Here is a 72,089-nt window from a genome sequence, read left to right on the forward strand (position 1 = left end):
AACTAATGACAACGTTCCTTTCGGCTTCAAACAACTTTTATTTATGGGAAGCCTTTAACAATAACTATTAATTATAACTGAATAAAATAATCAGTAATGAAAATATCAGGCAAAAGTCGTGTAGCAGGCGGACCGAGAACCAACTCTAAAATTACAGAGTTTTCTAAGAGAAAAACAGCCAAATAGGCAAATACTGCTAATAAATATATCTGTATAATTTAATGATAATAAGTACCGTGCAGTTTCAAAGTTTGAATAATTCGTATAGGTTTTAGAAGCGTAAATAAAAAAAATGTCTAAGAACAAACTGACAAACAGCCTTTCTACACGAGAGACGGAGGCAAAGTGATGATTCTAGCGTTCTAATAATTAACCTTTGTGGTATGCAATGGTATGCAAATGAGGATGAATACCAGAATCTAAATTAGTCTGAATAAGGTCAAAGTCGGAAATACCCGGACAGGTCCGTAACCGAGTTGATGCTACGAACTTACTTCGGCCGACCATGACGTCATTCGGGATACGAACGTTTCCTTATATGCAAATAAGGCGGAGCTTAACCTCTAAACTAGTGTAAACAGACAAAGTCGGACAGAAATAAATAATAAAACAATAAAGAACGCTACGAATCAACACTACATGCCAAGTATTAAATATCAAATACTTGACAATAAAAGTTAACTATTTCTGCAGAATATGAAGCGATTTCAGTCCGCTTGTACGAGATTTTAGTCACCCGGTGCATACGTACAAAAATCCAAGATGGTTGACAACTGTCAAAATTTCAACTGACATAAACTTTTATGAAGTTTTACAAAGTCAACAATGGACATTACATGAAAACCTCGATTTAATTTAATACAGCAGGTGATTGTTAATTGAACTGTTGAATAACTCAGGCTGACATTGCGTACTTTTATAGAAAATCCCTGCGAAAGCTAGAATTACAGTTTCACTAAGTGACTAACTGACACAAGCATGACATAAGTAGAGTTCTAACATTTTGAAATGTAATTTAGTAAACAACAATTTAACAATGCGACTGGTTATCAGTCAATGTCTGGAAATGTTACAGAACAATGAACTGTGATTAAAAAGTAGCTGACAGATAGCCTGACAATTTTAACATCAAAAATGAAAACTACTGATAGGCCGTAAAACAATGCAAAACAATTGCATAAAAACAAGGTCGTGAGGCATCCTGCCTCACAATATATTGCAAACGGCTTGTCATAGTCCTTCCAACACACTTGACGTACAGTAACGGAATTAGAATGAACACGGGGCAGTATATACTTTCAATGAATCAAATGAAATCAGTCCCAATTTTAACTGAAGGTAGTAACCAGTAATAATAATCTGCAATTTCCGTATAAATACGTCATTCTCCGTGTGTTTACGTCATTCTCCTTTTTACGTCCTTCTCCGTGTGTTTACGTAATTCTCCGTGTGTATATGTAATTCTCCGTGTGTGATTTCGGAATTCTTCTGTTATGATAGGACATTCTTTTGAACCGGAGGACGCTGCAAAGGATCATTATTAGTAGTATTATTTACCAGATTTTTAAAGCGCTCTTTTCATCCATAAAATAAACGTTCAAAAGAACTAAGGTTCGGAAAGTATTTTAATATGTTTTTGTCAATGCTCTCAACGTTAATTTCATTCTCTTGCAGAAGTTCAACATATCTTCTTTTGACAGTAAATGTTGCATTTAAAGCCCAAATCTTTTACTTCATAAGTTGACTTTTACTATATCAACGAGTTGTAATCAGGAAAGTGACAAATGTGGGTATGTAACAGACGATGTAACTGTGCGCTTGATTTGCCTTTGTACGGAAAATTACTAGTACTCTATAATGAAAAAGGGTGGTATTATGGATTTCATACAAATACTTTCCTTGTCTCCAAAGTCATTATGTTTGTACAGATAAGAATGGCTGCAGAAACGAATGGATACTGCTTGAAACATTATAAAATTGCCGACCTTTTGCGGCGTATATGTTACAATTTGCACAAGGATATTGAATGAATGTTTAATATAAGTTAATGACTAATGTTTTCTGTTGTTTTATCTAAAAATAGTTAATTGTCTCTGTGTTGTAGACATTGTGTTATTAAAAGATGTTTATTCTGAGAACATATGAATCGTCTCATAAAACCAGTTTTCTAGGTACCTTAATAGGGTTTGTTCGTCTGGTCTAGCATAAGTATGTCTGACTGTTTTTTATAGGTTGGCAGGCATTTACTTAGCATTATATATTCTGTTTGATATTGTAATATTGTAGGTTGTTAGTAGTCTACTGAACGTTGATTATGTATTCAATATTCTCGTATATAAAATGCAAAAATACGTTTAATAATACCTTAATAATCTATCATGTCAAGAAATTGCGCACCTCTTATTTTTCATTTTGGTCTGTCAGAGTTGTGGCCCCTGAAATAATCAAAAATGCACGTTTTTACCTTGTGACGCGCCTAGCTCAAAAAGTATTTCATACTAATTGGTCAAACTTTGTATGAGTATGATATAAATATGCACCTCCTATTTTTCTAAAAAGTATCTCTTATAAATTGATAATTCCCCCCCCCTCCCCCCCACACACACACACTATTTTGGGAGTTTTGGCCCCTGAAATAGTCAAAAATGCACATTTTCAACTTGTGATGCACCTAGCTAAAAAGTATTTAATATAAATGGTTGAAAACTTGCATAAGTCTTCATCATGATATTAACTGGCGCACCTCCATTTTTCGTCTGACTCCGTCCCCCATTTTTAGCGTTATGGCCCCTGAAATAGTAAATATGCACATTTTCACCTAATAATGTGCCTAGCTCAAAAAGTATTTAATGCAAATTCATGAAACCTTGCTTGAGTTTTTATTATAATGTGACTTTGAACCATTGGAATTCTTCTTGAGAATCTTTGCACTTATTACAGAGTTATGGCCTTTTAAATAGCCAAAATAGTGGATGTTTTGTTTGTGATATTAATAGCTCAAAATTATACGGCCTGGAATAACGAATCCTTTTCATAAAATGTTGGTTTAGGCTAAACACCATTAATTAAGAATGCAAACATTTGAATTAAATATTTGAATTACTCTACCGATACCTAGTTAATGGACTATTGATCACACAATCCCTACATATAACCATAGATCGTCATTACTATGACCAAGTTTTACGCTCCGTGAAACTTCACACTAGCGTTCGTCCAAATATTAGTAGTATTTTTGTTCTGTGCCTTCTCAAATGTGGTGACATACAGTCAAACCCTGGACCTGCAGTGGTAAACGTTACTTCTTATAGACAGTGTCAAGCAAAGTATCTATGCACTGTCTAAAAAAGAGGACTCACAGCTACCAGCAAAGCGGTGTCTTGTAGTGCTTGCCAGTCGAAGACCCATATAAAGTGCACTTGATACATCACATCAAGAGACTTGACAGACTGCCGAGCAAAAATACTGATTTATGTTATTACTGCGATATGTGTTTATTTAAGTTCCTTCCAGGAGAATATATATTAAATGACATAAATTCAGAAGATCAGAACTTCACTACTTTTACCTCTAAATACTAGTAATGACAATTTTCAGTGTTTTGGTAGGAAAGGCGTGCATTTTATTGAACGTTAGATCGTTGCTACAAAAAATATCCGAAATTAAACTTATTGCACAAAAAAGCAAAGTTGCAATTATTTCACTTACAGAGACGTGGTAAGATAATTCGATTTCTGATGGAGAGGCTGCTCTTGATGGTTATTTCATTGTTCGTAGACTGACATCAGTCGTTAGAGTCACTAAATGTAAAGCACTAGGCCATAAAATCAATCCTCTCTGATACCACTTTCTGAAAAAAAAAAATACAATATCTCTTGCCTCTGTCTGTAACTGTTGAGATGAGCCTGGGGAGAAAATGTTCTTTCTGGGAAAATATCAGTGTCAGTATGAAGAAATTAATATAATTACAGATTATTTGATCTCAACAGACTTTGTAAGTCTACATTGTTTGGAATGACAGGAACCGCAGTGGATGCGGGGTATGCATGTATATCCGAAATGATTACGTATTTAATGTTCGAAACGATGTATGTGAACAGTCTAATGATGTTTTTATTCATATAACTGTTTTTTACCGAAAACAAAACCAATTGTTGTTGGAATAGGTCATAGGTCTCCGAAGCAAAGTAATTTCACAGAAAGATTTGAGGAAAACTTGTTAAATTTCCGCTCAGCTTGTGAAACAATAATTTTAGGTCACATTAACATTTGTGTTTACCAGAAACGAAGTGTTTTATATAAATCATATTCAAATATTTTGAAAACTTTTAATCTAGATAAAATTATTACAGATGCCACTCGGGACTCACAGAATTTTTCATCACTTACCGGTCAAATTCTATGTAACGACAAAGGTAAGATTTTTCAGTCTGGTGTAATACCTGTAGAAGCAAGTGACCATTTTATGACTTTTTGCACTAGGGAAGTGTCGAAAGGATTTTTTAATAAACATAAAACTGTTAAAGTCAGGCCCATGCGAAATTACACCAAACAAAATTTGACTGAAGCTGACTGGAGTACTTGTTTTCCTTGCAACAAATGACGCATGGTCGGGTTTTCAGAATGTTTTTCTAAAAGTAATGAATAACATTGCACCTATGAAAGTGGTGCGAAAAAGAAACAGAACAGAGTCATGGAAGACATAAGAAATACTTGAACTTATCAAATTAATAGATGTATTGTATAAATTTCGGAAACATAATTCTACTGAATGCTACAAAGAATTTTGTAAATATCGTAATAAAGTACAGTACTCGATCATATCTGCCAAATCCAATTATTTTGCTAATAAAGTTGAAGAATATAAATTGACTCAAAAGGTCTGTGGCATCATTTTCAAAAGCTAGGTTACAAATCAAAATTGGGAAATAGTTCAAGCATTATTTTAAATATTGACAATGAAGTTTGTCATGATTCTGTCAAGATAGCAGACCATTTTAACAAGTTTTTCACTACTTTCGCGTCAAACTTAGTGATCAAGCTTCCAAGTCCTGCAAATCATCGCAAATTTTTTAGATCATTTTATGGAAATACAGATGAACCTACTTGTTTTAGAATAAACCATGTCTCAGAAAAAAATGTCCATAAAAATCAACTATTGCTTTTTGTACTTTTAGCATGTGTAAATGTTGAGTTCTGCTAAAAAAAAACAAAGAAAAATATCAAACAGGGAATGCCACGCACCAAAAACGGGGCTAGAGGGCGTGGACGGTAGCATGCTTTTCCACTACCGTCCATGAACAGGCTCAATCAAACCGAGCCTGCAACATTTTCGTTTTTTGTCGTGTTAAGCGATCTGTGAAGTTTCATGTTTTCTCTAACTTAATGCCTTGAAGAGCACGGGTTAAGATGGTATTCCGTCTAAGTTTATAAAAGATGGGGCAGATGTCCTTAAGATTCCTATTACTTTCATTGTAAATGTGTCTATTTATTCCGGAATTGTTCCTGACGACATGAAAACAGCTAGGGTTTCTCCTATTTATAAAAAGTCTTCCCCTCTTGAAGTAGGTAACTATAGACCTGTAAATATTCTCAGTGTTGTTTCTAAAATTGTGGAGCGTTCTGTATATAATCAGTTTTCTGAATATATACTTACATAAGAATTCCCTTTTATACCAGTTTCAGTCAAGTTTCAGATCTAAATACTCTACCGATACCTGCCTTATACATCTGTTAGACTATATTAAACAGAATAATTCTGAAGGTTAATATACTGGCATGATTTTACTTGATCTTCAAAAGGCGTTTGATACCGTCGATCATACTATCCTTTGTAACAAGCTTACAGCTATGCGTGTTCAGTCAATAAATTGGTTTAAATCTTACCTTACTGGACGAACTCAGATAGTTAATATTAACAAAGTTTCATCCGAATCTGCCGATGTCACACGTGGAGTCCCCCAAGGAAGTATCCTTGGGCCTTTACTCTTTCTTGTTACCTAGATGACATGCCAATGTGTATAGATTCAGACTGCAAGCTTATATGCTGATCAATGGCAGTGCGATATTGTTTGCCCATAAAGATCCCCACATTATATATTTCAGAAAAATTAAGCAGAGTTATGGAAAATTGTTCTACATGGTTAATTGATAATAGATTGTCCGTACATCGTGGTAAAACGGAGTGTATGTTGTTTGGTTCTCTTAGGAAACTCAAGAAAATTTCTTTATTTAAAGTTGTGTGTAACGGTCATGTAATACCTTCTCAAAGTATTTTCAAATATCTTGGTTTACGTATCGACATGTTTTTAAATGGGGAGAAAATAGTAGATTCAATAGTTAGTAAGGTCAATGCACGGGTAAAAATTGTATACATACACTGTAGATCTAGTAATTTCAGTATTCAAACAAAGAAAACGTTGACACTGATAGGGCCTATATGGGCAGATTCCTTAAATTTGTTTCTGGTACTGTTATTAGTCTGCCCACATTTAGGCCTACGGTTGTATTTCTAAAGCATCTGCGCACTTTTACGGATTGAATCTCCAGCTCAAAGATATATCCACCCACTTCTACGGTATAATAAGGATATATATAAAAGACCTATCTAGATTTGACTTAGCAGACGACGGTAAACAGATCTAGCGGGTAGATCTAGATCTACCAGATTTGGTAGTGTACCAGATTTGGCAAAATCTTTGGTTATAACAAAGAACTATAAAATACATTATTTTATAGCTCTTTGGTTATAACAAAGTTAACAATCAACTGATCTGCACTGGAATGAGAGAACATGCAAATGTAACAAGTATTATTACGATCCATATTTTATTATCGGATAAGAGAGATTTAGCTTTTCTGTTTTCAACACAACTGTGTTGATGCTGATTGGTTGTGTGACTGTGTGACTACAGCGATACGGAACGCCCAGTATTTATACTAACCCAAATATGACGTCATAATTTCAAAATGGCTGACATTCGCTGGCTGCTGCTCTACGTCAACTTTTAAGCATGTTTACATGTAAATAAGGGTATGGCAGCAACTAATAATGAATTGTAAAACTATTTACGGATAAGTGCTATCGATTTAACGTAATAATAGAACTTTTATGAAGTTATTTATGAAGCAATCAGCCTTCGATGTTCGTACATAGAACTTTCGTACCTAGTGTCAGGCAAGATAAAAAATTACAACAAGGAACAATTTCAACAAATGTCTGGATACCACAATATGATTGTAACATTTGAATTGAAGTCAGACACCTTACTGTACCACCATGCAACTGTATCATCTATCTTCCGTAACCGCCGAACCCCTTTCGGTGACGTAGACGTTGTTCGTCAGTATATAGATAATTTTAGTGATAGAGCAGCCCTTTTTTATGGTTTGGCAGATTCCCTAGAGAGCGTACGTATTCGTCCAGAACCGGTTCTCTAACCAAAATAAACAGAATTTTATTTCTATGCATAATGCTGCCAAAATCCACTTTGTTTCTTGGTAAATGTCATGTTCTCTTAATTAATTTTACCGTGCCCTTGCATTTATCTGCGTTTACTGTCCGCCATATTGTTGTTGTTGTAATCTTGACTGCCAGAAATGTCGAAACCAAACTGGTTCAGCAGTAGTATGTTCAGGTATAATCCACAACCTGGCACCACAGAATTGGAATGATAAAAACTAGTATACGAATAAACTAGGGCTGTGGATCGTCAGACAAGTGGCGATCCAATCCGATCCGCAAGTCGGGGCTGACGATTCACAGATCGAACCATGGATTACCAGCAGCAACGAACATAATGATACAAAAATGCAAGCCTGTTATTTTTGTTCTTCTTTCTTTATGGAATCTAAACTTTGCAGTTCTCATAGTGCTCAGTTAAATAGTTATGACCTATAGATGTTTAATGTTTTGCTTATTAATTAAAGTCAGGTTTCGCGGATGGACTTGTTGGGCCATTCTTGCAGATGAACGATATGACGTCGGTGATTAATATCACAATATTTAGTAACAGTTCCGCACTTTTTGATAAGAAAATTTTATTTGTTGGACAGAAATTTCGTATCTAACTTTTTATTGAATTTAATTACTTAAATGATAAATGTGACAGATTTCATATTAATTTTAGTTTGAATATAAGACCAATGCTAACTCTACCTAAGACATTTGTTTACATCCGGTTTAGAATCTGACAACACGTAATCATCTTAGATGTGCAAGAAAATTCATTGAATGCATGTATTAATGAAAAAGATCACGATCCAACGATCTTGACAATACTCTTTTGGTCAAACTTGTGGATATCCAAGTACTCGGATACTCGTTACAGTCCTAGAATAAACACGTGAAAACTCACTTTCCCGTTTTTAGCTCACCTGTCATTGATTGATCACCCTTCGTCCGTCATCAGTCCGTGCGTCCTTCCGTCAACAATTTCTTGTCTGCACGCTATTGGTTTCATTTATGATTTTATTTTAACCAAACTTGCACACAACTTTTATCACCATAAGATCATGGTTCCTTTCTGGAACTGGCCAGATCCCATTATGGGTTCCAGAGTAATGGCCCCTGAAAGGGCCAAAATTAGTTATTTTGACCATGTCTGCACAAAAGCAGCTTTATTTATGATTTGATTTTTACCAAACTGGCACACAACTTGTATCACCATAAGATCTTGGTTCCTTTCTTGAACTGGCCAGATTCCATTATGGGTTCCAGAGTTATGGCCCCTGAAAGGGCCAGAATTAGCTATTTTGACCTTGTCTGCACAATTGCAGCTTCATTTATGATTTTATTTTAACCAAACTTGCACACAACTAACATCACCACAAGATCTTGCTTCCTTTCTTCAACTGGCCAGATTCCATTATGGGTTCCAGAGGTATGGCCCCTTAAAAGTCCAAAATTGGCTATTTTGGCTTTTGCAGCCATATAGAGACTTCATTTATGGTTTTATTTGATACAAACTTCCAAAATATCTTGAACAACAATAAATCTTGGATTCCATGACAAATCAGATCCAATCATAGGTTGCAGAGTTATTTTATATCTGATTACCTCCCCTGATTGTAATCAAAATGGATTTATATCAGTAAATAAGGACTTAGTTGAAATTTCATTATTGTTATTAGTTGGACTGAGACAATCAGGGTATATAACTATGGACTGATTTTACGTCAAATTACCTCCCTTTATTTCAAATTAAAATTGTTATATCTCCATAACTAACATGACTAATAAAGATACTGACCTGAAATTTCATTTATGTCAACAGATTTATTTGGCAGATCCTTCTTTTGTCAACTTACAGTATTTATTTTTTTCATTACTTCCCTTTTATGTTACTATAAATAGCTTACTTTTAGTAACTTTTTTTGTACCCCCCGACAACAAAGTTGTAAGGAGGGGTATACTGGTTTCAGGTTGTCTGTCTGTCTGTCTGTCCGTCTGGTCGTCTGTCCGTCTGTCCGTAGACGCAATCTTGTGCGCACCATCTCTCCTTATCCCCTTGACAGAATTTAATGAAACTTCACACAAGTGATCAGTACCAACAGTAGTTGTGCATGGGGCATGTTAGGTTCTTTTAGAAAAAGAATTTGCAGAGTTATGGGACTTTGTTTTTTTGTTACTATACTATATACATAGACACAATCTTGTGCGCACCATCTCTCCTCATTCCCTGGACACAATTTAATGAAACTTCACACAAGTGATCAGTACCAACAGTAGTTGTGCATGGGGCATGTTAGGTTCTTTTAGAAAAAAAATTTGCAGAGTTATGGAACTTTTGTTTTTTTTTGTTACTATAATATATACATAGACACAATCTTGTGCGCACCATCTCTCCTCATCCCCTTGACACAATTCAATGAAACTTCACACAAGTGATCAGTAACAACAGTAGTTGTGCATGGGGCATGTTAGGTTCTTTCAGAAAAAAAAATTCCAGAGTTATGGGACTTTGTTTTTTTGTTACTATACTATAGACATAGACACAATCTTGTGCGCACCATCTCTCCTCATCCCCTTGACACAATTTAATGAAACTTCACACAACTGATCAGTAACAACAGTAGTTGTGCATGGGGCATGTTAGGTTCTTTCGGCGACAAAAATTGCAGAGTTATGGGACTTTGTTTCTTGTTAACATACTATGTACATACAGTCTTCATATGCAATCTTGTGCGTGCCTAATCTACCAAACCCTTGCACACAATTTAATGAAAATTCACACAAGTGATCAGTACCAACCCTAGTTGTGCATGGGGCATGTTACATTCTTTTAGATAAATATTCTGCATAGTTATGGGACTTTGTTTTTTGTTACTATACTGTATACATACAGTCTATATACATACAGTCCACATAATTATGCAGTCTTGTGTGTGTCAAATTGCAATGTACTGTGTCAGTGCATGCGGGGGGTACATTCATCACCTTTAGTGATAGCTCTAGTTATTATTGGCCGTAGGGAAAACACAAGACCAGTTTTCTGTGGTACAACATGGATGGTACCTCCAATTTTTAGGTGTATTTTAACATATCTATACCTTGTAAGATATTTTTTTCTTTTTGGTTAAGGTTTAGGAGTATATCACCAAAACACAGAAATATTTTATAAACGAATAACGTCGTTACCAATATTTTACTTAACCATTACATGTTCTGCCGTACTGTCCCGTACTGAAAATATTCTGAAAAAGTTGTCCCCCTTTGAAAATGAATGCCATTTGTAAAGAAATAAAAATAAACAATTGCTGAAAACTGTGTTCCACTTAATTATGTGAAATTTCAACACTCGCATGCGATTGCAAATGAATCAAAACTAACATGTGTAACAGTTCTTTGAAAATGGTGAGTTTTTGAAGGCGTTTGACTGCCCGGAAGTGGGTCCCATTTAGGCAGTCTTTTTTTCGGAATTCAATGTTTATATTAGTATACTGACACTTGTTTTGTTGTTTTTGTAATGATAGCGTGTATATTACTTATATTACTCTACAAAACAAGTGTCAGTATACTGATATAAGCATTAAATTCCGAAAAAAGAACTGTTTAAACAGGCCCCACTTCCAGACAGTCAAGCGCTTTTAAAAACTCACCATTTTCAAGGAACTGTTACACATGTTTGTTTTGATGCATTTGTATTTTATGTATTTCAATTTATAATGATTTACTAAGAATGGTAATACTAAGCTGTGTTTTTTAAGAAATATTCAGTTTTTTCTTTTTCCTGTAAAATTTACAAAAATGCAGATACAATAGTTTCCCGGTCAGCCCTCGATTGACATTATAATTTTTTTTCATTGTCTCCACTAGCGTCAAGTATTTAAAACACCAAAGTAGTTGAAGTAATTTCTGATGAAATTTTCATAGCCGTCATCGCTTTACATGCTTCAAAATGCTGATTATTTTACGAATTGGCTGTAAATTTAAATAAAACTTGCATATCGTGGCCTCAACGCGAAACTAGTCTATCTGCTTCTATTTCTATATACACATAGACTAGTTTCAGTTCATCTTTGATTTATGTAGAAATTATCAAATAACATGTAGAAATTATTATCAAATAATATGTAGAAATTATCAAATAATATGTAGAAATTATCAAATAATATGTAGAATATGTAGAAATTATCAAATAATATCCAAAATTACAAATTTTCTGGTGCGCAAGCAATAAAACCAATACATTTACCTGACTGTATACTGTGTTCCTTCAAAGTTTTGATGTTTAGATTGCCTGTCACAAATATAAAACAATCTGAACGTAAAATTATTTTGACTAGGTCAGCACATTATAATAAACAGAAGGAAGTGTCTAGCCGTCCGGCAACCGGACACCTAGCCTGCGTACTAGACGTCCAAGGCAAATAATTTTTTTTTCACAGCACAAATTTTTATCCTTCTGCTGTCTGCACATATATTTTTATGCCCCCCCCCCCCCAAAGGAGGCATATTAGTTTTCAACTGTCCGTCTGTTCGTTAGTCAAAACGTTAACTTTTTGCATGAAGGCACTTTACTGGCGAACCACTGCACCAAAGACTTTCAAACTTCACATGCTGATAGTACTTATTGAGTACACGACCCCTACTGACTTTTAGGTCACCAGGTTGAAGGTGAAGGTCAAAGTCAAAGGTCAAGGTGCTGCGGGGGCATTTGTCACCATTACTGACAGCTCTTGTTTTTATTGAATCATTCAATGGCTTTGTAGTCTCTCTAAAGAAACTAGAGAAATTTTCCTTTATAAGGAATGAATAAGTGACTAGTCATACTGAAATAAATCAAATACATGTAGCAGAAAAAATGCAATTAACTGTGGTCACTTTTGTACAAAAAGCCTGAAAAAGTTGTTACCTGTCAAAGCTAGGACATGACTTTAACACGGGATCGGACATGTGCCCCCCCAGGACATACAACCCTTTAGCACTTCATAAAACTTTACCAGTAATATTTATTGTCAAAAACTCAATTGATTTGTTATTTATACACACATACAGTCGAGACTGTTTTAAGAGACCGACATTGGGAAGCAGCGAAAAAGGTCACATATGACAGGGAGTCTCTTAAAACAGTCTCACTTAACAGGATGACGCTGGTTTCATATATTTTTCCAATTAAAGTACATGAATATTGGATACTTATATATTGGTCTCTTTTAAGGTAGGAGTGGAAAACGATTAAATACTATTTCTTTAATTGCATATTGATAAAATATAAATTTCAAATAATTTGCATCATTCGTATGATGTTGATAAAACAAATTTAAGCTCATGATCTGGCAAGAAAATAAAGGGGAGCAGTAAAATATAAATGTTCCATTTGAACTATTTACACACTGAGGTTTATGATATTTATATTTTTGTGTACTAATTGTTCATTGACATTTATTCGATTATTGACTGCATCTTTAATCTGTGTTTACTTCGTCGTTTCCTGTTAAATACCGCCATATTTTTGTTTCACCAGGAATAAAGTTAATTTATGCACCGACTCCGAATTCATCAGTGACTTTATACGCTGGTTTTCCCTAATCGAGCAATTCAAGTGCCTTAACACGCTGTTCTAATGTCAAAACAGTTCTTTTTTACGTTTTTCATCAGCCATCTTTTGTAAACAAATAAGTTCTCGTCTCAAACAACTTCACGCGAGATAAAGAACGGTAACTCTATCGTGTAAAATATTGCGAGGGAGCGTCTCAAAGTCGCTGAAAACGGTCTAAATATCGATTCGGGAGCCTGATTTCACAGTCGCTTGTCGCGTAAGGCAGGGGGTTGCTTAATTCAGACTCTTTTAATAGTAAATTGCGTCCGGAGCATAAAATAGGGTCGCATATGACAGGGAGTCGCTAAATTCAGGGGGTCGTTAAGGCAGTCTCGACTGTATTAGAGTCCAAAAACATAATTTCATTCCTGTAATTAAAACTAACCAAAAGCCCACCAGCTTAGCTCAGTAGGTAAGAGCGGTGGTCTACGGATCTCGGGGTCGCGAGTTTGATCCTCGAGCGGGGCGTATGTTCTCCGTGACTATTTGATAAACGACATTGTGTCTGAAATCATTAGTCCTCCACCTCTGATTCATGTGGGGAAGTTGGCAGTTATTTGCGGAGAACAGGTTTGTACTGATACAGGTCCAGGAACACTGGTTAGGTTAACTGCCCGCCGTTACATGACTGAAATACTGTTGAAAATGGCGTTAAACCCAAATAAATAAATAAAACTAACCAAAAGTGGTGGTTGTTGCTATATACATTTTAAATGTTACCTTGTTGTGATAGTTTCACATGTTATTGTCTAAGTAATCATAATTAATAATGCCTGAATTCACCATAATCAAGCCCCAAATGCCCTAATTTGTTGTTATTTAACCTTTAGCCTGCTGTTGGCAGTGTCGGCAAGTGATTCTGCCTTTGTGTGACCAGTGCATAAAGTCTATTGGTAAATGAATACTAATCAGTTAACTTCAAGTCAATATTGACTGTAAGATATTTTGAAGACTTTGTGAATTACCCTTTACCCAGTCCTAAATTACTAAAATGGACTGGTCTATCATTCAATCTGGACAATACAATTTATCATTCAGGGGGGGTGTTCACTGAAAATTTATTGATAGCGTAGTGAACAGTGCAGACCAAGATCAACCTGACCATCCATGAGTTAGGGCCACGTGTGAGGCACATGCTGTTCTCCATGACATTATTTGTACTCGACCTCTGTTTCATATGGGGAATTGGCAGTTACAGAGAACAAGTTTGTACGGCTACAGAATCCAGGAACACTGGTAAGGTTAAATGCCTGCCAGAAAACAACTGAAATATTATTGAAAAATAGCATTGAACTCGAAACAAAAAACAAACAAATCTTTTGCAGTGCATTGGGAAGTAACAGTAAAGCAGAATACCTACAGTCCATGAAGTTGAGAAATGAAGAAATGCAGCTCTGAATGGTTTAATACGGTGTGTGGGGAAAACATTGTGGATATGAAGCATAGAAATCATGTGTCAAGTAAGAAGATCCTTTTTATTTAGAACCATTTTCCTCTAATCCAGCTGTACTCTGAGTTATAGAAAAGCTGAACACAGACAAAACATGCTTTTTTGTAAAAATAAAACATATTTTACAATGGAAGGGAGGTAACTCAATTTAAAAAAAAAGAACACTAAAAGGCTATATTAAAAGAAATTGTTCTTTGTTTCATATAAAATTTAACTATTTGAATAGATCTTTTTCGATACAGTTTCTGTATTTTCTCTCTATTAGAGACCTATTTTCTACAAGATATTCATACATCTGCTTCAAGAAAACGAAAAAAATGCAAGTCATCTGAAGTCAGGTATCCTCATATAGCAGTATTTCAGACAGCGGTCTGCAGAATTAACACCCTTCTTTCGTTTTCAATTAAATAACCTGTATGATGTATATGTATATACAAATGATAACCTGAAAAAATGCAAAAAGAAACATGAAAAGTGTCTTATTTTATGAAAAATAAATAGTAAATATCACTGAGGAACTTTTTTCAACCAAATTACAGCTATATAACCAAAATGTCCGTGCTTGATTTTATTGTGGTATATGTGCAACTGATACGTCTTTGAACTTTATATTTCTTTTTGTAGTTTGAAGTAACAGTAACACAGAATGGCTAGAGACCATAACTTGAGAACTGAAGAGATGCAGGTCATTGTTCTATATGGTGATTGATGGAACTATGGTGCAGTTTTGAATTGATAAGGTAGATCATTGATACATGTTTCCATGTAACCATTAGAGGTACTGGCAAGCAACCTGTGTGAAAAAAGCTTCGGACCAAGGGAACTAACTTTTGCCGCACCTGGTATTATTACAGATAGTTTGTTTTCAGACTCCTTTCCACATACTACAAACCTTCGTGTTCTCTGATGCATGAAGACTTTTAAATCTACTTGAATGATTTTACCATTATCATACAACTTTACATTTATTGAAAGTAACTTTGAAATTCAAGTATATAATGTTAGGTATAGTGCTTATTACAGTAAACCTCACATATAAGGAACTCGGATATAAGGAACACTCTGTTATAAGGAACAGTTTTCATTTCCCCGAATGAATTCCTTCTCTATTCAATGTAAAAATCCTCGGTTATAGGGAACTCGGTTATAAGGAACACTCGGTTTAAGGCACACTTTCTAGTCCCAAGGTACGAAATTCAATGGAAACCCCCTCGGTTATAGCGAACAGACATAAAGAATAAAAATTATTGAAAACTGGAAATAAACAGGAGAATTGCTGATGACGTCAGAGTAATGTCGGCACACGCGCTTTTATGCACATGAATAAACACATATTATTTCATTTCTATGATCTTTAGTTTGTTTTATTTCACGGATATGTTAAAAAGAAAATAAATAATATCATCATTAATTTATATTTACTCGAGATTATGTTTGAGAGTTACATGTATAAGGTATTTCATGATAACAATATAACAATACTGAACGAAAATAAGTCGTGGACACGGTCATGTCATACTATCCTAAATAAATGTGTTAATTAAGCGTGATTAACAATGGCAAACAGTCCAGTTTACCAAATTTTCAATTGTAAAAATTATATCAGGTGCTAAAATGGACAATAGCGAAACTATAGGTATAATTTACACTTTAGTCCGTATGTATGGCGCCGTTGTCTAGTCGTAATGCACTGTATGTCATAAACACCCTACTTTTAAATTTTAATTGGTAGTCTAATTTAACATTTTTATATTAATTATTTGAACATTTATTTTATATTAGTATTGATGCCTATTCACATAACATGCTGCCGAGCAAGGTAAGGGCTGCAACATATCTTATAATCATAATGTAGTGCTCTCCTAAAAAGAAGATAGAAATAGCCGACAATAATAAACACAAATCACGTCATTCTTACCGACATACATTTTGGCTTAGTTTAGGTTTAAACGCCGTGTTTCAACGCTATTTCAGTCATATACACGCAGTCAGTTTATCTTACCATCTCTCTAGAGGACCGGTACTAGACTCACAACTTTCTCACATAAAGATTCATGGTCGACCCAGGGCCGTTTTCAAACGTCAGTCAAATAGTGTTTGCTATACAAATTGTGTTCATTATACAAACCTCGGTTACAAGGAATTAGTTCGCTATACGGATATAAGGAACCTCGGTTATAAGGAACAATTTTTAGAGGTCCCAAGCTGTTCCTTATTAGCGAGGTTTACTGTATAATATTTTATACACATGTTTACTGATGGAATGTCTGGCAGTCTGTCTAACTGAAGTGTAGATGATTTTCATTAAATTTGTGAAATAACTTTTTGAATATGCATCTTTAGATTTTGATGGATTTACAAAATGTTTCAAAAAATTCTACTTTTTTGTAGGTGTGAAGTTACAGAAAAGCAGAATAGCTACAGACCATGAAATTTAGAAAATGAAAAGATGCATGTCTCAGTTCAGCATGGTGTATATGGGAAACATTGTGTATGGCAGACCTCTGTTCAACATGGTGTATATGGGAAACATTGTGGGTCACAGACCTCTGTTCAACATTGTGTATATGGGTGGGTCGCGGACATGAAATGATTTGGTAAGTTTAACACACCATGAATTTGTATTTTAGAATTATTTTCCTGTAAATCCAACTGCACTTTTTAAGCCAGATTTTTTTTAACTTTACAGTTGAAGGGAGGTAACTTAATTTGAAAAAAAAAAACACAAAATTTAAATACCCTTAATTCTATTTTGGTAAATTACAGGTTTGTTTTCACAGAAATTTTTACAAAGACAGTTTAGAAACAAATCAAGGTTTTAGGTTTCTGTTCAGGTATAATGATATACTACACCAGCAGCCTGTTTAAAATATTTGATGGCCGAGATTTGATTCATACCAGATATTTTCTGTTCTGTTCTTCCTCTTTCTATCATTTGTCCCTCTACCCTTACAATGCTGGACACAATTGATTCTGTCTTAGCAATTAGTGCGGATCATGATCAGCCTACACCATCCTTGCAGTCTGATCAAGATCTGCTCTGTTCGCCATTCAGTCAATATCTTTTTGGTAAACATCCCTATTAATAAACAGTTAATGATACTGTCCAAATTGAAAGATAGACAAGTGCACGATAGAAATTTAGCAGGGTAAAAATAATTTAAGAGTATCCGTAAACATACTCATTTTTCCTTTCTGTTCAACAAATTTACATTACATGCATTGATTTTGTAATTATTCAGATATGCAAAATAATGGGAAATTAATTTCAAGGAAAATCAAAGTGACATAAATTTTGAACGCCAGTTATTTTAGGTATTTTTTTCTTGTTTAGTCTAAACCTTTTACTTACAGACATAGATTCGCTTCCGAATATCATTGCATGAAATTTCATAAAAAGAAACTTAGTTAAAGTTACAAGTTAGGAGTTTTAGATGATTATCTTTAAATTGTAAAATTGCTTCTCATAATATATTTCTTTCTAAACACTTTGAAAAGTGTCTCTTCTTTTGTAGTGTGAAGTAACAGTAAAGCAGAATGGCTACAGACAATTAGTTCAGAATTGAAGAAGAGATGCAGGTCTTTGTTCTATATGGTGTATGAGGGAACCATGGTGGAAATTTGGATTTCATGGCAGTCATAGAAATATCTAATAAGTAACCAGATAATTTTTGTTAAGAATAATTTACCACTTAAAAACTGCATTTAGAGTTACATAAAGCTATAGATATAATACTTTAAAAAGCAGCAACAAATGTCTAATCTTCTATAAAACAGATTTTACAATCGAAGGGAGCTAACTCAGTTTAAAAAATACATACTAAAATGCCCTAGCTTTCATAGAAATTTTCACTTAAAGAATCTTACCAAGTTTCTAGTTTTGGATTGAGTATGACTACACTGGTATTTTAAGAATTGATGGATGCTTCCATAATTACAGTAAATGAAGCATTATATTTTCATACCAATTAACCACTACCATACCGTATAATATTATCTCTACAGGTCTGTTCTACAGTGATGTGTGTACCAGTCTGTCAGACTTTTACCTGTCTGTCCAGTCGACAAATTCGCAATAGATGCGTAGATTCTCAAACAATTTGGCAGAGTTTTCACAGTTACTACGACAGATTGCAAAAAATGTTTGGTAAGTTTTAGTCGACTATACAAAGTGTAGAGAACTGTCTTACTCAGCGTCCTTCTGTGTATGCACTTTGGTAAAAGTTTTGATGCATTTCCTCTTTATCACTATAATTACTTGATGGATTTGTTTCAATTTTTAAATGGTGTTTGCTCATCACCACTCACACCGCAAGGGCCATAACTCTCACATCAATATTTCACGAATAATCCCCCTTTTACTTAGAACGTTTTGATCCACTTTCACTCTATCTCAGGTATTACTAAATAGATTTGAATCAAACTTGAAATAGTAATTCTACCTTATCATCCATATCTTTTGACAGTCAAGGTCCATAACTCTGGTACCAATATTTCCTGAATTATGCCCCCTTTTACTTAGAATTTAAGGTTAGATTTTTGATCCACTTTCACTCTATCTCAGGTATTACTAAATAGATTTGAATCAAACTTGAAATAGTAATTCTACCTTATCACCCATATATTTTGACAGTCAAGGTCCATAACTCTGGTACCAATATTTCCTGAATTATGCCCCCTTTTTCTTAGAATTTAAGGTTAGATTTTTGATGCATTTTCACTCTATCTCAGGTATTACTAAATGGATTTGATTCAAACTTAAAATAGTTATTCAACATCATCACTTATATCATATGACACAAGGGCCATAACACTTGCCACAATATTTCATGAATTATACCCCTTTTTATTATGTATTTCAGATTCAAAGTTTTGATGCTCTCAGAGCTCCAGATAAGATTTTAGCTTAAAGGGTATTTTACCACCTAGTTTTTTTTTTCTCAAAGGGTATTTTACTCCTAGATATTTTTTCAAAGCGTATTTTAGATTTTCTAAATAATCTTTCAGTATTTGAAATCATTTACAGGGTAATAATAATAACTGTTTGTATCATTTTCTGAAAATCATGTGCTCTGCTGATGTGCCTTTGTCGACCAATGCTGTTTTCCTGAATATTCTTGAGCCTTCATTCAAATAGTTTTAACATTTTGGTAACTGTATACATTACATCTTACACTACATCTTAATTTCAGTTACTGTATGAGACAGCATTTATGTTTGTTGTACTCGATTACAAAAAAGATGTGCTTGATTTACGATAAAATTGGATTACACACTTAAATCGAGTAATCTATGTATCCCATTTTTTTCAATGTGTACCAGTACCATAGGTTTGATTTTAATTGCGTTTTTCGTAATTTCAAAACGTATATATGCAAATACGCATCTTATCTGGAGTTCTGATGCCTTTTCACTCTGTCTCAGATATTACTGAATTGATTTGATTCAAACTTAAAATTAGTTGTTCCACCTTATCACCCACATCATATGACACAAGATCCATGTCTCTGATACATATGGACCAATATTTCATGAAATATGCCCCCCCCTTTTTAGCTCACCTGAGCACAAAGTGCTCAAAGGTGAGCTTTTGTGATCATTTGTGTACGGCGGTGTCCGGCCGTTGTCAACAATTTGACTGTTAACACTTTAGAGGTCACATTTTTGGCCCAATCTTAATGAAACTTAGAATGTTACCCTTAATAAAATCTTGGACGAGTTCGTTATTGGGTTACCTGGGGTCAAGAACTAGGTCATTAGGTCTAATCAAAGTAAAAGCTTGTTAACACTCTAGAGGTCACAATTTTGGCCCAGTTTTAATGAAACTTGGTCAGAATGTTACCCTCAATAAAATCTTGGACGAGTTTGATATAAGGTCATCTGGGGTCAAAAACTAGGTCACCAGGTCAAATCAAAGGAAAAGCTTGTTAACACTGTAGAGGCCACATTTATGACTATATCTTCATGAAATTTGGTCAGAATGTTAATATTGATGATCTTAAGGTCCAGTTCGAATCTGGGTTATGTAGGATCAAAAATTAGGTCACCAGGTCAAATCAAAGAAAAAGCTAGTTAACACTTTAGAAGGCCACATTTATGACTATATCTTAATGAAACTTAGTCAGATTGTTAAACTTGATGATCTTTAGGTCAAGTTTGAATCTGGGTCGTGTTGGGTCAAAAACTAGGTCACAGGGTCAAATCAAAGGAAAAGCTAGTTAACTCTTTAGAGGCCACATTTATGACCATATCTTAATGAAACTTGGTCAGAATGTTAATCTTGATGATCTTTAGGTCAATAGGTCAGGTGAGCGGTACAGGGCCTTCTTGGCCCTCTTGTACAAAGAATTTCAGGTTAATTTTGATGCATTTTCTCAACATCTCAGTTATAACTAAAAGGAATTGATTCAAACTTGAAGTTGTTATTACAGTCATAACCCATATAATATGACACAAGGTGCAGAAATCACTCTTTCACCAATATTTCATGATTATCCCCCTTTTTGCTTAGAATTATATATATGTAATGTTTTGATACACTTTATCTTTACCTCTCTTATTAATACTTTTGACACAGACTCAAGCTACTGTCCAATATCTTTATTCTTTTTGGAGTCATTAAACAGCTCCAGCTTCCTCAGATGCAGCCAGTTTTACTATCTAGTTTTACTATCCAGTTTCCCAGTCCAGTTTCACTATCCAGTTTCCCTATCATTGTGAGCTTATAGGATCATTGGTGGTCTTTCATCCATATATCATCCAAAATTTCTCTATCTCCTTTTAACCATTATGCCTATTTCAACCAAACTTCACAGGATTGTTTCTTTGCTTTGGAGGTCTTATTTCAGATTTCAAGACTTTCATTATACTGAGTAGCAGAATTCTTGTTGCAATGGCAGCTAAAAGGAGAAATGTTATTATAATATACTTCATAGAAAACATTTTAAAATACTATCCTCGAAATTTTCCTTGGGTGATCTATACGAAAAAACCCCCCAAAAAACAACAAACAAACAAAAACATAGGTCCAGGCTAATGTTCCTAATATAGTTAGATCTTTTCTGAAACTGTTTGTCCAGTTTTAAAATAATTACACAGAAGTTTTCCTTATGTTACCATTTCCCAAATTCCTTCAGATCATTCTTTTGCATTAAAAAAATGGGTGTGGAGTGGGGGAGGGGTGTAGGTTAGTTTTCCCAGTATTGATGTATAGAAAACTTTGAGAATCTTAGCTTTGAAACATCTGGCTTGATTTGAAAATAATTTCAAAGCAATGTTCCTTGTATGGCCATTCACCAAATACCTTCATATAATTTTGTTTCGTTAAAACTCATGACTGCCAGGAGGTGTGGCTAGTTTCTTATAAAGGCTGTACCTAAAATGATTAAAATTTTCTCCTTTTCTTAGTTCTTGGCTGACACTCTTCAAATTCCTTCACGCTATATTGATTTAAAAAAATATGGTTACCTGGCGTCATGGCTAGTTTTCTCTCTATGTCTTTAAATAAACATAATTATCTTCTCCTAAGCATCTAGCTCGATTTCAAAGTAATATGGCTGCAAAATTTCTTGTTTTGTTTAAAGAATAAGACTGCCAGGGATGGGGCAAGTTTTCCTTATATGGAAAATTGTAAAGCTGCGAAAAGTACTTCTTTGATTAGAAAATAATTTCACTACAATTTTCTGTGGGTGATCCTGTATCAGATTCCTTCAAGCCACATTAATTTGTTAGTTTTCTCTATGTGACTGTGTGAAGAACTTTAATTCAAAATCTCTTCTGAAACTGCTGACCAGAATTCAAAATAATGAGGACAACAATGACTATAATATAGTGTACCCGCCCACTTAGCTCAGTAGTTAGAGCGTCGGTCTACGGATCGCGGGGTAGTGAGTTTGATCCTCGGGCGGGGCATATGTTCTCCGTGACTATTTGATAAACGGCATTGTGTCTGAAATCATTAGTCCTCCACCTCTGATTCATGTGGGGAAGTTGGCAGTTACTTGTTGAAAACAGGTTTGTACTGGTACAGAATCCAGGAACACTGGTTAGGTTAACTGCCCGCCGTTTACATGACTGAAATACTGTTGAAAAATGGTGTTAAACCCAAAACAAACCAAATGTTCAAGAATGTATACGATAAAAGATTACGTATACAGAAGAAGACATAAGTAAACAGTAACACTGCATACAGAAGAAGACATAAGTAAACAGTAACACTGCATACAGAAGAAGACATAAGTAAACAGTAACACTGCATACAGAAGAAGACATAAGTAAACAGTAACACTGCATACAGAAGAAGGCATAAGTAAACAGTAACACTGCATACAGAAGACATAAATAAACAGTAACACTGCATACAGAAGAAGGCATAAGTAAACAGTAACACTGCATACAGAAGAAGGCATAAGTAAACAGTAACACTGCATACAGAAGAAGACATAAATAAACAGTAACACTGCATACAGAATAAGACATAAGTAAACAGTAACACTGCATACAGAAGAAGGCATAAGTAAACAGTAACACTGCATACAGAATAAGACATAAATAAACAGTAACACTGCATACAGAAGACATAAATAAACAGTAACGCTGCATACAGAAGAAGATATAAAAAAACAGTAACGCTGCATACAGAAGAAGGCATAAATAAACAGTAACACTGCATACAGAAGAAGACATAAATAAACAGTAACACTGCATACAGAAGAAGGCATAAATAAACAGTAACACTGCATACAGAAGAAGACATAAATAAACAGTAACACTGCATACAGAATAAGACATAAGTAAACAGTAACACTGCATACAGAAGAAGGCATAAGTAAACAGTAACACTGCATACAGAATAAGACATAAATAAACAGTAACACTGCATACAGAAGACATAAATAAACAGTAACGCTGCATACAGAAGAAGATATAAAAAAACAGTAACGCTGCATACAGAAGAAGGCATAAATAAACAGTAACACTGCATACAGAAGAAGACATAAATAAACAGTAACACTGCATACAGAAGAAGGCATAAATAAACAGTAACACTGCATACAGAAGAAGGCATAAATAAACAGTAACACTGCATACAGAAGAAGGCATAAATAAACAGTAACACTGCATACAGAAGAAGACATAAATAAACAGTAACACTGCATACAGAAGAAGGCATAAATAAACAGTAACACTGCATAGACATGACACACCTTGATAAACAATTCCTGAAAGTGAATGAAAGTAATCAGTACCAGACTCATATGACTGTTGTAGTTTGTTGCCCGCTGGACAACCACCATTTTTATCTTCACTATATGGAGAATATGGGATGCTATATTCTACTCACCAACACCATTTTTATCTTCACTATATGGAGAATATGGGATGCTATATTCTACTCACCAACACCATTTTTATCTTCACTATATGGAGAATATGGGATGCTCTATTCTACTCACCCACACCATTTTTATCTTCACTATATGGAGAATATGGGATGCTGTATTCTACTCACCGACACCATTTTTATCTTCACTATATGGAGAATATGGGATGCTATATTCTACTCACCGACACCATTTTTATCTTCACTATATGGAGAATATGGGATGCTATATTCTACTCACCGCAGTATCAGCTTGAGTTTTCTTGGTTAAAGTTTTCGGCAAATTTTGTTTTTCTTTGTCACTATTGCTTATATCTTATTTGAACTTCACATTAACATTGTTTAGCATGCAAACAAGGTATGTGCACAGGCTGTGCCAAAATAGGCACAAGATCACAGTAACTTGCCCTTGGTTGACCACAATAAGGAAGTTGTAACATAGAAAATAGTTCCTCTGTTTGATGGTGTATACAAAAATACATTGGTGAATTTTTAGTGGCAAACCTGCAATTAATGAATAGCATAATTTAATAGAGGAGATATAGAATAATAGGTACATGTACAATTTGACAGAATGAGAATGTCAGAATATGCATAACATGACTTTTTGATAAGTTTTTGCCAGTTTCGCCTGTTTGCGACCATCTAGAGAGTATTCTTCATACGCATGTGATTTGGTTCAAAATGGTTGAAAAAAGAGCCATTCAAACCCCATGTTTATTGTGGCTGGATTTTTTTCTCTTGAATAGTTCTGTTGAGTTCAGGTATTTCGAGGGGTTGGAATGCATGCAAAATTGCATTAGTGTCCATTGCCTATATAGAACATATAGTAAAAGTAACTTAGGTCTTAGGCCTGATTTAATGGAAAAATTCAGAAAGTAAATTGTCAATATTTTTGTTATTTTGCAATCTACATGGCTGGAATTTTGATGCTGAATGGCTGGTAGGCATAGAAATCTGAATATTACTTGAATTAATTATTACAATCATTGCTGAAATTGCTTCAGTTTGAGTAAAAACTATACATGCACTTGAAAAATGTGAAAATCCTACTTTCAGCATGTACAGTTCACATATTTTTGAAAATTTTCTAATTTTGCAGGTTTTCATGCATAAAATGCATTTGTATAAGTTCTATGTTTGTGGAAAACAAAATGGTGTATTACAAATGCTGCCATGGATTTTTAGAAATTTGAGCTGCGGCCGAGGAAATCTGATCTAGAGTCGGATATTACATATGAGCCATGCAGGCTGGTCAGGATCCATGCTGTTTGCTTTTAAAGCCTATTGCAATTAGAGAAACCATTAGCGAACAGCATGGATTCTGACCAGACTGCACGGATGCGCAGGCTGGTCTGGATCCATGCTGGTCGCAAAGCCACTATGTTGGTTTTCCAATGGCACGGCTCATATATATTTCTATTCTTGTTTACATTAAATTGCTCTTTTGGATACTTGAATTTACACAGTACACACAGTCTGAATAGAGAAATATGTGTAATCATAATCTGTGCAAGAAAAATCAGTTTACGGACTTGAAATTGAACAGATCAGGCCTGAAATTGGCATATTTCAATAGATTTTGAAGGCAAACAGGCAGATTTTCACACACTAGACTTGAATATTGGTTTCCTTAAATGCTTAATTGAGCATAAGTCTTCATATTTGAGGTCCTGAATTGTATGTTTACTTATTTTGTTGGATTTCTTATATTTTCAGTACCCAAAACCCTGAAATGAGAGCGCTTGAACAATGTGAAGTTTGTCGCATAGAAGGGGATTGACCGCCTTTGTGTATATAAGTCTACAACTTCTCAGATTTGACTGAAGACAATTGTTTGGTGTTGTGAATATGTAAATAATTCCTTTGTAAATATTTTTAATAAAAATCAGGTACTTTTCCGTGATACTGTAAAATTTAATAGACTTCGTTTAAATTGCAACGGCAATTGAAAGAAAGGTAGAAATTAGAATTATAGTGGAATAACATTATTTCAGCCAGTTTTACCATAATGACTACATTCTGAAGCATGTGTGGTAGTGAGATTACATTAGTAATCTGTTACTTTGAAATTGGACAGGACTTTGTTCATAATAATTGGTACAGTATTGTAAGCTGTATTCCAAGTGAGAATGATTAGGTCAGATTGCAGTTAATTATTAGCTACAATCTGACCTAATAATTCTCACTTGGAATACAGCTTACTGTACTAAATTTTACCTGAAAACAGTTAACATTGCTTCAGATCTGGAAGTCAGTAAAGGAAGCAATTTGAACAGACATTGTAATTGATACTTTTGTTATTCAAAGTGTTTGTTATGACACATTTTACATACGTAAGACTTGATTTTTAGCTCACCTGTCACAAAGTGACAAGGTGAGCTTTTGTGATCGCGCGGTGTCCTTCGTGCGTCAGTGCGTCCGTGCGTCCGTAAACTTTTGCTTGTGACCACTCTAGAGGTCACATTTTTTTGTGGGATCTTTATGAAAGTTGGTCAGAATGTTCATCTTGATAATATCTAGGCCAAGTTCGAAACTGGGTCACGTGCGGTCAAAAACTAGGTCAGAAGGTCTAAAAATAGAAAAACCTTGTGACCTCTCTAGAGGCCATATATTTCATAAGATCTTCATGAAAATTGGTCAGAATGTTCACCTTGATGATATCTAGGTCAAGTTCGAAAGTGGGTTACGTGGCCTCAAAAACTAGGTCAGTAGGTCAAATAATAGAAAAACCTTGTGACCTCTCTAGAGGCCATATTTTTCATGGAATCTGTATGAAAGTTGGTCTGAATGTTCATCTTGATGATATCTAGGTTAAGTTCGAAAGTGGGTCACGTGCGGTCAAAAACTAGGTCAGTAGGTCTAAAAATAGAAAAATCTTGTGACCTCTCTAGAGGCCATACTTGTAAATGGATCTTCATAAAAATTGGTCAGAATGTTCACCTTGATGATATCTAGGTCAAGTTCGAAACTGGGTCACGTGCGGTCAAAAACTAGGTCAGTAGGTCTAAAAATAGAAAAACCTTATGACCTCTCTAGAGTCCATATATTTCATGAGATCTTCATGAAAATTGGTCAGAATGTTCATCTTGATGATATCTAGGTCAAGTTCGAAAGTGGGTCATGTGCCGTCAAAAACTAGGTCAGTAGGTCAAATAATAGAAAAACCTTGTGACCTCTTTAGAGGCCATATTTTTCATGGGATCTGTATGAAAGTTGGTCTGAATGTTCATCTTGATGATATCTAGGTCAAGTTTGAAAGTGGGTCACGTGCCTTCAAAAACTAGGTCAGTAGGTCAAATAATAGAAAAACCTTGTGACCTCTCTAGAGGCCATATTTTTCATGGGATCTGTATGAAAGCTGGTCTGAATGTTCATCTTGATGATATCTAGGTCAAGTTTGAAACAGGGTCATGTGCTGTAAAAAACTAGGTCAGTAGGTCTAAAAATAGAAAAACCTTGTGACCTCTCTAGAGGCCATACTTGTGAATGGATCTCCATAAAAATTAGTCAGAATGTTCATCTTGATGATATCTAGGTCAAGTTTGAAACTGGGTCACGTGCCATCAAAAAGTAGGTCAGTAGGTCAAATAATGAAAAAACGTTGTGACCTCTCTAGAGGCCATTTTTTTCATGGGATCTGTATGAAAGTTGGTCTGAATGTTTATCTTGATGATATATAGGTCAAGTTTGAAACTGGGTCAACTGTGATCAAAAAGTAGGTCAGTAGGTCTTAAAATAGAAAAACCTTGTGACCTCTCTAGAGGCCATACCCTTGAATGGATCTTCATGAAAATTGGTCAGAATGTTCACCTTGATGATATCTAGGTCAAGTTTGAAACTGGGTCACGTGCCATAAAAAACTAGGTCAGTAGGTCAAATAATAAAAAAACCTTGTGACCTCTCTAGAGGCCATACTTTTCATGGGATCTGTATGAAAGTTGGTCTGATGTTCATCTTGATGATATCTAGGTCAGGTTTGAAACTGGGTCAACTGCGGTCAAAAACTAGGCATTAGGTCTAAAATTAGAAAATCTTTTGACCTCTCTAGAGGCCATATTTTTCAATGGATCTTCATGAAAATTGATCTGAATGTTCACCTTGATGATATCTAGGTCAGTTTCGAAAACTGGGTCACATGCGGTCAAAAACTAGGCCAGTAGGTATAATAAAAATAGAAAAACCTTGTGACCTCTCTAGAAGCCATATTTTTCATGAGATCTTCATGAAAATTAGTGAGAATGTTCACCTTGATGATATCTAGATAAAGTTCAAAACAGGGTCACGTACCTTCGAAAACTAGGTCAATAGGTCAAATAATAGAAAAACCTTGTGACCTCTCTAGAGACCATATTTTTCAATGGATCTTCATGAAAATTGGTCAGAATTTTTATCTTGATAATATCTAGGTCAAGTTCAAAACTGGGCCACATGAGCTCAAAAACTAGGTCACTATGTCAAATAATAGAAAAAACATTGTCATACTCAAAACTGGGTCATGTGGGAAGAGGTGAGCGATTCAGGACCATCATGGTCCTCTTGTTAAGTTTTATATTACATTATGACAGTTTCAGTATGGGGAAAGGGGATTGAGATGTAAATGTTCACAGAAAAGTTGCTTAGAGGGACACATTTCTACATTTCACACTTTCTTTGCAGTCATATTGTTTTGAAATATATTTTGCACATACATGCAGTCATTTAAACTGAATAAGTATTCAATCTGAGATATTATGACTAGCTTGAGTCATATTTCGGATATGGTTTGGCTGCAGGCTTTCCAATCACACAGAAGATACTGGTTCTATCACAAGAAGGGTCACATCAATTGATATTAGTCACTGGAAAAATTTGAAGAACCAGTTGTAGATTCTCAGGGGTATTTGCAGAAATTTAGCCAGTTTGGAACATTCAGCAGGCAGTGATGTACATTAAATTCATTCTTTATATAGATCTGGGCTGTTTTTTGCCAGAAAGCTCCGCTGTGATACGCAACTTAAATTTCACCTTTACACCAGGGATTTCTTTATTATCACTAAGTCTTTCATCACTAAGTCTTGTTTCACTTGGTCATAATGGCTGACTGGTTTTGTGTAATTTCACCTTAACAGCAGGGATTTCTTTATTATCACTAAGTCTTTCATCACTTGTTTCACTTAGTCATAATGGCTGTCTGGTTTTGTGTAATTTCACCTTAACAGCAGGGATTTCTTTATTATCACTAAGTCTTTCATCACTTGTTTCACTTAGTCCAGCTCTGCTATCAGTCACAGACAGAACAAAATTGAAAACTGGAAAAGCAACTTTTTGAACATTAAATGTTTTAACACAACATCACATCACACAATGGAAACAGTTGCTACAATGCACAATTCTGATAGATCTATAACACTGAGATATGTCTTAATATATGCTTTGCATTAAAAAACATAATTATCTTGTATGTACATCATGTGAGGAAATATTCTTCTTTTGCAGAGAAATATATGAGGTAGGGCAGTTTTCCATAAACACAACAAGAAGTTCACATTTGTTGCACAGATTTGTGTCTCTCATGTGTGGAGTTGAAGGAATTGTTATAGGAAAAGTCTACAGAATATGTAAGGATATGGTATGTTCCTGCTGAAAAAAATTATGTAAACGAATCAATATTATAGGTTTGACTGTACAAAGTATATGGAGAGTTATTCTTGTCTCTCTGACACAGGCTTTCATGTCTTCAGTTTAAATGCTAAACGTTTCCTGAACTTATACTTCGTCTGTGTTATTACTTGATGGCTTTATTCACTGAAATTCGTTATTCCTCATAACCCAAACAAAAAAAAGGCCCAATAAACACTTTCAATAAACACCACTAAAACCATGATCCGCAAGCGAGTTGTTAATCCAATAAACACCATCAAAACCGTGTTCGAATTTCACATGCAAATGAGCTAATGGATCGCTAATTAGCATAAATATGTCATTTAACAACACGCTAATGGAGCGCACAATAGATCGTATAATGGATCGCTAAACGGATCGCTTAATGGAACGCATATATAATAGATCGCTTAATAGATCACTCAATGGAATGCGTTTCATCAAACTGATAAATTCCTAACTAGAGGCTGTATTTAATTGAAACCTGATGCATTCAGTTTTGGCAAATCGTTTATGTGACTGGGTATATAATATAGCCTGGATTTGCAGAGATATGCAGTAACTGTTGAAAAGGTTTTTCTGTTAAAATTATTCAAATATTACGGTTATTTGTTAAATAATGTATATAGCAATCATTCAACATTTTCATGATCATTTGGATGCAGTTTTATACAAATCATTTGATAAATCCTGCAGCTAACAGAAATTCCATCTTAAATTTTGTGAAATATGGATATAGTCAAAGAGAAACATATATTTATTAACTAGTTTCAATATAAGAAAGTAATATACAGGTCATTAGAATCAGCATTTCAAAAATTAACACATGCATCATATGAAACTAAGACCATAAATTTCGTATCAGTCTTTCCTCAGTCATGCCCTCAATTAAATAAATTTTCGGGTTGAAGTTTTGATAATTTTTTTTCACATTAATAATGCTTTGAAGTGCGGTGTAATTGATCCTGTTTTATGAATTATATGGATAACCAAACACCTACATGTACATGTAGCTTTTAAGATTAAGAAGAGGCAAAAAGTAAATAGTATCCGATTCATGTCTGATCCATAACTACCATTCTTCAAGGGATTTTTAAATTGATTGGCATAAATTTTCACAGTAATGGGGCAATGAGTCATGTGCAAGACTCAGACCCCAAGCACCAAGGACAAGGTCACACTTAGAGGTTCAGTGTTCTCATTGCATATTTCTTTTCCAGTCATCCATAAGGGATTTTCAAATTACCTGGCACAAATGTTCCATTTAATAAGTTGATGTGTCACTCTGTAGCCCAACATCCCTAGCTCAAAGGTCAATGTCACAGATAGAGGTCAAAGGTTAACTTGGTCCTTTTCTTGTCCAGTCCATTGCTCTGCCATTTATAAAGGAATTTTAAAGTTATTTGGTACAAATTTTCCCTATCATGTCGTTGATGTGTCATATGCAAGATCCAGACCTGTAGGTCAAAGGTCAAGTTCACACATAGAGGTCAAAGGTTAACACGGTCTTGCTTCTTGTCCTGTCCATTGCTCTGCCATTTGTCAAGGAATTTTAAAATCACTTAGCACAAATATACCTCATTAAGAGGCAATGTGTCATGTGCAAGACCAGGCCCGTTTCAACGGTCAAGGTCACAGTTAGATGTTAACTTGACTTAAACAGTCACAAAAACAAATTATTTTGTTGCATGTAAGACTGACATCTAATGCAAGGTCAATGTCACCTATTGGGATTTTTGGTAATTTTGTCTGCTCTGTAACTTTTTGATGCAGTGGTGTTGGTATAAATATTCACCATTACAAGACATGGTGTCATATACAAATTTGAGGTCACAGGCACCCCATTTAATTTCTTTTTTCTGTTCATTAAATTACTTCCCTTTTTATGATAAAGTACAATACATATGTATTTATATCAGTTTTCCCAGTAATTTAAAAATGAAAGTAAGATCATTTGTATTGATAGACTGTTTAGTACAGTATAAACGTCATGTATTTCACTTGTTTATTAATTACCTCTCTTTAATATGACAAAATGTTTCATTTTATTTTAATTAATTCCCTTTTTATTTAAAGATAAAGGCAGTAAACCATTACAATGCTATATATAGCATTTGAAAGCATTCACAAATTTATAGATTTCCAGACATTTTCAAACTACATAAAGTCTGTGTGAATTTTCTGATATTTAGTTTTGATTTACGTACATCTATAGTATAGAAGAAGACATTGTGATTTCATGCAATATGTTTTGTGAAAAATGTCCCTAAGCCAGGGACGTCTGCTACAAAATTTTGTTGTTTTCTACAAGTAACTGATAACTTCTTCACATTATCTAGAGAGTAAACTTAACCTTGATGTTTTGCCGTACAGATAGCCAAACATCTTCCCCAAGATTCCATGCAGCAACCTTCTGATAGAAAGATGTACCTGTCGTGCAAAGGTATAAGCTGGCTTGGTAACAGGTATATTAGTTCATATAAAACTGATAAAAATAACACATAAACCTTATATGCATGTATAATGTTTGAGCTCACCTTTGCTCAGGTGAGTTTTTGTGATTGCTCAATGTCCAGCATCCATTGTCAGTCTGTCTGTCAACATTTAGCTTGTGTATGCGATAGAGGCAGTATTTTTCAACCGATCTTCATGAAATTTTGTCAGAATGAATACCTTGTCAGAGCTCCAGATAAGGTTTTGTGCAATTAGTAACGGTACTACCAGATTTTCTGTGAAATTCGTAACGGTACTACCTGATATTTTGTGAAATTAGTAATGGTAGTTCCAGATAACAGACAAAAATAAGAATAAGTCATATCATTGGTGAAAAGTATCTACTCGAATAAAAACTGAAAGTAAAACTGTGTAAACTAAAATTACATATATTCAAATCAATTCATCGGTGGAAGTCAGTTAGAGTTAACATAATAATACATTACATGTCATTCTTTTACCATATATGACAAAAAATATGTACAATATTCTAATTAATCTCACGTTTTTAAAACATTGTGTTTTTTTTGCTCTCTGACATGCTGACAACTAAACAAAGTGTCAAATACGTAACCGCAGCGCCAGTTGGCTGAACACAATTGACTGCAGTGTATCGGATAATTTGATTCGCTTCACACTTCTCTGGAAAATCTCGCAAGTACCTGAAGTAGGCGGATCTTACATTATGCTACTGGCGTGTGTTTCGTGTATTCCACACTCATTTGACACTGTGCAAATTGTCAACAGTCAGGATAGCGTTGATTAGCGCAACTTGGCGCAGACATGCAATTCGGCTCGATCTTCCTTTGAAATTTGTAATACTGTTTAGATGTCGTACTGATACCACCACATTTTAAAATAAATTCGTATTGATATGGCCACATTTTAAAATAAATTCGTATCCGACCCCTATCAAATGCGTAATTACGAAAATACGGCCCTTATCTGGAGCTCTGCCTTGTTAAAATCTAGGCCAGGTTCGAAAATGGGTCATCTAGGGTAAAAAACTAGGTCTCTAGCTCAAGTGAAGAAAAACCTTGCGTATGAGATAAAGAATGTATTTTTCAATTGATCTTCATGAATTTTGGTCAGAATGTTAACCCTGGTGAAATCTAGGCTAAGTTTGGAAATGGGTCATTTTGGGTCAAAAACTAGGTGACTAGGTCAAATCAAAGAAAAACCTTGTGTAAGTGATAAAGGCTGTATTTTTCAACTGATCTGACAGGGGGTTTCAGGTTTTACATAGACTTATATAGGAAAAATAACTTTAAAAATCTTCTTGCATGAAAACGCAAGGCCTAGGCTTTTAGTATGAAGTATGTTGCCTTTCCTAGTGTTTCTCTACAAGATCTATTCAAGTTATGTCCCTAGGGTGAAAAGAGGCCCTGGCCTGGGGGTACCAAGTTTAACATAGACTTATACGGTACATGTTTATGAAAATAAAGATCTTCTTGTCTGAAGTTCAAGGCCTGGCCTTTGTATTGGTTATGTAGCATTGCTGGTGAATCTCTAACAAGTTTGTTCAAATTATGGGTGAAAAGAGGCTCTACCCTGGGGGTCACTTTTTAAAATTATGAGTTATATAGGGAAAAATAATTCAAAAATTAACAGATCATATTTCCTAGGTTGTTTATTGATAACTACCTGATGACCCCAAGCAATTACAGATCACTTGACTGTGATCTTAACGTTCTGGCCTACTTTCTTGTTTTTGTTTTGTTTGTTCGTTTTGGGTTTAACGCCGTTTTTCAACAGTATTTCAGTCATGTAACAGCGGGCAGTTAACCTAACCAGTGTTCCTGGATTCTGTACCAGTACAAACCTGTTCTCCGCAAGTAACTGCCAACTTCCCCACATGAATCAGAGGTGGAGGACTAATGATTTCAGACACAATGTCGTTTATCAAATAGTCACGGAGAACATACGCCCCGCCCGAGGATCGAACTCACGACCCCGCGATCCGTCTTTCTTGTTTTTAAAGATACAGCCTTGAAATTTGGATGACATGTGCAGTTTTGCACACCGATCTTAAAACTGACTTTCAGTCACCATGAATGTGACCTACTGATCTACCTTCTTAATATTTTAGCATCAGTTTTCCATTTGAAACATATAGCTCATATTACTCAGGTGAGCGATCCAGGGTCAAATCAGATGAGCGTCTGCAACCGCAAGGCAGTGCTTTTGTATTAATATTGTCTAGAAATTATATCATTTTGCCAATGTGGAAAAAAAGGCACATATAAATCACAAACTTGGCTTCATGCATTATTGCCAGTAGCTTTAATGTTTCGAAGATGTCACATTTAATAAAGGGTGATAAATGTATATTGGATGTAATTCTGGCAGTTAAACTCTTCCTTGGTTATATCTTTTAAGATTGTCTTACAGGAAAAAGAAAAGGAAAATGGCCCCAGGAAAGACAAGATACAGCAGATACAAGTTGCTAAGGACAAGAATGTCTGTTATTCATGGAAACATCAGAGTTCAGCAGGTTCTTGAAACAGGTAATTTGCTAATCTGTCAATTAACAACATCATGGTATATGTTGGATGCATTAATTTTATCAGTAACAAATACAAATGTATAAGGCATTGAATCAACTTTTATTTCAGCTATATAAACTGTTATTATGTTCATACTGCAATATAACATAGTGTCCAAGGTACAAAATTATAAAGCTGAATTTAAGCTCAACTATTCAAAGAATAAGAAAGTCTAGTGTCTACATGTATATCTGTACTGGTTATTTTTAGCTCACCTGTCACAAAGTGACAAGGTGAGCTTTTGTGATCGCGCAGCGTCCGTCGTCCGTCGTCCGTCCGTGCGTCCGTTAGTGCGTAAACTTTTGCTTGTGACCACTCTAGAGGTCACATTTTTCATGGGATCTTTATGAAAGTTGATCAGAATGTTCATCTTGATGATATCTAGGTCAAGTTCGAAACTGGGTCACATGCGGTCAAAAACTAGGTCATTAGGTCTAAAAATAGAAAAACCTTGTGACCTCTCTAGAGGCCATATATTTCATAAGATCTTCATGAAAATTGGTCAGAATGTTCACCTTGATGATATCTAGGTCAAGTTCGAAACTGGGTCACGTGGGGTCAAAAACTAGGTTAGTAGGTCTAAAAATAGAAAAACCTTGTGACCTCTCTAGAGGCCATATTTTTCATGAGATCTTCATGAGTATTGGTCAGAATGTTCACCTTGATGATATCTAGGTCAAGTTCGAAACTGGGTTACGTGGGGTCAAAAACTAGGTCATTAGGTCTAAAAATAGAAAAACCTTGTGACCTCTATAGAGGCCATATTTCTCAATGGATCTTCATGAAAATTGGTCAGAATGTTCATCCTGATGATATCTAGGTCAAGTTCGAAACTGGGTCACGTGGGGTTAAAAACTAGGTCAGTAGATCTAAAAATAGAAAAACCTTGTGACCTCTCTAGAGGCCATATTTTTCATGAGATCTTCATGAATATTGGTCAGAATGTTCACCTTGATGATATCTAGGTCAAGTTCGAAACTGGGTCATGTGGGATCAAAAACTAGGTCAGTAGGTCTAAAAATAGAAAAACCTTGTGACCTCTCTAAAGGCCATATTTCTCAATGGATCTTCATGAATATTGGTCAGAATGTTCACCTTGATGATATCTAAGTCAAATTCGAAACTGGGTCATGTGGGATCAAAAACTAGATCAGTAGGTCTAAAAATAGAAAAACCTTGTGACCTCTCTAAAGGCCATATTTCTCAATGGATCTTCATGAAAATTGGTGAGAATGTTCAGCTTGATGATATCTAGGTCAGGTTTATAACTGGGTCATGTGCGGTCAAAAACTAGGTCAGTAGGTCGAAAAATAGAAAAACCTTGTGACCTCTCTAGAGGCCATATTTTTCACGAGATCTTCATGAAAATTGGTGAGAATGTTCACCTTGATGATATCTAGGTCAAGTTTAAAAGTGGGTCACGTGTGTTCAAAAACTAGGTCATTAGGTCAAATAATAGAAAAACCTTGTGACCTGTCTAGAGGCCATATTTTTCAATGGATCTTCATGAAAATTGGTCAGATTTTTTATCTTGATGATATCTAGGTCACATGTGCTCAAAAACTAGGTCACTTTGTCAAATAATAGAAATAATGACGTCATACTCAGTTCAACACTGGGTCATGTGGGGATAGGTGAGCGATTCAGGACCATCATGGTCCTCTTGTTTTATTAAGTTAGATATCTTCTATTCAATTGAAACATCTCAAATCACTTGTCCCTCATAGATGTAGGTTCGAGCCTCACTTAGGACCTTGAATTCTTCATGTGCCTGAGGAATTTATCAAGTTGGTTTACCAAAGGTCAGTGGTTCTACCCATGTGCCTGCTCGTGATGTTCTCCAACATCAAAGCTGGAAAGTCGCCATATGATATATAATTATGTCGGTGCAACGTTAAACACAACAAAATAGATAAATAAATAAATTGAAGCATGTTATACATGCTATTTAGTGTGACAAGTTTTTTTTAAGTGCAGAATTTCCAGAAATATGCCCGTGTTTAACTTAAAAAAGTAACATAACCTTACATGAATTTTAACAAAAGTTTTCCCCTTTAAGGTTGAAGGTTTGCATATACATTGCTCTCTCCAAAGACAATGCAAATATTGAACTGAAACATAACACAAGCTATTATGAGTCCCCTGTTTATGAGTGGTAGGGGCATATAAAGATTTGGTCTTGTCCGTGTTTCCGTCCGTCCAAAGTTCAAGACACACCTAGCTCTAAAAGTATTTGATATAAATTGATGAAACCTAGCATGAGTCTTTATCATGATAGGAACTTGCCCAGTGACTTTCTTTCTGCCATCATTACCTATTAACACTGGTATGAAGCACAGTGACTTTCTTGCTACCAGCTCTACCTGTTTACATTGTCGTGAAGCTCAGTGACTTTCTTGCTACAAGCTCTACCTGTGTACATTGTCCTGAAGTTCAGTGATTTTCTTGCTACCAGCTCTACCTGTGTACACTGTCGTGAAGCTCAGTGATTCTTGCTTCCAGTTCTACCTGTGTACACGGTCATGAAGCTCAGTGACTTTCTTGCTGCCAGCTCTACCTGTGTACACTGTCTTGAAGCCGAGTGACTTTCTTGCTACCAGCTGTACCTGTGTACAATGTCATGAAGCCTAGTGACTTTCTTGCTGCCAGCTCTACTTGTGTACACTGTCATGAAGCTCAGTGACTTTCTTGCTGCCAGCTCTACTTGTGTACACTGTCATGAAGCCCAGTGACTTTCTTGCGGCCAGCTCTACCTGTGTACACTGTCATGAAGCTTAGTGACTTTCTTGCTGCCAGCTCTACCAGTGTACACTGTCATGAAGCCCAGTGACTTTCTTGCTGCCAGCTCTACCTGTGTACACTGTCATGAAGCCCAGTGACTTTCTTGCTGCCAGCTCTTGCAGTGTCCACTGTCATGAAGCTCAGTGACTTTCTTGCTGCCAGCTCTACTTGTGTACACTGTCATGAAGCCTAGTGACTTTCTTGATTCCAGCTATACCAGTGTACACTGTCATGAAGCTCAGTGACTTTCTTGCTACCAGCTCTACCAGTGTACACTGTCATGAAGCCCAGTGACTTTCTTGCTGCCAGCTCTACTTGTGTACACTGTCATGAAGCCCAGTGACTTTCTTGCTGCCAGCTCTACTTGTGTACACTGTCATGAAGCCCAGTGACTTTCTTGCTGCCAGCTCTACTTGTGTACACTGTCATGAAGCTCAGTGACTTTCTTGCTGCCAGCTCTACCAGTGTACACTGTCATGAAGCTCAGTGACTTTCTTGCGGCCAGCTTTACCTGTGTACACTGTCATGAAGCCCAGTGACTTTCTTGCTGCCAGCTCTACCTGTGTACACTGTCATGAAGCCCATACCTGTGTACACTGTCGTGAAGCCCAGTGACTTTCTTGCTGCCAGCTCTACCAGTGTACACTGTCATGAAGCTCAGTGACTTTCTTGCAGTCAGCTTTACCTGTGTGCACTGTCATGAAGCCCAGTGACTTTCTTGCTGCCAGCTCTACTTGTGTACACTGTCATGAAGCTCAGTGACTTTCTTGTGGCCAGCTTTACCTGTGTACACTGTCATGAAGCTCAGTGACTTTCTTGATTCCAGCTCTTCCTGTGTACATTGTCATTATGCGGAGTGACTTCCTTGCTGCCAGCTTTACCTGTGTACATTGTCATGAAGCCCAGTGACTTTCTTGTGGCCAGCTTTACCTGTGCACTATGTAATAAAACCCAGTGGCTTTCTTGCTACCAGCTCTACCTGTGCACAATGTCATGAAGCCCAGTGACTTTCTTGAGGCCAGCTCTACACTGCCATATAATTAATAAATAATAATATTGATACTGATTATTGAGTTTTAATGTTAAAGTTCATAACATCTGCATAAAAAAATCAAGCTTTTTACTGTTTCTCCCACTTTCAGTAATAGGGTTTCACATATATAACATGTATATAACAATATTACAACATTTTCAGGCCATTTGAAACCAGAGACTACCGGTACATTTTTGGTGATCATTTGACCAAGCCAGTTGTGTTTTAACATGAGACAGGAAAAGTGAGTTTACATTTTGCTGGAACCTTGTTACAGGTATTTCTCTATTACAAAAGGAACTGAAGGCCTGGAAGACTGTTTATGCCTATATATAATCACTCTGCTTTATGTAGTAAGTTAGTTTGAAAAACGGCATTAAACCCCAAACAAACAAACAAACAAAGTTAATTCATCCTTGATAAACACTTGGTGTCTTGAGTTATCACTTTTAAACAGTTCAAGGGATTCCAATGAAACCTTACACAGATTTAAATCATGTTGAGAAATTATGTGCTATGTACATGAATCAGATTTTTACATCAAAAGTCAAGTGCAATTTTTGGGTTTTCATTTTTAGTTACGCTAATTCATTTTAGCTTATTTGTGATAGAATCTTCAAGCTTATTTGAACCACACTTGTGTCTACAGTATTGATGTCATAGTAGAGGATGTGGTCTTGACCCCATCTGATCTGAAACCTATGACCCCAGGTTCATCAACCGACACCTTAACCATTATACTACCATTCCCCCACCTCTTGTTTATTGATGACCTCTCTTGCTCGGCGATATATGACCATTTTGTGTAGATTCGCCGTAAAACCGAACTCACTCACTCACTGTTCAATCTACACATTACGATTTTCATTCTGGTGCTCTGCCTTTCACCAGTAGATGTCTGTGCACACCACACAAAAGGTTACAAAAATAATGTAAACATTTCATTTAAAAGTGTTTTTTTTTTTTGGCAGATTCAGTGGTATTATGATATTATTCTGTAGTTAATTTATGTTAATTCCTTATTCCTTTCTATTTCATTTTTGCAAGAAAACTATTAATATATTAATAGATAGTAACTTGGAAGTCCTTGTTGTTCTTAAAAGAAATTAGATGTCATAAATCTGCGTAAAACGGTCAAGAAACAGAAAATTGTATAGTGACAATATTTTATGATTCTGTTGTATTTCATAATCATACCAATAATTATTGCATTTTCAGGTACATGTATATACTCTGCACCATGGTTACAGATTTGCAGTATCAACCAGCATCCACAGCCATTCTAAATATAGGACCAACACAATCAGACAAGCTGGCAAGATGTTCAAGAGTGGTAACATGCTGCCCAAGATTCTAGTCTGGAGATACCATCAGTCATCTTAGAATGTTTTTTTAAGATTTAAGAAAAATGTGACATTGACTTAAGACTACATTTTTACTGTTTTCAGCCAAAGGCTTTCTCTGTTTTTTTTTTGTTTTTTTTGTTTTTTGTTTTTTTTTTTAACATTAATAATATCTGTCATGTGTTTAAGAATCGGTTATAAATATCCCTCCAGAGGGCACCTGCGCATTGGGTGGTAATGAGGCTTGCCGAATTACCGCTCATGCGCAGGTGGCCGAGGGACAGATATATCCATCTGATTTGTAAAGACATGACTGATATTTTTTCTTGCATATCGAATACATGCTACCATTTTAATCGGCAGAATTTCTTGCAAATTGTATTTTACAGATAAGAGCTAGAAATACTTTCTTTATAGCACTCTTTCTTACAGTAGAGAATGAACACAAAGCGCAGGAAATTAACATCCGTAAGCAGAAGTGACGTCATGATGTTTTGCGTTACGCACAATAACAATGTTCCACTTTAGTTTAATTGTTTGTAACGTAACGTTATGTTCTTACGGTAAACTAATGTATTTTGAATCGAGGAATATACTATAAGGAACTGAGAGAAACTATCGAGGTTACTGCTTTTTTTTGTATTTTACATAATATATTATCAGTGCTTGAACCACTACACTAGTTGGTTTAAACTGTATTTATTTCCACAAATTGTATACACAGACATGAGTACTATATTCAAATTAACAAAGTTTGATAAAAAGACATACATCAATCAAAAAAGTACAAACAAAGAAATTTTTAATCGAATGGATTGGAAAACAAGCTACTTTCATTCGATTAAAAATTTCTTTGTTTGTTTGTACTATTTTGATACTACACTAGTTGTCATTAACAGCACGAGAGTCATCTGGCATGGGGGGGTGGGGGGGGGGGTGCCAGATGGGTTTTGCCGGCATGGGTAAAATCACCGGAAACGCCAGTCCGATGTGCAAGAAATTATCTGGAAAATAACTGTATTGAGACAAGTTTGTATGTCAAAATAAAACAATAAAAAATATTTTTATGTTATAAATATTTTTTTCTAACTTATGAAGTGACTTTATCATGTCTCTAAGATACGCAAGATTACAGTGATTGTTTTTTAGCTCAACAGAGCACAAAGTGCTCAAGGTGAGCTATTGTGACTGGTTATTGTCCATCTTGTGTCGTTTGTCAACATTTGCCTTGTTAACAGATAAGCTTTTGGTACAATTGGGTATTTACCCATCACTTTTTGCCTGAATTGGGTATTGGAAATCTGAATTGGGTAAAAAGAAATTTAAATCATTACCTAGCCTTTTCAGAAGTGACTGGGTATTTGCTAAAACGAATTGGGTATTTCACCAATCTCACATACAACATCCGAGTATTTTTTGCTTACAATATACATGGTATAATTACTGATCTACCTTCTTTATACTGTCTCTTTAAAAATATATTTAGTAATACATGCCTGTTATGAAGGTAAATATGACTTTGTGTATCTTAAGTAATAGTGCTAAAGATATTTCTTTTCTCCAATCATTTAATGTATTCTGAGATACTTTTGTTTGATACTGTTTTCTTTTTCACTTTTATGCAGTTAGAGATCAATTTATCAATATCCCAAGTGAATGGTACTGCCATTTTTCCGATAAACTGCGACCTGTTTTTTGGTAACGTATAACCAGTCATTTGTCTAGCATTAGTAAGGTTATAACACACTCAATAGTTGTTCTTCTTTATTCTGTATAAAAATGACCTATTTCCAATGACCGCAGCACACATCAGGACCCATTTTAAATGTCTGTAACTTACATTGTCTTAGAGAATATTGTCAGTGCTAAATAAAAATCAGTAGAAAAGTGGGGGTCATGTTTGATGCAAGAAAAATATTTTCAGTCAAATACACAAACTGCAAAATCAGCTAAATGAGACCCCAAATTATACTGGTGGTGTATGAGCTAAGTTTCCATGAAAAATTTTGTCATGATGTTATTTCATTATGAAAATGCTACCTACATGTCAAGCATAGATTTGTCATGTGATTTTAGAAAAGAAAATAAGGAAAATAGCTGAGGACTATTTGTATCCGCCGTTATGCGACTACCATTTTTTTGCGCTATTTACTATTTAGTGTCTTTATGCCTAAAAGTCTTTAATGCGTTCAGGTGATTAGGAAAATGCGATATGCAAGCAATACTTTATGAATTGGGTATTAGGATTAGTACGCACACTGTATGAATTCAATTGGGTTTTCTGTAATTTTAATTGCGTAAATACACACAGCTTATCTGGAGCTCTGGTGACCCAATCTTTATGAAACTTGGTCACAATTTTAATCATGATGATTTCTAGGCCAATGTTGAAAGCAGGGTTCCCACGGTCAGGGAAAAGTCAGGGAAAAAGTTTTTTTTTTTCAAGGTCATGGAAAAGTCAGGGAATTTCATAATTGGTCAGGGAAATTTGGAAATTTAGCTTAAGTCAGGGAAAAGTCAGGGAAATTTGGAACCAGAAGTCAAAAGCAGGAGAATAAAGTTGTGAAAAAGTAAAAAGAATGAAAATAAAAGGCAAAGGCAGTTCTTTTCTTTTGGCTAAACCAAACATTAAAAAAATACAGTCTGTTAAACAAAATTATTTTTAACTTTTAAGAGAATTAAGACTGTATGAATGCTATGAACTGTGTAGTCCTTGAAGTTCATAGTTGCAAATTTATTCCATCTTTTTACCATATAAGCCATAATAAAACTTTTCTGTTATGTTTGTTTGGAAAAGTTACTTAAGAAAACTTATTACATACCATTCTTACATGTTTACCATTTTCTTTACTCAAATTACTGCTTACAGATTGTAATGTCCAAAACATTGCTATTTTGATTTACTTTTTTAAAAATAGACCAAATCTTCTGGTCAACTCTTCTTAGTAAATATCAAAACTAGTTTTCAAGTGCAGGAGTGTTTATGGAAGTTCAGTGTTTAATAAGTTTGAATAGTTATAATTAGTGGTGTATTTTGTTAAAAGTAAAAGACTCTTTTAATAGAATTCTTTGCAACATCTTAATTTTACCCTGTAATATTTTAGAATTCGGCTAACAGAGAAAGACTGAAAAATTAAGAGGTGTAGAAAAGATGCAAACAAATTGCATACTTAGGGTGGATATTAGGACTTATTGGGCACCATAGAAAAACAATTAAAAATGAAAAGTTAAAAAAAAAAAAAAAATCAAACACTAATACCATTGTACATATAAAGGGTATAAGTAAAGTTTGCTACAGCTGGAAAAGTAAATCAGCATGATAAAAATGTGTTAAGTAAGATTTTTTAAGTCATTAGATACTGATATGTTGAGGCATTTCAGCTGAATACTATTTATTTATTGAATTTTCAACTTTTGAAAAATAAACAGGCATTTCTGCTTAAATGATTCTATGTCAATCTTCAATTATTATTTGTAGAATGCAAGCTCGAATACTCTAATGTAAAAAAGAAACAAACAACTTCTAAATATATTGCAACATACATACGCTTTTAAGTCTACAAGTAGACTACTCCTTTTACTTATGTGAAAAATGCTATTTTCTACAAAAAAAATATATGAATAAAGACAAATTTTCATAGAATGTTGTACATTTGTCTGAACAGAAACAGTAGAAAAATCCAAAAAGAAAAGACCTTTCTTGTTGTCTGTTACATCACACTAAAATAATATAGTGATCTGTTATACTGGAACCAACTGTCTTTACACCCTTTCGTTATCAATATAACAAGAAACATGATAAGGGTTGGCTGATGGGGGGATGGAGGCCACATTTATCAATAGATGACCAGGTAAGCGTCCAAGAACGCGAAAGTTTTGGTCAGGGAAAATTGCAGTTTGGTCAGTGAAAAGTCGGGGAATTTTATTTTCTCTGCTTTGTGGGAACCCTGGAAAGAGGGTCATGTCTGATCAAAAACTAGGTCAGCAGGCCAGATCAAAGGAAAAGCTTTTGAACACTCTAGAGGCCACATTTGTGACCCAATATTTCTGATTCTTAAGCAGAATGTTTTTCTTGATGATTTTTAGGTCAGGTTGGAATCTGGGTCATTTGGGGTTAAAAACTAGGTTGCCCGGTCAAACTGAAGTAAAGGCTTATGAACACTTTGTCTTGATGATCTCTAGGTCAAGTAGGAATCTGGGTTCCAGATAAATCTGCCTATGTCTAGGTAAGAGTCAATTGTTCATATTTCAAGGGTCTTAATAAAGGATTCTGTAGCTTATTAGCCCACCATCATCAGATGGTGGGCTATTAAAATCACTCTGCATCTGTGGTCCGTCCGTCCGTTAACAATTTTTCGTTATCGCATCTCCTCAGAAACTACCAGGGGGATTTTGACCAAACTTTGTCAGAATGATGTATTGGTACCCTAGTTGTGTCCCACTGAAAATCAGACTGGTTCAACAGTTTATGAGTGAGTTATGGCCCTTTGTTTATTTCTATATTTTACATAGATTTATATAGGGAAAAACTTTGAAAACCTTCTTGTCCAAAACCACAGAGCCTAGGGCTTTGATATTTGGTTTGAAGCATCATCTAGTGGTCCTCTACCAAGATGATTCAAATTATTACTCTGGGGTCAAATATGGCCCCGCCCTGGGGGTCACATGGTTTATATAGACTTATATAGGGAAAAACTTTGAATAACCTCTTGTCCAAAACCACAGGGCTTAGGGCTTTGATATTTTGTATATGACATCATCTAGTGGTCTTCAACTAAGATTGTTCAAATTATACCCCTAGGGTCAAATATGACCCTGCCCTTGGGGTCATATGGTTTACATAGACTTACGGTATATAAGGAAAACTTTGAAAATCTTCTTGTCCAAACCACAAAGCCTAAGGCTTTGATACTTGTAATGTAGCATCATCTAGTGGTTCTCTACCAAGTTTGTTCAAATTATCCCCCTAGGGTCAGAAATGGCCCCGCCCCGGGGGTCACATGGTTCATATAGACTTATATAGGGAAAAGCTTTTAAAATGTTCTTGTCAATAACTACAACATTCAAATTTGGACCACATTTATATTTTTGAGTGGCAAGATGAACCTTGAAATGAGTTGACCTTGATTTTGACCTAGTAACCTACTTTCACATTTTTGAAGGTACAGGCATCAAATTTGGACCATATGCATAGTTCCCTGTTTCAAAATGAAATTTGACATTGATTTTGACCTAGTGACCTACTTTCACATTTCTCAAGCTACAGCCTTCAGATTTGGACCACATGCATAATTTTGTGTACCGAAAAAAACTTTGACCTTCACATTGACTTAGTGACCTACTTTCACATTTTTGAAGGTACAGGCTTCAAATTTGGACCACATGCATAGTTTTGTATTCCGAAATAAAATTTGACCTTGACTTTGACCTAGTGACCTACTTTTACATTTCTCAAGCTACAGCCTTCAAATTTGGACCACATACATAATTTTGTGTACCGAAAAAAACTTTGACCTTCACATTGACTTAGTGACCTACTTTCACATTTTTGAAGGTACAACCTTCAAATTTGGACCACTTGCATAGTTTTGTGTACCGAAATGAACTTTGACCTTAAGATTGACCTAATGACATTTCTGTAGCTACAGGCTTCAAATTTAGACCACATGCATCGGATTGTGTACCGAAACAAACTTTGACATTGACCTAGTGACCTACTTTCACATTTCTCAAGCTACAGCTTTCGAATTTGGACCACATGCACAGTATTGTGTACGGAAATGAAATTTGACCTTGAGCTAGTCAATAAATCTTGAAATTTGGAACACTCAAAAATGGCACATTGGTGGGCGCCAAGATCACTCTGTGATCTCTTGTTTTGTAGAACCTCTTTTGTTATAATAATAAGTTCCCTTCCTTAATATTTTTGATACATTTTGACCATTAATTAGAAGCCTTTCAATAGCTGTAAGCATTGTTACATGATTGCTGATGTAATGTAAGTGCCTTACTAGATTTGACCTGCATGTTGTTTAATGTACAAAAATGATAGCTAAATCTTAAACATGTTTGAATGGTATAGTTTGTCATTTACTCTGTCGTTTGAAAAGTATAATTTGTATGCATTGATTGAAATGAGAATAGACATGACTGTTTATGCAGTAAAATAACAAGAATGATAACTGTATTTATCTCGCCTCCTACAAGATTCTTGCATTTCTATTGGTCAATAGACGTCACATGGAGACAGGATATATTCCATATCCTGCTAGTACATTTCAGATATGAATATGAATTTTTATTATATACCTATATAAATTGTGTAATCAGCTTGTATTTCATAATAAGATATGAACAGACAGACAAAAATTCCGTATTGAACCTTCCGTATTGTATGCTGCCGGACTATGTGTCGGTGCGACGTTAAACCCAACAAAATAAATAAATAAATTCATAAATATGCATGTCCCGACACATTTCTATAAAAAGCGCACATAAAAACTTCACTAAGTTCCATTTAATATCGATAAACATTGAAGATTTCGTTCAAGAGCAAAACAAGAATCAAAATGGTAAAGGTATATAATAAAAGGGTCATTATCAGTAGCTAGATCTGGGACATTGTATTCGGCTCTTGTGGATTTTGCAAGGTCTGATCACACTCTGTGCTTGCGCGCCTCGTGAGATCTGATCTGGCAAAATCCACTCGAGCCGGATCATTCTACTGTTATGATAACCCTATTTGATTAAAAACAAAATGGCTGCCGTATCGCTAGCGTAATTGAATTAAGTCAGATTACAAGCTCCAGCTATATAGATACCAATTCCGAGATAAAAAATTTTGTGTTTTCTTGCAGTTCTCATTTTTCTTATCAGATAGGTTTGTGAAGTTAGCCGTAAGTAAATAGAAGAACCGTTACTCTGTAAGGAGTCCTCCGCCTCTGATTCATGTAGGGAAGTTGGCATTTACTTGCGGAGAACAGGTTTGTACTGGTACAGTATCCAGGAACACTGGTTAGGTTAACTGCCCGCCATTACATAACTGAAATACAGTTGAAAAATGGCATTAAACCCAAAACAAACAAACAAAGAAAGATAATTTTTCAAATGGGCCTTTACTATAATTGATATGTTCCAACTTGGATTAATTTTTGTTTGTTTTCTTATTTTTAGCTCACCTTGTCACTTTTGTGAACGCGCAGCGTCCGTCGTCCGTGCGTGCGTAAACTTTTGTTTGTGACCACTCTAGAGGTCACATTTTTTCGTGGGATCTTGATGAAAGTTAGTAAGAATGTTCATCTTGATGATATCTAGGTCAAGTTTGAAACTGGGACACATGCGATCAAAAACTAGGTCAGTAGGTCTAAAAATAGAAAATCCTTGTGACCTCCATATAGGCCATATTTTTCAATGATCTTTATTAAAATTGGTTAGAATGTTCATCTTGATGATATCTAGGTCAAGTTCGAAACTGGGTTACGTGCGGTCAAAATCTAGGTCAGTAGGTCTAAAAATAGAAAATCATTGTGACCTTTCTAGAAGCAATCTTTTTCATGGGAATTTCATGAAAATTGGTCAGAATGTTTACATTGATGATATCTAGATCAAGTTCGAAACTGGATTACGTGTGGTCAAAAACTAGGTCAGTAGGTCTTAAAATAAAAAATCCTTGTGACCTCTCTAGAGGCTATATTTTTCAATGGCTCTTCATGAAAATTGATGAGAATGTTTACCTTAATGATATCTAGGTCAGGTTTGAAACTGGGTCAGGTTCGGTCAAAAACTAGGTCAGTAGGTCTAAAAATAGAAAATCCTTGTGACCTCTTTAGAGGCCATATTTTTCATGGGATATGTATGAAAGTTGGTCAGAATGTTTATCTTGATGATATCTAGGTCAAGTTCGAAACTGGTCAAGTGCGGTCCAAAACTAGGTCATTAGGTCAGATAATAGAAAAACCTTGTGACCTCTCTAAGAGGCCATACTTTTCATGAGATCTTCATGAAAATTGGTCAGATTGTTCACCTTGAAGGTATCTAGTTTCAAGTTTGAAACTGGATAAGGTGCGGTAAAAAACTAGGTCAGTAGGTCTAAAAATAGAAATACCTTGTGACATCCGTAGAGGCCATATTTTTGAATGGATCTTCATGAAGTTGGTCAGAATGTTCACCTTGATGATATCTAGGTCAAGTTTGAAACTCGATTATATGCGGTTCAAAACTAGGTCAGTAGGTCTAAAAATAGAAAATCCTTGTGACCTCCCTAGAGGCCATACTTTTCATGAGATCTTCATGAAAATTGGTGAGAATGTTCACCTTGATGGTATCTAGGTCAAGTTCGAAACTGGGTCATGTGCCTTCAAAAGCAAGGTCATTAGGTCAAATAATAAAAAAAACTTTTGACCTCTCTGGAGGCCATATTTTTCAATGGATCTTTATGAAAATTTGTCAGAATTTTTAACTTGATGATGTCTAGGTCAAGATCAAAACTGGGTCATGTAGGGACAGGTGAGTGATTCAGGACAACCATGGTCCTCTTGTTTCAAATTACAGATGGAGGAACGTTTTGTTGAATTTGCCATAGTTGAATGTTCCAATAAAGCTTTCTGTTCCGTACTGTTTTCTGTGTTGCCTGAAAACCACTTGTGAAATTTTATGCAAATTGTGTTTTCCACAGAGACCTGGATATCTAGTAATGTTAAGTTGCTTTGGTTTACTTAGCATTTGATCTTAAAGACCTTTGGACTGGAACAACTTTATGTTAATTCCTTTTTAAGGCCCCGCCACGAGTGGTGGGGGAGCGGGGTGGTTAAAAATTGTCTCCATCCGTTCGTCCTTTTGTCCCTCCTTCCGTCTGTAACACTTTCGTGTCCTCTCTAGATCTCTTAAACCCCTTGAACTTATGTGTCGGCCATGCCGACTCGAGGTCAAGGTCACAGCGTTTGAGCCTTTCATTTTTTGCCCGCTCTGTATCTCCTTAACCCCTTGAAGGATTTTCATGAAACTTTGGTCAAATGATCAGCTCATCAAGGCGATGTGCAGAACTTATGAGTCAGCCATGCCGACTCAAGGTCAAGGTCACAAAGTTAGAGCCTTCCATTTTGTGCCCGCTCTGTATCTCCTTAACCCCTTGAAGGATTTTCATGAAACTTTGGTCAAATGATCAGCTCATCAAGGCGATGTGCAGAACTCATGAGTCAGCCATGCCGACTCAAGGTCAAGGTCACAAAGTTAGAGCCTTCCATTTTGTGCCCGCTCTGTATCTCCTTAACCCCTTGAAGGATTTTCATGAAACTTTGGTCAAATGATCAGCTCATCAAGACGATGTGCAGGACTTATGAGTCGGCCATGTTGCCTCAAGGTCAAATTTACAATTCAGGGTCAAAGGTTTGAGCCTTCCATGTTGTGTCTGCTCTGTATCTCCTTATCCTCTTGAAGGAGTCATATGTAACCTGGGTCAAATGATCAGCTCATCAAGACAATGTGCAGAACTCTTGTGTCAGCCATGCCAGCTCAGGGTCAAGGTCACAAAGGTTTGAGCTTTTCATTTTGTGTCAACTCTGTATCTCCTAAACCCCTTGAAGGATTTTCATTAAACTTTGGTGAAATGATCACCTCATCATGATCATGTGCAGAACGCATGAGTCAGTCATGTCAATTAGAGGTCAAGGTCACAGCTGAAGGTCAAAGGTTTACCCTTTCAATATCCATAACAGTGGCGGGGAAATTAGCTGTCTTTCAGACTGCCTTATTCAAATATAGTATTTGCCTTGTGGAAAGTAAGAATAATATGATTGTGTCGACAAATTTGGATTTATATACATGGCTTAAATACGACTTCTATAGTGCATCGACTGGCAAGCACAGTGTGGTTGTTCTTTCACTTTTAACATGCTGAACACGATTGATTATGCCTTCTGTGCAGTCTGATCACGATCTGCACCGTTTACTTTTCAATTGGTAACCTTTTGGTAAGCACCCCATTTAACAGTTAATGGTACTATTCAAATTGAAAAATGGATAGAAATGTAGCAGGATAAGGGTTAATAATTGATATAAGAATCAAGCAATTAAAGGATGTATGACCGAGGATCACTGTTGTTTGTATTCATTGTTCCTTTTCAGGTTAGGCAACTCTCTAGGCAGTGTACACTTAAATGATGTATGACCGAGGATCACTGTTGTTTGTATTCATTGTTCCTTTTCAGGTTAGGGAACTCTCTAGGCAGTGTACACTTAAATGATGTATGACCGAGGATCACTGTTGTTTGTATTCATTGTTCCTTTTCAGGTTAGGCAACTCTCTAGGCAGTGTACACTTAAAGGATGTATGACCGAGGGTCACTGTTGTTTGTATTCATTGGTCCTTTCCAGGTTAGGGAACTCTCTAGGCAGTGTACACTTAAAGGATGTATGACCGAGGATCACTGTTGTTTGTATTAATTGTTCCTTTTCAGGTTAGGGAACTCACTAGGCAGTGTACACTTAAATGATGTATGACCGAGGATCACTGTTGTTTGTATTCATTGTTCCTTTTCAGGTTAGGCAACTCTCTAGGCAGTGTACACTTAAAGGATGTATGACCGAGGATCACTGTTGGTTGTATTCATTGTTCCTTTCCAGGTTAGGGAACTCTCTAGGCAGTGTACACTTAAAGGATGTATGACCGAGGATCACTGTTGGTTGTATTCATTGTTCCTTTCCAGGTTAGGGAACTCTCTAGGCAGTGTACACTTAAAGGATGTATGACCGAGGATCACTGTTGTTTGTATTCATTGTTCCTTTCCAGGTTAGGGAACTCTCTAGGCAGTGTACACTTAAAGGATGTATGACCGAGGATCACTGTTGTTTGTATTCATTGTTCCTTTTCAGGTTAGGGAACTCTCTAGGCAGTGTACACTTAAAGGATGTATGACCGAGGATCACTGTTGTTTGTATTCATTGTTCCTTTTCAGGTTAGGGAACTCTCTAGGCAGTGTACACTTAAAGGATGTATGACCGAGGATCACTGTTGTTTGTATTCATTGTTCCTTTCCAGGTTAGGGAACTCTCTAGGCAGTGTACACTTAAAGGATGTATGACCGAGGATCACTGTTGTTTGTATTCATTGTTCCTTTTCAGGTTAGGGAACTCTCTAGGCAGTGTACACTTAAAGGATGTATGACCGAGGATCACTGTTGTTTGTATTCATTGTTCCTTTCCAGGTTAGGGAACTCTCTAGGCAGTGTACACTTAAAGGATGTATGACCTAGGATCACTGTTGTTTGTATTCATTGTTCCTTTCCAGGTTAGGGAACTCTCTAGGCAGTGTACACTTAAAGGATGTATGACCTAGGATCACTGTTGTTTGCATTCATTGTTCCTTTCCAGGTTAGGAACTCTCTAGCAGTGTACACTTAAAGGATGTATGACCTAGGATCACTGTTGTTTGCATTCATTGTTCCTTTCCAGGTTAGGGAACTCTCTAGGCAGTGTACACTTAAAGGATGTATGACCTAGGATCACTGTTGTTTGTATTCATTGTTCCTTTCCAGGTTAGGGAACTCTCTAGGCAGTGTACACTGACATGGAAGTCATCAATTGACTGATACTGGAATTCTGGGTTGTTGGTTCCAGTGTCCAAGTTCACGTTAATGTGATTGATAACATGAAGTCCATTTTAAATTTCTGTTTTAGCTCACCTGTCACATAGTGACAAGGTGAACTTTTGTGATCACCCTTCGTCCGTCATCAGTCCATGCATCCGTCAACAATTTCTTGTCTGCACGATAGAGGTTTCATTTATGATTTTATTCTAACTAAACTTGCACACAACTTGTTTCACCATAAGATCTCGGTTCTTTTCTTGAACTGGCCAGATCCCATTATGTATTCCAGAGTTCTGGCCCCTGAAAGGGACAAAATTAGCTATTTTGACCTTGTCTTCACAATAGCAGCTTTATTTATGATTTGATTTTTACCATACTTGCACAGAACTTGTATCACCATAAGATCTTTCTTGAACTGGCCAGATTCTGTTATTGGCTCCAGAGTTATGGCCCCTAAATGGACCGGAATTAGCTATTTTAACATTGTCTGCACAATAGCAGCTTCATGGTTTTATTTTAACCAAAATTGCACACAACTTGTGTCATCCATAAGATCTTGGTTCCTTCCTTGACCTGGCCAGTTCCCATTATGGGTTCCAGAGTTATGGCCCCTGAAAGGGCCAAAATTAGCTACATGTATTTTGACCTTGTCTACACAATAGCAGCTTTATTTATGATTTTATTGTAATAACCAAACTTGCCCACAACTTGTATCACCACAAGATCTTGGTTCTTTTCTTGAATTGGCCAGATTCCCTCATGGGTTCCAGTTATGGCCCCTTATAGGTCCAATATTTGCTATTTTGGCTTTTGCAGCCATATAGAGACTTCCATTTATGGTTTGATTTGATACAAACTTCCAGAATATCGTTAACAACAATTAATCTTGGAATGACGAATCTGTTAGATCCAATGATAGGTTCCTGAGTTATTTTATGTCTGATTACCTCCCCTGATTGTAATCAAAATGGATTTATATCAGTATGTTCTTATAGGACTTTTTTGAAATTTCATTATTGTCATTAGTTGGACTGAGGTAATCAGGGTGGACAACTATGAACTGATTTTATGTCAAATTACATCCCTTTATTTCAAATTAAAATGGGTATATCTCTGTAACTAATGAAGATACTGATCTGAAATTTCATTTATGTCAACAGATGGACTTGGACAATCAGTGGAGATACATATTGACTGAATTTATGAAAAATTACCTCCCTTTATTTTTTATCTAAATGAATACATCTTAGCAGCTTCTAATAAATTGGTTTGAAACGTTATTTATGTCTTCTTGATATGAATACTTTACTAATATATTGTTGTATAGACATGAACTCTGTATCTTCTACATGCATATGATTACCTCCCCTGATTTTAATAAAAATGGATTTATCTCGGAAAATATTTATAGAACTAATTTGAAATTTCATTATTGTCTTTAGTTGGACAGAGGCAAGTAGGGTAGATAGCTATGAACTAATTTTATGTCAAATTACCTCCCTTTGTTTCAAATTAAAATGGGTGTATCTCAGAAGGACTCGGACAATCTGGTTAGATAACTTTTGACAGAATTTATGACACATGACCTCCCTTTATTTTATGTAAACGAATATATATCTGCAGGATCTAATGAGATTGGTTTTAAATGTAATTTAAGTCTTCTAGGATAAGGAATAGTCATGTTAGTACAAAAATGCAGCATTTGAGCCTAGGACCCTCAAACTTGGTATGGAAATTGGCCCTGACTAGGTCAAAAGGGACTGTTACAAGAAAATGTTCATCCTGATGATATTTAATGTGTATGCCTATGTGCTCTATGTGAAAATTTGATCATATCATTTTGAGCAATGGTACTCAGGTGAGCGATACAGGGCCATCATGGCCCTCTTGTTAATATTTTTGTGCTAGTAATATTATAATTTTCCCAGATTACACATATACAGACTAGCACTATGACTTCGACGATATACTCTCCAACACCTCAGTGGGCATGGTCAAGAAAGGGTTAAAAACTGTACATATGTTCTTAATTTTATATGTTTTTGGTGTTTACTGTTTGAATGATAATGTTCCACTGACTAAACATTTCCTGGAAATCTAACAATTCTGAAATTCTTACGTCTAAAAAAATATTAAAATGTTTCTTTAGTCCAAGTCCTAGTTTAGCTATCTTTAATTACAAAAACGAATTACAGAAGCATGAAAGGTGGGATAGTATTTTATAAATAGGATAATGTAATAACAGCATTCTGGTAACGGCAGTACTGTGTTACAGATCTCTCAAAGATTTATAGATGTTTTTTGTTTTGCAAAAAAAAAAAAAATATAGTGAATATTGATATATTTACTACAGGCGACCCAATCCCATTGTTTTGCAACATTTTGCAAAAATTTGTGTAGTTATATTCACGTTGAAAATGGCAAATTATCTCAAAGAGCTAAAAAAAATAAATAGATCGGCAACTTGAAAGGCATATAGAGCAAATCTCGCCAACATCCCGTGATAACGGAATGAGATCTCGTTTACCGGAAGTGGCGCTTTCTCCACGCGCCATTTTGTATGCGAAAGCAATTATTCCTCAGTAAAATAATTATCACCGTATGACCACGCTTCTTTTGATGGCAAGAAACGTGTACTTTGTGTCTTAAGACTATTTTACATTAAACTAATGTTGTTTTAGAAGCTAACATGTATTTTGAATGTAGTTTTAAAGGTACAAATTGTATCTCCATGCTCGCCGATGTTTGTTTTAACTAAGATAACGCCGATTCACGCTCTGACACGAGATCATGCGAGATTACAGCCAGCTGTCATTCTGTATATTTTATACTTCTTTGATTATCTGTACCACGCCAATACTTTTTAAAAGAAAGAGAAAATGATCAATTTGACCAAGGGCGATGCAAGTCTCCATTTTGTTCATTCAACGAACGTACCATACTTTTCGAATCATTTAATTTCTTACTTTCCCGATATATAAAGAATTACTTAATAAAATCAAATAAAATCTACACATGTAATATCCTATCCCATACACAAACGATGTAAAAACATTTGTTTTGCCAACCACTAGATAAACAGGTGTTAATGCGTGACGTCACGGCGATCTCTCCTATAAATTGTAATCAACCGTTAAAAAAAAGAAACAAAAAATAAACACAAGTTATAATTATAATGTATTTTTGTGACTTAAAAAATGGACGTGGTTGTAAAAAAAACTAACAAGGTCATTATCAGAATTTTAACCTGGGGTCGCAAACATTTGATAACATATATGTCACGAGTGCAGAAAGCAGAATTATCTGATTTTACAATGTCAATTCTAAAATTAATTTGTTTTATTTATTGACATTTTGTGACTTGAAAGACAAGTAGAAGATTAGAAACTACATATTAATTATTGTTTTGGTAAAACGACTTTTTAAATTTCTTATGAAAAAATTCTTCTTTTACATTGTTTGTAACCAAAAGTGAATGTCAATTATGCTTGTTTAATTTGTTATGGAAAACCTCTTGAAATTGAAATAAACATGCAGGTGATAATACCCGGAGGCAATAGATATCGACATCGCAATGTCGGCCACCCGTTGCCAATACCATATACACGGGGGAGGAACTGTTACACGAGACTCGGTTGTGGAGGATATTATGTTACAGATTTAGGATGCTACTGTTACAGTATTCCTGGATAACGTTACAGCATTCGCATGATAATAATAGCTGTCGGTGTTTTGTTTGCCAAAGATGTGGTAAAGATTTATCTCTTTTTCCAAAAATAAAAATTGTTTTTCTAGATCAGTGATATGCACGTCTGTTGAGGCATGGCTTAACCTGCGAAACACAGTATATTGATCTCAATCAAGCGTTTTATGACAAAATTCGAAATTTTGATAGAAAAATATCTAAAAGAAATTGATTAAAAGATATTCCAACCGTATTTCATGCAAATTTGCATTGATTAAAACCCTCTTCAGGCATGGACTTTATAATACGAGGTAGAAAAATACTGTTTGTCTAATATTTCGTGGTTTTATAGAATGTTGCAGTTTAGCAGGATATGTTACAGTTGTTGGGTGCTGCTTCTGAATGTGTTACAGATTTCTTCAGGATTCTGTTGTTAGATGTAAATACTGCTAAACAACATTCATTTTGTCATTTGAGGCAGTCAGACATGTACTAGGGTGGCGTTGCTGTAACAACGTTTAAAAACACAGGAAAGAAAAACTAGAACATTCCACCTAACGGGAGAAGATGTCGGTTGTGTTATATCAAGAATCACATATAATGAACAGTTGATGGTACAAGTTATGCAGAGCAAGTCTCCCATCCCTTTTCCATGCAAATTGACCGATCGTTTGAACAATCTCTAAATACATTGGTTGTTAAATTTTTTCATAACCTCAAAATAAATCACCAAAGATATCGAAAAATATTCTAAGTGTTTCTTTATTTATATTCACATACATTAATTACTTTCATTCAAATCTAAAAAGAGAGTGAGTTTCTGTATTTATAAGGTAACTCCTAATTTTTGAACAACCCGAACTTAATGTGTTCGTGCTCGCGTTTACGCAAAGCCTACAGTCCTGAGACATGCCTTCTAATGGCGCATAGTCCTGAAAAGCCCTTGACACCGTCATACACACAAAGACAAAGACGCATATATTTTTAGATAAAAATCCTGAAACATTATACATTTCAACTATGAACTGCGTATAAAATCCTCTGTTAAATGATTTAGGCTCCTAACTGTGACCAAACAGATTCAATGCTTGAGATAAGCCTACTTGATTGTGCATGCTTGACAGATCTTCATTGCGCAGATGCATATCTGCTTGTAGGCAGCTACGCGCCTGCAAGCAGACTATGATTCGATGGTTGTTCCAACAGTAAACACGTATACATGTTTAAAAAAAAAGAATCTTTTGTTATTTGAAATAAAAGTTTTTTTTGCACATGTGCGAGTTGTCGTAAGAAAAGCCAATTAATTTCTTAAGTTATCCATTACCGATCCCGAGTGGGTATTTTCTTTTAACCATTTTAGTAATTGAAATCGTTGATAAAGACACGCATTGGCAAGCTCTTCTGAAGCTAGGGCACATCGTTGCTAGCTTAATACATGTAGCATAAACAGGTACTATTTATGGAAGAACAGCCTATTAAAGTGCAAACGACGAAGATAAGATTCTTTCACTGGTTATAGGTGCAGATGGGAATCTCCGGCCTCGAGGGTAACTGTTTAGGCGGTAGGGGAGACCGGGGATAGTTGTTACATGGGGTAGGTTGTTACATTGCAAATATTGAAGTGATGACGCATCATATAAAGTCACAGATTATGCGTGTTTGTTACTTGTAAAAGTCGCCATCTTTTACGGATTTGTTATTTAACTTGGTGACAGTTATTTGAAAAATAGAACAAAAAGCTAGATTTTGGGCCACGTAAGTAAATTTTCGAGTTTTTCATACATTTTTGGTTCATGTGCACACTTGAAATATATATAAAACTTTAAAAATGTTGTTGGACTAAGCAAGGAATTGTGCTAAATATCGTAAAATCTCAAGAGGTTACATGCTTTCTCTGAGTTGTCTACCTTAGATATTGTCACGTGTTGTGGGGTCGGGGCATGTTGTTACAATTAGTGCGGGGCACGTTGGTACATACTAGCAGTTGACCCCAAAGAGAAGATTCACAAGAGAATCTTTATTTGAGACTGGAACAAAAGTATTAGACCCTCCTGTTTGATACAAGGGAAACCAGAACACTACTTTTGTTATAGTAAATGCCCGATTGAACCAGGAAGCTGCATATGGGGATGGACATTGTTGGCTCTATGCTGTAGTTACATTGAATAGCAGAGATGTCAACTACCCCATGCGCATATTACTGAAAATGAAGTGAAATGACCATGCCAGTTACTATATAGATTTTTCAAATGGCAAAAATGTAACTGACGATATTATGCGCTGTATACCTTATATTGTCGACTTTGTGTAGCTGCCTTGGCACCTCTGCCATCTTAAACTATAAGAGCTCCTCTGGCGATACAAACATTATTGCAATTTGTCTATGAAGATGTCTTATTCAGTGGAGATATATATATCTTGTCCTGATTGGTGTGAATAGAAATGAACATTACAGTGGCGTCAATAAAATCTAATAGTGCACTAAGAGCAGCGGACAACTACAACAGGACTGCGTTTTCTCCAGATAAGAAATGCCAATTTAGAATGACTGCTGGATGGCGAAAGAATGTAAAAGAGCTCTTCTAACAGATACGCCCGAAAAGAGTGCTAACATAGTAAAATAAGATTTCACCATGAAACTGTGGAAAATTTGCTAAAAATGAGCAAAACAAGTGCTCAAAACTAAAGAACAGAAAGCAACAAAACAAAAGAAAAATGTAAACAGATGTAAACGTCCTATTTGTCATCATTGTGGATATGATGGAGAAATGGAAGAGATGTTTTGATTTAACCATATTGTATTGCCTAGAGGCTATATACATGCAAATAGATAAAAAAATACAAGAAGCAGTTTCAGTAAATAGTAGGGGCCTATAGCATTATTCAGGCTTGCATTAATGCTGAAAAAATAGAGTATGGACCTGTACGGTTTGAAATCCGCAAGGTTTTGTTTAACTTCCAAGGCTCTACTACCAACTCGGTGAAATGATTCATTTGTGAAATGAAAATGCTGTGTTACACATGTTATAAACAGATTGGAAAGCATTGTATGTTTACTGTTGTGTTGTAAAAATGTAAATTCTTTGTAAAATTGTAAAATTGCTTATTGTAACAATTTGCCCCAGACGCTGTAACAATTTACCCCAACGGTGGGGTAAGTTGTTACATTTCACCAACATGATACAACTATCTTTATCGGATAGAAATATTCTTCGTTTTAGAATTAATAGTACAAATTTGAAAATTGCAATGAATGAGCTTTACAAAGATAATAAGCTGGACAAAATCGGTTAAATAATTCATCCGATACAATATAAAATATGAAAAATGTAACAACTATCCCCGGTCTCCCCTAACGAGGTTCCTACCGAGTTACCGCCTAAACAGTTACCCGAGAGCCGGATATTCCCATCTGCATCTATAACAAGTGACAGAATCTTTTTCTTGCATACCGATATCAAGATATAATAATAAAAATAAAATCAGTCGAACGGCTTTCATTTTAGAACTATTTCTTATAGAAGCGTATTTAAACAAAGCGCGGGAAATCAACGTCCGTAAACAGGAAAGACGTCATGACGTTTCAAAGACAAATAGCAATGTTTAGTTCTGGTTTTGTTTTATCAGTTCCAGCGTAACGTTATGAATATTTTATAAAATAGCCTGTTTTGAATCGAGAAATATACTATCAGGAACTAAGAGGAACTATCAAGGTATTGGATTTATATTCAGTTTTTCGAAACAAAATATAAATAACTACATAAATCTTCTACATATATGTAGTTCGTAATACGTCATTTAAAGCACGAGAGTCATCTTACACCCCGGGGTGTAAGATTGGTTTTTCCAGCACCGGTAGAAATACCGGAAATCCCCGTCTGGTATGCAAGAAATCTATAAAAGTTCAATTTGCAAGGAATTAACAGCAGCAGACTTCTGTGTTTTTCAATTATTTTAATTCTTCACTGCAAGCGCTTTCAATTGTACACATATCTTCAGGCAGTTTACATTTTGATATAATACAATAACGTAACGTCATAACAAAAATTACGGGAAACGTCGTAAACAGACGTTGCGGCAAACTTCAAGAAAAATGTATAATACACTCAAGAATACCCCGTGCACACAAAACTAGAAACAGATATTGTACCATTTAAAAAAGGGAGTTAATAACTGTTCTTAAAAATATTTATGCTCGATATATCAGTTAAGAAATAATATCAAGATGATTACTTAAAAAGCAATAATAGCTTAAAAATCAATTATGGATACTGTAAAAAAAGAGTTGCTCAAATTACCCTCTCGTTCTTTATGACAAAAGTGGTATATAGCCAAGTATAGAAATAGCATCAAAAATTAAAGGGAGGTAATAAAATTTAAAGCTAAAACTGTATTACAGGAAGGAAATAAGATAAAAATTTAAAAACAAAGCAATATAGTACGTTAAATGTACATAGTTGATAGTATTAATTCTTAAACAATTATGACCAGTAGTATTTCACGTGTAAAGATAGATGAGCAAGCATATATAAAGACACTGCACAATTACAACAAAATCGTAGGAGATCGCCATGTCCGCGGGCCCTAACATCTATTGACAAAAGCTGTTAATAAGTTCTGGTATTAAAATATTTATAAAATATAGTTCCTTCTCACCTGAAACTGTCACTGTTAGTCAGATTTTTGTGAAGAGGGAATATTTTAAACTTCCCACCAGAGCATTCATGGATATGTTTATTTACTTTCAGAATACGTAGTTCATCATTATTAGTTTGTTGTCTATGTTATTCTAATGCGTTAATTTTCTTGACGAATGACACTACATATAATTAATATATCAAGAATATTCTAACACAACCATATTTATTTTCCTGTTATACAGAAGAATTCCGAAACTGTATGTTATCTTGCGACAAAACCACAATTATTACGACATGACGGCCAATGTCATATTGGTTCGCTGGAAAAGAAAACCACACAAAACCAGGCAAATATTCGGTACCTTTCGTCAGTGATTTAGGTATTAATCCTTGATTGGAAACGAAATGATATTTGCCAAATAAATGATATAATTATTTCGTTTTCAAATGCATGTATTTTTTATAACAAACTGGCCATGACCTCGTGCTATAATTCCTTCGCATCTGAACTCCTGACAAAGATTTCAGTCCGCGGTATATCACTTTCTGGGGATATATTATTTCTTAAATTAACGTTTTGATAACGCAACTTATCAAATTGATCTTAAAGTCTCATTGTGCCTTTTTTGAAAAAAAAAATATATGGCTGCCGCATTTTCTCTTCTAAGCATAAAATACATTTAAATTAAATATTTTGTGAAATCCTATTTATGATAATTCATTTCTTTAATAAATGTCAAAGGTTTCAATATTGCTGATTATACCTAAATGTTTTATTAAGTCTATTGCTTTTTTTATTACTTCCCTTTATTGCTCTAAATACAACAGTTCATGTGTAGTTCATGTACAGTATTATTAGTAGTCATTTTCTAACCACGTTAGTACGCATAACATCTGTTTAGAAACTTTCTCATTTTTTAAATAAATGATTAAAGCATTATGGGCCTTTAAACTTTGATATAACTTTTCTGTAATCACTCTGTACATAGGAAGTTCTTTGTGGAAGTAAAGAACACACCTAATCAAATTATGAGTAAGCTGAAAATGAAATATGTAACATAAAATCTCAAAACAGTTTCATTGTCATGATAATTGTAGTTAATAACTTACAGGGTGGATACCGTATGATTGTGCAGATTTTCTTAAAGTATATGATAGCATGTTTCCACCTCTACAGCAAGGTATGACAATATAACAGAGTACAAACCGTTGGAAATTTTGATCCTTCTTCAAATAATTTCTCTTTTGCTTTGATGTCTGGTACATGTAAAATAACTCCAATTCAACCGTGGTATTCATTGCTGGTAGCCTGCATCAGTTGTTTAAGCCAGGTACCGGTATGTCATCATTAACAAACTTTGCATTCCATTTCAAATGTTAACATTTTTAGAGCTGAGACGTGTCCCAGACACCATCCAGACATAAACTATGTAGTTGTTTAACTTGCAAACTGTTCAAAACTCTTCCGGTATTTTAGCTATGTCTGTGAAAAGCTAATATAAACAATTAGATGTGCCTTACATAAAATGGCTACACTGTCATTGATTTTCTGGATTCTCAAAAGAGGTAACCCAATGTAATTCAGGGCCGTAGGAAGTAGGAAGGGGGTGTGGGGCAATAATTTGATCGATTATTGTAATTATCTTAGTAAGGTTTTGACAGCAAGTTTATTTTAGCTGATTTTCATAATGTGTACCCCACCCCCACCAAAGCTGAAAATGTTTCCTACGGTCCTGTAATTTCCCCGTCATTATTTTACCTACTTAGTACGAAATCTCCATGTAACAAGACAATCGTTTCTAGGGGAGATAATCCCCTGTGATTTAATACATTTTAGTTGTAGGTATTGCTTCCCCGTAACTGAATATAGTCCTGCGCAAAATTTACACAAACACGCTAGTCCTAATATAAATTAAATAAAGTTTCAAAATGTACAGTTAATTAGGCATTTTAGAGGACTCAAAACGGCAGTATTTCGACATTTTGGTTCCCTTAATTGTGACGTTCGTGACGTCATCACTGATGACACATTGTTGCCAAGACTACGCAAAAATAGTTTAGAAACATAGTGCTACAGTTGGACCAAGTTTCATCAAAATCGGATGGAATGCCGTATTTGACAAATAAGGTATCGACACACCTTAATCTGCTGAAAGTCTGAGGGTGTTGCTAAAATGTTGCAGACAACTGAAAATGAAAATGAACCTGCAAGTGGTAAGGATGTCTATGACAATACACTCGTTTGGCATCGACTCCTAGAAGTCTGCGAATGTTCCTGAAAATGTTGCAGACCAGTACAAATGAATATCAACCAGTTAACGTTGCCTATGGGAAAATGAATTAGTTTGGCACCACCTCCTGAAGGTCTTTGTGTGTTCCTCTATGTATCACAGACAAGTGCAAATAAACTGGAGCCTACAGGTGATTTCAACAGGAGAAGGAACTAATTGGACAATACCTCCTTAAAGTCTGCGAGTGTTTCTGCAAGTGCAAATGTATTTCCACCTATGGGTTATGGATACAGGATGAAGAACCCATTTTGTATCGCCTCGTTAAGTAAAAAGTAAAAACAATAAGTAACTTCAGCTCATCTTCCCCAAAAAAAACATGAACTTTCCTTTGACAATAATAACTGAGAATTCATCAGGAATAGTAGTAACATTGTTGAGAAAAACAAGTCCATACACATGACAGACGTATATTCGGAAAACACATTCTATTAAATAACATTTAAGGGTAATGGCTACCTGCATTGATACATATCACATCAAGTGCGAGAGCGAGTAACTTCTCAATGTAAACAAAGGAAACATATTCCCTAACACCTACCCCCGTGATGGCCGGTCGGAAGCAATTGTGTAGCTATGTAGTTTTATATGTTGACAACAGGCAACTGTGTAGCTATGTAATTTTATATGTTGACTACAGGCAACTGTGTAGCTATGTTATTTTATATGTTGACTGCAGGCAATTGTGTAGCTATGTAATTTTATATGTTGACTGCAGGCAATTGTGTAGCTATGTAATTTTATATGTTGACAACAGGCAATTGTGTAGCTAAGTAAGTCTATATGTTGACTACAGGCAATTGTGTAGCTATGTAATTTTATATGTTGACAACAGGCAATTGTGTAGCTATGTAATTTATATGTTGACTACAGGTAATTGTGTAGCTATGTAATTTTATATGTTGACTACAGGCAATTGTTTAGCTATGTAATTTTATATGTTGACAACAGGCAATCATCCTATGAAGTAACACGACTGTAGGTCGAAGCGTTCTTTTGTAAGTAAGTGGAAATAGTTTTCATTCGAAAGGTTTCTTTGACCTTTGACTCATTGACCCCGAAAACAAAAAGGTCCCGTTCTGACTACAGGCGTTATACTTGCATAACATTCAATCCATAGTGATTGTAAGACGTATGAAGGCACATATATCACAAATAATATCATGTACATTATTCATATTATTTTTGTCTCAGCAGCTTATGTATTTCCATGTACATGTTTGTGTACCAAGACACACAATAACTCCTAATACTGGAAGTCGTGCTTTCTTCCATTGTTCACTTTTGTATGCGCATGTCAGACAGGAAGGCGTTAACACGACAGCGATAGTTCACGATGGTGATGACACGACAGTACAACAACATGATGACGATGGAGCGAAGGCACGAAGACGAAGACGCGAAGTAATAGTGAATGTTTGTCATCGTGCTGTCGTAGCATCACAGCATCACAACCGTGTCATCGTAGCATCGTGTCTTCGTGATCGTACCTTCGCGTCTTCGTGATCGTACCTTCGCGTCTTCGTGATCGTAGCTTCGCGTCTTCGTGATCGTACCTTCGTGTCTTCGTGATCGTACCTTCGCGTCTTCGTCATCGTACCTTCGTGATCGTACCTTCACGTCTTCGTCATCGTGATTTCTCTCCATCACCATCGTACTATTAAAATGGCCCTAACGGTACACCGTACAAACCTGTACATCTTCGTAGTGTACTATGGGATATGATTATACATATATTAAGTGATAGAGTTCAAGCGTGTGGTGTACTAGAAAAATCTGTGCTACCTTTAAGTATTTGTCTCGCCATTTCTGTAACATTTCTATCGACGTTGTCATTAAAATGTCACTGAAGTCATCATAAAATTATAAAATTAAGAAATATTATAACACGACCAGACTTGTTTTCCCAAGACACGAAGATGGCGGAAATTGTGACGTTCTTATAATACAGGACAGAACAGAACAGAATAGAACACGAAACTTGTACTGTTGTTTGAGTATACAATGCAAGAGATACATTCAATTCAACATGACATGGTGATATAAGCATGTACGAAGTCTAATAACATGTATAGTATTATCATGGTTGCTGTTTTGCATATCATTCCAAAAGGTGATTAGATTACAGATTATACATAAAAAGAAAAAAAAAAAAGACTGGGGAAATGTTACTACAATTATCCCGCAATCACACTATGTCAATCCATAACGGATACCTCGTAGCGTAATTTACCGTGCCCAATACCTCGAAGCGTATGCAACGGAGCCTCGCAGCTAAAAACAAGCCAGTTTCAAGAACTGCAGAGTTAGTGAGTAAAAGTACGCTGTTGTTTCAGAATAAATGTTCGGGAGTCTGCCTTCACGGAACTTGCTATATAAATGTTCGGGAGTCTGCCTTCACGGAACTTGCTATATAAATGTCCAGGGGTCTGCCTTCACGGAACTTGCTATATAAATGTCCGGGGGTCTGCCTTCACGGAACTTGCTATATAAATGTCCGGGGGTCTGCCTTCACGGAACTTGCTATATAAATGTTCGGGGGTCTGCCTTCACGGAACTTGCTATATAAATGTCAGGGGGTCTGCCTTCACGGAACTTGCTATATAAATGTTCGGGAGTCTGCCTTCACGGAACTTGCTATATAAATGTTCGGGAGTCTGCCTTCACGGAACTTGCTATATAAATGTTCGGGGGTCTGCCTTCACGGAACTTGCTATATAAATGTTCGGGAGTCTGCCTTCACGGAACTTGCTATATATATTTCTTATGAATACATGGCTAAAAATTAAAATTTAACCAAGCCGTTTCACAAAATAGTGAAAACAATTGACAGATGTAAGCTTGAGTGGTCGTTATGACCATTTGGTGCTATGTAGGACCACATTTGTAACAGATCGCATTTGTAACAGATTTCGTACGTATGCGATCGCATTCGTAACAGGTAAAATGTGCTACGAATGTGTTTGTCCAACATGGGGGTTGACATGAGAAGCACAAATGTATCATGTTGAGTTTTATACTGCAAATGTTCAATGAGTTGGTTGTCATCGCAACATCATTAAATGACTACCATAAGGGTAGAGACCACCAATTGTTTTCCCATAGACTTACATTATAACATTATGGCGTGTACGGCCTTCCATACATCGAAACATGTATATCTAACTACATATTTTTCAAGAACTATCTTAGTTCTACCAAAATATCGGACGAAAAACATATGAATAGTGATACTTTATTTAAGTAATTTTCGTGTGAATGAGATGACCCCCTGTTTACATCGTTGGCATGGCGGGAGAAATTCGTTTGATAAAACTTTTTTTCAATACACATAAAATGTAGCAAATTTTGTCAAAATGTATAATAAAATACTGTAAATGCAGTGAAAAAATATCAATTTTGAAAAAATAATCACTTCCTGGGTTTGTTTACATGACTGACCAATCAGAACGCACAGACGTTACCTTATTCCCAGGTATACACTTACCTCATTCCCAGTAAGTTCCCTGTACTTTTTTGAATTGGTGGTCTCTGACCTATAGATGAATGTTTTGTATCACATTTTCCAATTTTACAGTGATATTGTCAAACATGATCCGATACCAAATGTTTTACAAAGTTTCATCAAGAAATGTTCAGTTTTAAGAAAGATATGGACAGTTTACTGAGGTCACCCCCTGTCGATTTATATGCCCAGATTCAGTCCCTGTCGTCGTCTGATTGCAATTTTTCGTGAAGATTTAAGTTATCTGCATTGGATTTGACTTGGAAGCTGAAATATGATTCATTCCGTAAAAAAATAGAAATAAAGTCTATTAATTTTGATCATTCTCTGACATTACAGAGATAAAAATGATCCTTTTTGGCCCTAAAGCTCAGATAAAAAAGGGCACATTTGTCCAAAAAAGAGGCCAAAATTAAAAAAATATTCAAATTTCACGCTTATTTTTAGCACGAAAACGTCTTTCTACATCATTTACAACAGATTTGTGGCCATTAACATTACCTGTGATGTCTTCCGACGAAAGTCATGTTTTAGCTCTAATATAGGGTAGAGACCACCAATTGTTTTCCCATAGACTTACATTATAACATTATGGCGTGTACGGCCTTCCATACATCGAAACATGTATATCTAACTACATATTTTTCAAGAACTATCTTAGTTCTACCAAAATATCGGACGAAAAACATATGAATAGTGATACTTTATTTAAGTAATTTTCGTGTGAATGAGATGACCCCCTGTTTACATCGTTGGCATGGCGGGAGAAATTCGTTTGATAAAACTTTTTTTCAATACACATAAAATGTAGCAAATTTTGTCAAAATGTATAATAAAATACTGTAAATGCAGTGAAAAAATATCAATTTTGAAAAAATAATCACTTCCTGGGTTTGTTTACATGACTGACCAATCAGAACGCACAGACGTTACCTTATTCCCAGGTATACACTTACCTCATTCCCAGTAAGTTCCCTGTACTTTTTTGAATTGGTGGTCTCTGACCATAAGCACCATTAAAAAGTTAGCGTCGTCGTCGTCGAGGTCAATGACATACAATTATTTGAGCCGCATCATGAGAAAATGGGCCTTCCGGAATCTTCGAGGCTTTGCAACCAGTGTGGGCCCAGATCAGCCTGCGCATCCGCGCAGTCTGATCATGGCCCACAACGTTCGCTGTTATTTCTTAAGGCTTATTCTACCTGAATATGAAATTTTATTACCCTGATTCAGATGCATAAATGCACAGGTCAGCCTAAATATAGACTTTCCGGAAATTCACGAAAATGTCCGAATGCCAATTTTTCCGTGACGTGGCTCAATTTTTGTAATCATTTCTGCATCCACTGCCACTACCACTTTAATATGATCAGGGGCGTAGCGTGATCAGTTTAGATGTTACTCAAGGGAAGAGTGTGGGGGAGATGATTAATCCCCTCCTCCGGCTGGGTCTGGGGAGCCTCCCCCATGGAAACTTTAGAGCAAACCTAGAGAAGGCAGGGTGGCTTCTGGTGACTTTTCTCACCAAAACTATGCTTCCTCAGTTTTGAACAAAATATTCACAAACGGCTCGGAATGTAAAGAAAGGTCTATATAAGTTGATGAACGATACAAATCGGGGTCGGTGAGAGGGGTGGGACTGGCATTTTGGAAGGACTTGCACTAGGCTGTTTATTTATTCAGGACAAAATTTGTTATTCACAGATTAAGCAACATGAGCTCTTTTTCCAAACTTATTTGTTGTAAACAAAATTTGCATTCACTATACACTTTACTATGGAAAGACAAAAGCGTTAAACATTGCAGTAATAATATCAATGACGGCCCTTTCCGCGAGATTGTACGCGTAATCTGACGTCCTTCACCAAAAACATAAACAAAATGGCCTCGTTCCAAACATTCTTTCAAAATTGGACGCCAAAACATTCAAAAAGAACATTTAATTATAGCTTTAACTATTTTTTCTGACGCCAAAGACCACAACTGAATGATACGACTGTATAAATTATCACTGGAGTTAAACATAAATTTTAAATAAAAACCAGGAACTGTATTTTTATCAGAAGGCGAATTATAGTTGAACGTGGGCGGGTCTTTTTTACTGTGACTAAAAAATCGATATCCGTTTTGACATTTATTTTGATTTTCTGATACTCCTAGAAAGCAAATCAGTTATTTTTGTAGCAAGCTGTCGTAAAATTGGATGGTATTTCTGTGCGTTTATATGGGCATGAACCACACTGGAAGGCTTCTTGCCAATCAATCAAAAGAATCGCTAGCGTGATTTGAATTTGCAAGAAGTCCAAAAAATAGCATTCAATTCTTAAATAAAGTACACATGTGTGCATACGTGTTACAACGGAATATATGCAAATCATCTTGCAATAAATACTCTAAACTGCCTAGGAACTGATTAGACTGCTGAGGACAAACTTTGACTTATGCACAATTTCAAAACAGGAAAAAATGAAGCTATTTCAATAGATTCTTATTTCATTCTTCAAGTACAAATATTTAATTACTAATGTCGTCTATACATTTCCTTTATTATCGTTCCGTGAACTTAGATTTTATATTTCAGCCTAAACATCTGTCACAAGACTTTTGTCTCTGTATCATTATTTACTTGATTTCCAAGGATGTAGAGATACATTTTTTTGAAAATCAATGTTCATGGCAAGGACGATTGTTATATTAAAATGCAACATGCAACTTGTAAAGATTGTAAACATGCAACAGATGGCTAAAATAACCTTGGTCTAGAAATCTATATAATGCTTACAACATTATTCTTTAACCGCAATATCTAAAAGAGAATTTACCGTAAATGCTGGTTATGAGCATTTATTACATATGTGTATCCTAGGTTTAAAGAAATCGAGGTATTACCGTATTTCAAAGGTAATGAGGTGTAGGATGTATAATTATTTCATGCGTTAAATAATTTTGATTTATGTATTTTTCCTGCAATAAATTTTGGGAAATGGGTGTCAGGGCATAAGAAGAAGGTGACTGGTGTTGAAATTTTGTTTGAAGTAGGGATGAGTAGGTGCCTCTTAGCATAATGAGTCAGAAAGTATATTCATAAGGTAGAAATTAATGAACTGATCGTTTATATGACTGCTGTTGAGTGTTATACTATGGCAATGCGGATAACAAAGCCTAAATGTTAATTTATGAATTTGTTCTTTTTGCTCCCGTTGATTCTAATAGAGCATCAGCAGTCTGCCGTCACAAAAAATTATAACAAAGTCAAGGACCAAGACAACAGCATACTCATATGCTATGACATTGTCCCTACCTCCATACCTACTCCTGATCAGTTTTTTTATTTTTTTATTGCTTCTGTGGAGTTTTTAGCCTTTTTATTTTTTATTTTTGGATCTTAAATGATACTCAGCTGAGTTACCGAGTATGCCACGCTACGCGCATGAATGATTACAACTTCAGCTACTTCTACTGTTACCTCAACTTGCTGAAATGTAGACCCACATGCTCAGGTCTGGTTCGAACCCGGTGGCGACATACATTTGTAGCTGTCTTTCGTCATCCAGAGCTGTTTCAAGTTGGTTGACAAACAGGAAGCTGCTATGTCACGAGACAAATTATATACAACTTGTCATGGACGGAGTCGTTAGCCTTAAGTCTAGGAGGGCCCGACCTTGTGCTGCGAACTAATGTCTACGGGATTTTAAGAAAATACACCTTATTTTCTAATTACCCTCACCCCACTGAGTCCGTCTGTGAGGCACACGTAATAGGCCTTCTTTTATTATAATCCCGCCGTGAAATAGCGGAGTCTGTGCGTTCGTGCAGTTATATATATAAGTTCATGACCTTGGTATAACTTGCCCATTCATAGTCAGATTTTCAAATTATTTGGTACAAATGATCAGCATGGATAGAAGTTGTTTTGAGATCATGATCCTTGTTGCTACATGTGTATATCCAAGATCAAGTTCACAGCTTTGAACTTAGATTTGTTTTGTTATTTTGTTGTAATATATATGTTTGTGCCCGGATCATAACCCGCTTTAGTCAGATTTCCAAATACTTTGGTACAAATAACCACCATTTATTGACAATCTGTAGTGATCATTTTACACCTATTACTGCAAACGTCTCAAATTTTGGGACCCTGTAGAATGGTTTTGATGAATATTATCTTTGTTTGTTGGATTCAGAGCGCCTGTTTTCAACAGTATTCAGGTAATACAGTTTCGGGCAGTTAATCTTACCACTGATCCTAGAACGGACCAGTCCAAGATGGTGTTGATGATTATTATTATGATGATGATGATAATGGTGATAGAAATGTCAGTAATATTAAAATCATTACAACAGTATCTTTATGTTAGTAACCGACAACGTCCCAGCTTGAAACAGCACTGAATGGCGAAAATAGCAACAGATACGAATAGTTTTCACCCGGTCTCGAACGTGTGTCCCTCGACACTCTAGTCGATGGTAAGTTCTTCACATTAATTTCAATTGAAATTATACCCTGGCTCATATACGAGTTTACACTCATATGTTCGTTTACGGGTCTGGTAAAACGCACCGATACACGTAAGGTATTAACTGGGTGGATGAGAGGCACAATATCTCTGGAAATTCCGTCCCTGACTAGGAATTCAACCCGCTCCGCCGGTTTCGTAATCTGCAAAACTATCCGCTGCACCAGCCTCACCGATTGAGTTACTCTTGCTGCTCCTATAGAGATACAAAATAAGAGTGTTTCCATACGAACTCAGACACCAGGCCTGGCAAGAAAACTCTCATAGTAAATATAATCCAATAAAGTTCACGTCAGGGTTTTAAGTTGGACATATTTCATTTGTCGTCAGTTTAAGTTTTTTATGTTTAAAGCAATGCGAATTGACAAAGATAAACAAAACGAAAACGAAAAACCTATCTTGCGGCGAACCCGCGGACACCGACGACATCAGGACCAGAACAATAGCCATTAGCAGTCCTAGAATAGTCAAGCTAGTCACTATTTTTAAGTATACATAGATGTATATATACCCAGTGTTCAGCTTTAACAAGACTTTCTACGTTAGTTGAGACTGCCTTGATCTTGATTTTCGAGTGCACTTTATTTGTTGTTGAAGCGATACAACCAGCGAATGCCGATTATAAAAGATGAACAGGGATTGCATGTGGTGTATCTTCCCCTTTAATCATACATACTCATAAACATGTATTTACGCATTTAATAAAAATGAAATCTTACAAACCAAAACCTATATGGGAAATTTATTAGTGACATGTACATGAAGTACTATGAACAGACTAGTCATGATAACCGTTCGGTATTCTTGCCAAGTTTAATTGCCAGATAACCAACCAGTACCAAGATATTAACCTAACCGGAAATATCCCTCTAATCAACAAGAGGGCCGTCATGGCCCACTATCGCTCACATGAGTAATACTACACTATACATGTTATTAAATGTGCGATTTTGCCATTTTAGGGGTCATAATTCCTAAGACAAGTAGCGTGATATGGCTACTCTTCGAGGAAAAAAGATATATAATTCCTATGGTATATAATTTCTACGCAAGCTTGAAATCAAATCATAAATGTGATCTCTGTCATGTTCACAATGCTAAAATCAGCAAATTTTGTCATTTAAGGGGCCATAACTCCAGCACAAATGTTGCTATATAAGTGGTTTTCGTAAGGAACCGAGATGTTATAGATATATAACTTCTATACAAGTTTGGTCAAAATGAAATAATAAATATGGCCTCTATTGTGTTCACAAGACTAAAATAACAATTTTTGCCATTTCAGTCATAACTCTGAGATAAATGGCGCGATATGGCTGTTTTAAAAGGAAGTAAGATCCTATATAAGTTTAATGGAAATCAAGTAATAAATGTAGTCTCCACTGTGTTCACAAGCAGCATTTTTTACCAATTCGGGGGCCGTAACTCGAAGTCAAATAAATGGTGCAATATGGTTGTCTTTGAAAGGAGCATAGATCTTATAGATATATAAGTTGTATGCATACTGAGTCAAAATGACAAAACATGTGGTCTTAATCGGGTTCACAAGGCTAAAATCAGTAATTATTGCCATTCCAGGGGCCATAACTCCTAGAAGAATAAGGTGATATGGCTGGTTTTCGAAAGGAACCGAGATATAGATCTATATTAAGTTTTGTGCAAGTTTTGTTAAAATCAAATGATAAATGTTGTCTCTGTCATATTCGCAATATTCGACGGATGATCGCAATAGCTTACTTTGTCACTTCGTACAAGTGAGCTAAAACATGTTACAAATGTGTTTCAGATGTAAAAATGCACTTTTTTGTTCATTTTTCCGATTGAAAATGACATGTGACAAATGTGATTAGATGTCACATCAAAAATCGGCATCGATCACATTCGTCACAAAAAATGTTACATATGTGCTTGATTTCTGTTACGTATGCGATCTCATTTGTAACACGTGTTACATATGCGATCGCATTTGTAACACGTGTTACATATGCGATCGCATTTGTAACACCTGTTACAAATGCGATATGTTACGAATGTGGTCCTACAGTGCTATAAGTACTTTTCCAATATCATCTTTATACGGAACATTTGATCTTTTTTAATCATAAGGTTTGAAAAACAAGTTTTTCAGGAACGTTATAACTTAAACTAATACTTA

At 35.6% G+C, this 72,089-nt stretch overlaps 1 long non-coding RNA gene across 15 annotated transcripts; it reads left to right on the top strand.

The window, feature by feature from the left end:
• Positions 1-382: 382 nt before the first annotated feature.
• LOC123539735 (uncharacterized) lies at positions 383-41,668 on the top strand. 15 transcript variants are annotated; one of them, XR_008367722.1, is made up of 12 exons: positions 383-867; positions 14,369-14,503; positions 15,118-15,233; positions 16,885-17,090; positions 18,009-18,149; positions 18,499-18,640; positions 25,595-25,728; positions 29,354-29,486; positions 31,892-31,983; positions 34,403-34,518; positions 38,534-38,615; positions 39,590-41,668. It is a non-coding gene; the product is annotated as an uncharacterized LOC123539735 (long non-coding RNA). The 15 variants fall into 15 exon arrangements; XR_008367725.1 differs by lacking the exon at positions 383-867 and adding an exon at positions 874-1,338; XR_008367724.1 differs by lacking the exon at positions 383-867 and adding an exon at positions 6,946-7,033.
• Positions 41,669-72,089: the final 30,421 nt, after the last annotated feature.

This window comes from Mercenaria mercenaria, chromosome 16 (assembly GCF_021730395.1).
Source record: "Mercenaria mercenaria strain notata chromosome 16, MADL_Memer_1, whole genome shotgun sequence".
NCBI lineage: Eukaryota > Metazoa > Mollusca > Bivalvia > Venerida > Veneridae > Mercenaria > Mercenaria mercenaria.